The sequence below is a fragment of the Lactuca serriola genome, chromosome 1 (genome assembly GCF_051521515.1).
Source record: "Lactuca serriola cultivar US96UC23 chromosome 1, Lser_US96UC23_V15, whole genome shotgun sequence".
NCBI classification, from domain to species: Eukaryota; Viridiplantae; Streptophyta; class Magnoliopsida; order Asterales; family Asteraceae; genus Lactuca; species Lactuca serriola.
Genome location: NC_136408.1, coordinates 2,980,447 through 3,041,394, shown reverse-complemented (window position 1 = coordinate 3,041,394; position 60,948 = coordinate 2,980,447). Strand labels below are relative to the sequence as shown.

Sequence of the window (60,948 nt, the reverse complement as noted above, 5' to 3'; positions counted from 1 at the left end):
CATGCAAGCGACTCGGCGAGTCGGAAGAACGACTCGGCGAGTCGAGTCGCGAGTCCCCGATTTTCCCTTTTTTGAGTGATGCCGAGTGAGGACCAGTGAGTAGTAGAATGGACTCAACGAGTTGGAGGTCAGACTCAGTAATGGAGGGACTCGGCGAGTTGTTCATACAACTCGGCGAGTCCAAGACCATCTTCTTAGATCGAAGAACAACTCGCCGAGTTGTTCATATGACTCGGCGAGTCGGATGCAGATTGTCTGAGTTTTTGAATCGAGAGGGTACTCGTCGAGTCGATGCCATGATCGACGAGTAGCCACGAGTAGGGTTGAGAAGTAAGGCTAGGGACTCGGCGAGTTGGCGGCCCAACTCGGCGAGTCAGGTCAACTGTAGGTTGACTTTGACCGGGAGAGTTGACTTTGACCAGGGGTAAAAGAGTCATTTTACCCAATGCAGTGATTAGCATCTGATTGAGTGTGTTATGGAATTGTAGCCGGGGAGATACCGGAGCAGCAGCAGTTAGTTTCCAGAGCCATACACACAGCAGCCAGTTCACGAGGTGAGTTTCCTTCCAGTAGGAACGAGTCTAAGGCCACAATACCGGCCCGTTCAGTTAGCAGTAGTTTTTGGACTTCGGTCCAATGCAGTAGTTAGTATGTTTGACGCCTCCGTGGCTCAGACAGGATTTATGTGTTTATGCTAAGTTGATATGTTATGCTATGCTGTGTTCAGTTAGTTCGGACTTCGGTCCGATGCAGGGGACGGGGTCCCAGTCAGCTTCGGACTTCAGTACGATGTTGGGGACGGGGTCCCAGTCAGTTTCGGACTTCGGTCCAATGTAGGGGACGGGGTCCCAGCCAGTTTCGGACTTCGGTCCGATGAAGGGGACGGGGTCCCAGCCAGTTAGTCCGGACTTCGGTCCGATGCAGGGGACGGGGTCCCAGATAGTTAGTCCGGACTTCGGTCCGATGCAGGGGACGGGGTCCCAGTCAGTGGCAAGGCCCAGTATGTGCTTTATATGTATTGTATGGTATGTGGTAGTTTGGGGGAGCTCACTAAGCTTCGTGCTTACAGTTTTCAGTTTTGGTTTCAGGTACTTACGCAAGCAAAGGGAAGAGCTCGGGATGATGGCATCGCACACACCACAACTTCAGTTTTTGTCCTGGGAGTTGATTCAGTTTCTTGATATGTTTTGATACAATTGTGATACAGTTTTCCTCACAGTATTTTATTATGGTTTTGAAACACGCATCGTATGGATTTATTATGTGATACTCGGTTTCATGGATTTTGTTAAAATAAAAATGAAATTTTTGGGTCGTATTTTGGGTCGTTTCATTAACAACAACGTTATTGTTATATACAAAAAATCATATATTTGTAAAGACTTCAACTATATAGGTGTTTCTGCGCAACGCGCGGGCATTCGCCTAATTTATTTAAAAATAACACAAATTGACAAGTGTCAAAACTCATAAGAGATTGACATGTTACAAAAAAATCTTCATTTATTAAAGAAGATTTTTGATCTATTATATAACTTTTGTACCCCTTCCATTAATTAAGTCAACCATTTGATCAACTTATTTTGTCAACTTGACATTTTTGACCCTTTAACTCTTAAAATATTATTATTTTCATTTTTAACTTTCTAAACTTCATATCAACTAATGATATGATTATTCTTTGATGATTTAATTATATAAATCACCTTTCATTTATTTACTTTATAAATTTATGAATCTAGTCTTAAATTTTAAAATGTTAGAATAACATTAACCTTTCCATAAATAAACCATTTTTCACAGATATGATTTAACTATATAAATCATTTTAAAGTTGTCAAGACCGGGATTATACGTAGGATCGTTTTTGGGTTTGCAAGATCGGGATTGAAATCGTAAGATCCCACAAAATAAAATATAATTTTAATTTATAATTTTTAAACATATGAAAAATATTTCAAATATTTAAATTTTCGTTCAAAAGCTATAAACTTCAAAATATTAATCATAAGTTACAATAGGAAATGATAAACGGTAAATTGGTAAAGGGAAAAAGGCATAAAATGGTAAAAAATAATTTTCATTTGAAAAAAAAAATCAAGGGAAGGTAGGATCGTAGGATCGGGATCCTACGATTCTACCTATGATCTTACGATCATACCTGCGATCCTACACCAACAACGATCCATATCGTTTTTCATACATAAAATCGTAGGATCATACGATCAGGATGACGATTTTGATAACCATGAATCATTTTTCATCTGTTTACTCTATAAATTTGAAAACCTAATCTTAAATTTTAGAATGTTACTGTAACATTAACATGACCACAAATATTCTGACTAGCTTGAAATAATGAAACGGGGAAAATGACTTATTAAGGTAATTAACTTTTCGGTATGTTCACATCTGGGTAACTATTTTTTTTGTACATATTTAGGTAACAAACTTGTTGGAAGTGTTCACATATGACCATTATGACCTGCTATAGCAGGTTAAATTCTAGATGTGAACGCTTTTAACAAGTTCGTTACCTAAATGTGTACAAAAAAAATAGTTACCAAAATATGAACAAAACGAAAAATAAAAGCAAATTACACGAATGGTCCCTATGGTTTGGGGGAATTTGTGTTTTTGGTCCCTAGCTTATTTTGTTTAACTCGGATGGTCGTTACTGTTTATTTTTGTTGCGCGTTTGGTCCCTGTATTACCTAAAAAGTCTATTGTGCCCTTATTAATTTATTTTTTAATTAATTTTCTTATTTATGTATTTATTTTTTATATATTTAAAAAAACCAATAGACCCCACATATTTGTATCTCCTCACCATAAACCTCAAACCACATTTGAGAAATTTAATTTGGATGATCCCTATTGTTTATTTTTGTTACACGTTTTGTCCCTATCTTACCTAAAAATACTATTGTACCCTTATTAATTTATTTTTTAATTAATTTTCTTATTTGTGTATTTATTTTTTATATATTTAAAAAAATTAATAGACCCCACATATCTGTATCTATTCACCGTAAACCTGAAACCACATTTGAGAAATTTAATTTGGGTCTTACCGGTCACCATCCCATCTCTCATCATCTCCAACTTCTATTTCTTTTCCATCTTTAGTAACATCGACGTCTTCACCATCATTTTTTTTTGGTACTTCAACTCTGGCGAACCAACACCATAACCTACTGTCTCTTCATCTTTAGTGGGTTGTGGTGTTGATTCGACGAAGTTGAAGGACCGAAAAAAGAAGGGATGATGAAGACGTAACAAAATTAATAAGTGCACAGTAGTCTTTTTAGGTAAAACAGAGACCAAGCTCGTAACAAAATTAAACAGTAGGGATCATCCGAGTTAAAAAAATAAATTAATTAAAAAATAAACAGTATGGATCATCCAATGAGATACAAGTATGTGGGGTCTATTAATTTTTTTAAATATGTAAAAAATAAATACATAAATAAGAAAATTAATTAAAAAATAAATTAATAAGGGCACAATAGACTTTTTAGGTAATACAAAGACCAAACGCGCAACAAAAATAAATAGTAGGGACCATCCAAGTTAAAAAAATAAATTAGGGACCAAATATACAAATTTCACTAACCCATAAGGATCATTCGTGTAATTTAATTTTATTTTTCGTTTTGTTCATATTTGGGTAGTTATTTTTTTACACGTATAGGTAATGAACTTGTTGAAAGCGTTCACATCTAAGATTTAATCTGTTATAGCAGGTCATAATGGTTATATTGAACACTTTCAACAAATTTGTTACCTATGTCTAAACAAAAATAATTAACCAAATGCCTTAATAAATTATTTTCGCTAATAAAATGTATGAAAGCCCAACTTAAATGACAAGTTTTACCAATTGTGCAAGAACATCAAAATCATGACAAACGTACGAAAATTCATGAAGAAAGAAAGAGCCCACGCCATATCTCTCTATGCAAGAAGCTGGAAGAACTTTCCACCGCTAAAAAATGCTGCCATTGTTAGGCAAAACCAAGACCATGATATTGACGTACTCTTCTTCTTTCACCACCCGTTTACTCGCACTCCATTCAACTTCCACTTCCACTTCTACTCGACCCGCATCTTCTCCCCTTCTTCATCGATCTCCTCAGGTAGTCAAAACCCTTTCTATCTGTCCCATGCAATTTATATTAATCTGTATTGACGCGGTTTCATCGTGTGGATAATTTCTGTAATTTGTATGACATTGGTTTAGTGATTTAGGGTTTTTTTGGTTCGATTTTGAGGTACAAGTTGCGGGGTTATTGCTCTTCGAGAGTGAATAGAGGAGAATTTATGGCTAACAACATCAAAGTGGTTCAAAATCCGGACTCAATTTCTTATTTGAATCAACGAGAAGCTGCTGAAGTTGATGAGATTCTTATGGGTCCTCTTGGATTTAGCGTCGACCAGCTCATGGTTAGTGGTTTCAGAGTGAATTTACTATCCGAGATTCAAAATTTCGTTATGTTACTACACAATATGATCAACCAAATAAGGGCAAGCCCTCGTCACAATGGCTCTTTGTGTCCACTCTTTTCTCTGCAATTGCAAAGAGACTGTTAGAGGGTGGCCCTAAATATGGTTACCATTGAGAACTATTTCTGTTATGTTTTTGTTGATATATCATATTTGCAGGAATTGGCTGGTTTGAGCGTTGCTACAGCAATTGCTGAGGTGAGTTATGGTGTTATCACATAAGAGCCTTTGTCTCAGTTTGTTAAACCAAGAACATCTTATTGATTATCTTTCTGACAGGTATACGATTTGAAGGATTACAATCGTGTATTGACAATATGTGGCCCAGGGAACAATGGTGGGGATGGTCTTGTAGTTGCTCGTCATCTGTATCACTTTGGATATAAACCTTTTGTTTGTTATCCAAAACGAACTGCAAAGCCTCTTTATACAGGTCTGGTGACTCAGGTAGAGTTGGAACTTGAACTTTCTAGAAAGTCATATAGATCTATTTTGTCTAAATGGTTATCTGGTATCTTTTCAGCTAGAATCATTGGGTATTCCTTTCCTATCAGTGGATGATCTTCCTATGAACTTATCAGAGGACTTCAACATTCTAGTCGATGCCATGTTTGGCTTTTCATTCCATGGTAACAATGCTGTAATAATAAGAAATGAAACAAGATGCAGCATGTTATAATACACAAATAAATGAAATTACATTGCTATATTTTGAATTTAACCTGTTTTCTTTATGTTTTTCTCATCTTTTTCAGGCACACCAAGGGCACCATTTGATGATCTGATTCAACGGTTGGTGAATCTACAAAATCACAATGAAATAAATAAAAAACCATCTGTGATTGCCTCTATAGACATCCCGTCTGGATGGCATGTGGAAGAAGGGGATACAAATGGTGATGGAATCAAACCTGACATGTTGGTATGTTCTCATTCATATACAACATGCAGTTTTTAGTGAATACAAAAGGTTAACGTTTTTTAAAAAACTGAAAATTATTAATAATATATTTCAGGTTTCTTTAACTGCCCCTAAGCTGTGTGCCAAGAAGTTTTGTGGTTCCCATCATTTCTTAGGTGGGAGGTTTGTTCCACCTTCCATTGTTGACAAGTTTAACCTTCATCTTCCATCATATCCTGGAAGTTGTATGTGTGTTAGAATTGGAAAGGCCCCACAAATTGACATATCATCAATGAGAGAGAATTATATTTCTCCTGAGTTCAGAGAAGAGGAGGTGGACCCCGACCCCTTTCTTCAGGTACAACCACTTCATAATTAATTTTAATCTCTTTGAAATAATGTTATTGAAGTGTACACTAAAAGTTGTTCATGTTGTTTCAACTTTTCACACAATAAACAGACTTATAAAATAATGGAAAACTAATTTTAATATTAGTAATTAATATCCCCACAGTTCCAGAAGTGGTTTGATGATGTAATGGCTGCTGGTTTGAAGGAACCTAATGCAATGGCATTGTGCACTGCTGGCAAAGATGGCAAACCGTAAGTATCTACTTTCTAATGAAATTGAGATGCTGACTATTTGTCAAATACCCTAAATGCCCTTCAATAAACACAAAAAGAATTTGAATGTTAATGGAAGCTGACATTGGTTTTGTGATGGATGCAGTTCATCACGAATGGTGTTGCTGAAAGGATTTGATAAAGACGGTTTTGTATGGTTAGTGGTATTATTCTGTTGTAATAATATTATTACACCAATGTACACTTTTTTTTTTTAGAGATTAATAATGTTTATTATTTAGGTACACGAATTATGGAAGCCGAAAAGCCAAGGATTTATCTGAGAATGCTAATGCATCACTGCTATTCTATTGGGATGGATTGAATCGCCAGGTCAGCTTTAGATAACTAATATACTAACCAATTTAAAGCCTTTTTTTTTCTTCGGGATAAATGATGCTTAAAAAAATATTTAAAAGAAAATGATGGCATTCTTTGTTTTTCAGGTGCGAATAGAAGGTTCTGTGCAGAAGGTTTCTGAAGAAGAATCTGAACATTACTTCCACAGTCGCCCTAGAGGAAGTCAGATTGGTGCAATAGCCAGCAAACAGGTTTTTTATTTTCTTATTTTCTTATTTTCTCTTTCACTTTTTACTTTTTACTTTTTCCTTGTTACACCCAGTTAAAGTCTTTTTTTTTTTTTTTTTTTTTTTTTTTCTCAGAGCACTGTAATTCCAGGACGTGATTTTCTCCATCAAGAGTATAAAGATTTGGAAGCAAAATTCTCTGATGGGTTAGTGATTTATATATCTGAATTTCAAGTGTTGTAAGACTCATTTTTTATGCTTTAAATTTTGTTTTTGTTTAGAGCTTTAATCCCAAAACCAAAATATTGGGGTGGGTACAGACTTAAACCTGAGTTTTTTGAGTTTTGGCAAGGACAGACATCCAGGTTGCATGATAGGTAATACTCATCGAAACCTTTAAACCAAGTATAACATTAAATCTGATATTCACTTTATTATTTGTCAATATTCATGACTGAAGCTCTATACTTACTTAACTTGTGAAAGTAATTAAAAAATAAATATATAATAAAAGGTACGTCTGTAATTCTTATTAATAAGTTTTGTATTTTTTAATTCTGGATATGACGGAAGTGTCAACCTCTTAAGTTAATATAATTAGAAACCATTCAGCTATAGATTTAAATTCCTTTCTGAAGTTGATCAATATAAAGACAAAGAAAAGTAGTAGTTCTATGGCTTGGTATAAGGGGTAAAATGGTCAAAGTAAACAGAAAAAAAAAATAATAATAATCAAAGTTTACACCCATAGCCATAGCCATAGCCATATTCATGTATTTTTGTTTTGGTTTCAGGTTATGTTATTTTCCTGAAGAAAGTGGATGGAAAATCAGACGTTTGGCTCCCTGACTATCATTCCCTTCATCATCATTATAAAATACCAAAGTAGGCCCGCCTTTCTTCTTCCTCATTATGAGAAATAGACTTATATATATATATATATATATATATATATATATATATATATATATATATATATATATATATATATATATATATATATATATATATTTTTTTTTTAAAAAAAAAAAATACAAAGATAATAATTCACCTAGAAATTGGATTCAGATTTAAGTGGAACTTAGGGTAAACAACATTAATAATGAGCAAACCTGAACACTCGTGTTTGTTGCTGCTTTAAAGAGTAGGATCTTTTTTTTATTAATTTATATTGTGTGATAGAATAAAGGGTTTGCTTTATTTCCTATCAAGTCAAGTAGGCAAGGAGAAGATAGGCCAAGATTTGGAGTTTTATGTTATGGATGACCCGATTTCTTTATATAATATGTAATGTGCATGTAGATTTGTAGAAGAAACATGAGTCATGAGTCATGAGTCATGAGTGGGGGAGGCTGTAGGGTCCACCCATGAGGAAAACATCCTTCCTGTATATCTATCTCTCCACCCCTTTTTTTTTTTTTTTATAACTTCTTTCACCACTTGAACATGAGTTTATGTCCCCTTACTTTTGTTTGATTGGGAGACAACACACACTCACACTCATTCAACATCAAGGGTTGGGGATGACTATGAATATTCAATCACTTCTTACTTCTTACATTACACCTCTCATACTCTATAACTCAATATTCATCCACAATTATCCATTAATATCATTACAACATCTTATTTCGCCTTGTCTTTCTCATCTTGCAAGAATTACCAATATGCAAACACCATAGCTCTTTAACACTTGCTTATATTCATCAATTTTTTTTTCAGATTCTAATGATACCTTTGAAGAAATTGAAGGTATTTATTGGTCTCTTGGAACCCAATTAATATGAGGTCAGGGTTGTAATCATATCTGACATGTCTGTTTGTTTGTTTTTATCCAAATTCGGAATGACTGATGGTAAAATTTGGTTCATTCTATGCAACAAATTGTTTATTATTAGTCATGTATCTTAAAATGATTTTCGTTACAAAATAATATAAAGGTGTTAGAATAAATTGTACAAAGAAAGATCCCTAGAAGGTGGTAGCGGGATACGATCTCTATGGTTCAACTACTTTTGGATGAGCTGTCATTTAAAATAGTTTTGTGATTTAAATAAATTTAAACTAATTGTATACCTTTTGGATGATGTACTATTTAAATTATGTTTCTCATTTTATTATCACCATTTCATGTACTACGTATTTATTATTTTAGCACTACTTTGCTTTAGCTTTTGTTGTAAGAACTTGAAGTTTCATCTCCCACATCAAAATTTATGAAATCTAGTCATCGATTACGCAAAAGTGCTTTCTCTTTCCTGCCACAGTGAAAATCATTTTTCCACTATGGACTAATGTTCGTCAGGTTACTTCTTATTTGAGTGGTCTTGCTACTTTTAAACCAACTTATTAATAAATTTCTCCTTATCTAAGCGATCTCACTCTTAAAGCCAATGATGTGATATATATTATGAAATAAAAAGTAGGCTTTAAAGTAGAAAAGTTGGAACAATGGGCAAAAATATCGGCACCCTACTTAAAACCTTAAAAAAAAATATAAGGCTTAAATACAAGATGTCAAGATCTATTTAGCATTTATAAAAGGGTTTTTCTAATATGTACCCTAAGGGCACATATAAAAGATAGTAATTATGGTAAAAAAATTATTGGAACTAGGATTCGTGTTAATTAGCAAACTGTTTCTTTTATAAAAAAAAATCTAAAAATAGTCATCTTCTAAAAGTGGCATAGGTTAAAGAGATAGCGTTCCCTTGTGGGGTCAAGGGGTGGGGCCCCAAAACGTAAATACTTTGTTAGAGCATTGGATGTGGGTAACTGGATGTAACACCAAATTGGTGTCACCTCATCCATAACACCACCATAATACCACGGGGGAAATGGTGTTCCACATGTTATATCATGTTAAGAGGTAGAGAGAGAAAATAAAGAAAATTATTTGATTGGTTGATGAAGGAGATATCCAATCATCTTTCTTGTTTTATCTTGTCCTCGTGACCACAAGATGCAACATAACGAGCAAAAACGAGTAGGGGGGGGGGGTATTCCCCCCGTCACGACGCCGTTGAGGGTGCCACATCACTCGGTTACTTCTCGTTTTTGGCCCATACCGCATCCTCTTAGACTACGAGTACAGTATGAAAACATGTCTACAAATAACAGGTCAATTTAAAGGAACAAAATTTTGACAAAGGTGAGAGGGAGTACTCACAGTGTAAGGTGTGGTTAGTGGCTTAGTGCCACCTGGCAACGTACACCTGCAACAACTCCATATCGTCAGACCCATTTGGTGTGGTGAAGGTCGTCATGGGATAAGGATTCATTGACGTCTCTTTCTTTCTTTTCCTTTTGATTACTAGCTGTATTGTCTAACTTATCTATATTTGTTAAATTGTATTTCGAATCACAAAAAACGATTAAAGTTTAAGAGGATCCAAGAAGCAACTCAAGAGGATGTGGAACGAATATTTGATGAAGTTGATAGATATTCATACTCCTGATAACGGTTATATGATGTCACAAAGTTGCAAAACAAAATTTTGGCGGTCATCAAAATAATAGACATTGGTACGCCATAATACAAGGCAAACGGAAGGGAAATACATGACCGTGATATCCATTACAACCTTTGCGCTGATGTGGTGGAACATATTCACAAAGCTAACATAGAAATTGTCATTAAGGATGGTATGATGATTTGTTCGAAGATACAAATAAAGATAAAAAAAAGTTATTGTTATGTTTGGTTTCGTTTTTTTTTTTTTTTTTTTTTTTAAATATATATATATATATATATATATATATATATATATATATATATATATATTCGTTGATTTTGTATTTATTAAAAAATTATTAATTTTATTAATTTATTAAATTATAATAGTTTAATTATATTTAAAAAGAAAACAAAGCGAGAGCAGTAAGAAGTGAAGTTTTAGAGAATAAAAAAAACGAGAGAAGATAACATAGGAAAAATGAAAGGTGACGAAAGAATTAGAATACAAACTCTATGACAATTTCAGTAATTTGTTTGTCATTTCCTCATTCTAGCCATTTTATGGATGCTATACGTATATACACACTAAAGATTTTTCGTATTTTTGCCGCTCAAAAGTATCATCTTGTGGATCATAATATCCAATCATATGATCAAATTATCATATGACATCTAGAAAGTATTATATCAATTAGTTTTTTTTCCTCCCCAATTTCTAAAATACTAATATTTATTCGGTCATTGACAATACTTTTTCCACTATGGACCTAATTTTTGTCAAGCAAAGGTCATTGAAAATAATTTATTTAAGTGATCTTACTATTAAGAAAGTTAATAAATTTGCCCTTATCTAAGATTCTAAGTGATCTCACTATTAAAGACAATGATATTGATATATCATGAAAAACAGGCTTTAAGTGGGAAAGTTGGAGCAACGCGCAAAAATATTCAAACCCTAGGTAAAAGTAAAACCTTCGAAAAATAAGGGTTAATATTATATTAACTTTTGATAAATAGTAGTAAGAAAATAAGAAGTGTGTATCATATTCAATGATTAAAAGAAACATATATTATATTGTATTATTTATTATAATAATAAAAATACACCATTTTTGGCCATCTTTACAAGTCTTTATTATGATCTTATTTATGTCTAAACCTTGCTCTTTTAGGTTCGTCATCTTGTCCACTAACTGAGGCTGACTTCTTACCTATACCATTGACTTCTTTTGGTATTTCTTACAAATATGATTAGACTATAAGATTAAGGTATAATGGATATCTGTTCATTTTGTGGACAAATCACACATCTAGAAATTGGGTCACATTCATCACGTCCACATTTTAACACTTTATTGTGGAATAATTTGCTTATTTGCCACCTTTTTCACAAGTCACTTGTTTCATAGCCATTCGTTAAAAGAAAAGACCACCCCAAAAGGTGTAAAATCAACTTGTTTTAATTCTAATCCAAATCCAACAATTGGTTGTAAAAAAGGTATGAGATCCAGTTATAGAATATATTGCCTTCATTGAACTAATTAAGTCAAGATAAAATCTTATCATTTACAAATATAGATGCTTTGTGACAAAATGTCACATAAAACACATGATCTCTCTCTATATATAGGTATGCATAAATAGTCTTTCATTGAGGATATCTATTATATTGTCGTTACTATAACAAAAGATTTTCTTTTGACAATTGACACTAACCTAAAGAGATTGTTAGTGTGAAGATCATTACATTATTCATACTTTCATTTGTCAAAAGTTAGGTTTGTGATTTTTGTATCTATTATCAAGTTTTGGTATCTGCAGTTTTCTCAAGATCATAAAGATGCCAAAACATAAAATGGTCAAGTTTTGTAACCTATCTTCTCAATTTGACAAAAATAGTCTTCATCTTTTAGTTTACATGTTTATGTCCCTTTCGTTTATACATTTAAGCTTAGTTGATTAACCTACCTAACAGAACACGTAAAGGTATTTATGTCGTATTTTAATAGGTCGATTGTTGTCAACTTCTAAATTACCAGTTGCTCTCTGTGATAGGAGTCAAGTGGTTGAGGAGAAATTTTATACAAAAGGTCTAGGATTTAAACCCCGACACACCTAAAATATGCTAGTGTTATACGATTAACCTCCTACTTGACTCTTCAAATGATACGATTTATATTTTTCTAAATTATCAAATGAAGTAAAAAATAATAGCTTAGTTTCGTACCATATTAAATTCAACATGTAAAAATGAGATCTAAATTTCTTTATAGTATGTTGTATTTGTTTAATTCAAAATCTAAAAAAAAAAATTATTCATAAAATGCCAAAAAATGTCGGTCACAAAGCGTAACTCCATATTTCTTTAAGTTATCTAATAGACATAAAAACAAACAAACAGTATTAATAAATAACATTTATCTATTGTTTCTAAATTTCTTAATGCCTCACTTTCTTGTATCTATTGCTAGCACCTAGTTAATTTATTTTTTTATCTATACGTTTTATTGCTGTTCAAAAAATAAAAACATTTATTCTTGCCCAATCAAATCCACATTCCGCTAAGGTTTACAAACTAATTTAATCTTATCAATAATAACAATTATCTTCTAATGAAAATTTGACAATCGTAAAAAAGAAACAAAATACTAATAAAATTGTAAATTTTTATGATTTGACTCCAAACATTACGATGTGATCCAATTAAATGAAACCATGAATATACTAATTGTAACGAAATCAAAATTTAAAAGTGAATTTGTTAATTTTACTATATGGTATGGATATTTTATTATGTATCTCAACTTAATTTAATTTTAACTCGAAGAGACAAACATGGGTCACTAGCCAATCACTTGTTTTGTTGTTTTCTACTTTACCATCTCATGTATGGATTCTATGTGAATCATCCACCTACTAGTTGAGTAATTTATTATATACTTTAGTCTTTATATAAACTAAAATAATACAATTTAATTATATTAAATACTTAGAGATTACAATAAGATGTCTTCTATTTATTTCTCTAAAATGGAAATATAAAATTCTAATAAAAATAATGCTATCAGAATTTTTTTTGTTAAATTATTGCAAAATTTAATTGAATGCAGACAACTTGTGTAATTTATTGTTTGTAAAGCACTCTTCATTAGTTCATTGTATAATTTATTATTTTCTTACTAATAACTTAACTATTTATAATCAATCATGTTATATAATATATATAATGATAAGTGACTGAGATAGTTGTTTGAGAGATATTTTAAGTTTATAAGGTTACAGTTATATTTGAAAGACTAATTAAAAAGTTGGTTTTTATTGATAAACTAGTTGTTAGTGGATAAATTACTTTATGAATTAATAGTATTTGATAAAAAAAAAATAAACTAGATTGCAAATGTGAAAGGTCATAAATAAACATTTAGATATAAAGATAAAAATTAGCATTACATATAATTAAGCGCATATTTAAAATATTTTTGAAACAGTTTTGTAAACTTTTTAAAAAGTTATTTCAAAATAGTTTATCAAAAGACAAAATTACAAAAATGGTTCCTATGGTTTGCCAAAAGTAACAAAGTCAGTCTTTGTTAATTTTTTTTATGCAAATGATTCTTGTGGTTTGCAAAACTTGTACGGATGACCATTTTTCCTAACTCTGCTAGTTTTCAGCCGTTAGGGAGGAAGAAGTCATTCCCTCCTAACCTACTGAACCAACTGTCACATCAGTTTTTCTCTTTCATTTTTCTTCATCTTTCCTAACCCATAACACACGGAAACCCTATCTTTTTCAACTCATTCAATTAAAAAAAATACAAAACAATCAAGGTAAAATCTTAATTAGCAATACAGTTATCGTTGGTACCACTCCCTTTTCAGCGGGTTGTTTAATTGATTTTACTAAACCATTTCATCCCTTCTCTCTACTTTATCTCTCACTCTCTCTTATTTTCTTTTGTACAGTGTGTTTTAAAACTTATAACTTAGTTGTTTTGTATTTTTTTTCAATCGAGTGAGTTGAATTGGTCGAGAAAGATAGAAATTTCGTGTGTTGTGGGTTGGAAAAGATGAAGAAAAAGAAGAGACAAAAATTGATGTGACAGGTCGGTGGGTTGGGAGGGAATGACTCTCTCCTCCCTTAAGGACTGAATTTATAAAGGCATTTTCGTCGTTTCAAGTAAAAATAGACTGAATTCCGATCATTTGGTAAACCACAAGGACCATTTTTGTAATTTGTCATAAAATAATATAAATGTTAGAAAAAGAGGAGATGATGACCTGATACCTCCTCTCTTTCTCTCTAATCAGCCAAAGCTCTAACCAACTATGCTAGATCCAAATTTATTTTATATCTCTTTCTCTCTAATCAGCCAAAGCTCTAACCAACTATGCTAGATCCAAATTTATTTTATATCTCTTTCTCTCTAATCAGCCAAAGCTCTAGCCAACTATACGAGATCCAAATTTATTTTATATTTCTGAAAACTAATTAATATTATCTAAAATCGTAAATACATTAACAATAAAAAATTAAAAAAACATATATTTACAAAAAATATATTTTTAGCGTATTGTAAATTTTTTTACAAACATTTTTTTTACGTATTTGTTTTACGCAAAATATACTTTTTATGTATTTAATTATATTGATATTATCCTAAAACATGTTTTTACGCTTTCATATAAAAATAAGTTTTTTTTTTTTATTTCACATAGAAAAAATGTTTTTTTTCTACGTATTTATTTCATGTAAAATATGTTTTTTATATATTTAAAAAATACGTTTTAGTATAAAAATGTTATTACATTGCTATGATCTTAAAACATATTTTTATGTTTTCATATAAAAATAAGGTTTTTTTCTTTCATAGAGCACTTGATCTCGGATTGACACAACATCTCGGATTGACAAAAGGGCACTTCGTGTACTAACAATCTGACTTCGATATCCATGTATATATGTATGATTTTTAATTCAAATAAGATTTATTTTCCACTAAATCGAATTTTTAGGATATAAATCAATCAATTATGTGAAATATATTATATATTCATTGGCAGTTGAATTTCTTGATAATTAGCTATTATTTATTTTAGGGATTTGTTAAGAGCTTCATGGGACAGTAAAAATAGAGGGGCAAAAGAGGAAAAAGAGTTGTATGCTAAGATGATTGAAGTTTTGAAAGTAGGTATAGATGATGTCGACTTTAGTTTTGCTGCAAGTATGCCAAAAAGATTTAGGTAATTCTATATTAACTTCATTCATGTGATTCTAATCCTTTCCTTTTAGTTAATACCATAGTACTTACATTTTCTTACCAATAATAGTAATATATGACAACTAAGATACAATGTCCTTAGACCATCCGTTATACCCACCACTAACCACTATAGTGGTGGGTGCCACCTCATCACCACATTCAATCACTAAACCTATGGGATACCCACCACTATATGCTTCTTATTTTTTTATTTTTAAATTAAAAAATATATATTTTTTAATTAATTAAAATGTAGAGAGAGGTAGAGAGAGATAGAGAGACATGGAGAGAGAAAAAAATTGATTGGATGTTGTTGTCCGTTCTCCCCACTACATTTGACCACGAATTTTTCCACCACTAGCCACCACTAAGAGTATGGGATGGTGTTCACATTTTTTGTTCGTGGCCACATAGACCACGAACATGTTTGTTATGAGTATACCAGAAGACCTTAGGAGAAGGGAATCGTCTCACGAGTAAGTTTAGTGGGTTCTCCATTCAAACGGGTTAGTGAACCTGTTGTTTAATTCTTTGATTTAATGCAACTTTTTGACTGCCTCTTTGCCTTCCTCTTGACCGACGCAAAAGAAATTTTTTCTATATTTTGTTTTGCATGTAACACGTGAATATGTATTTTTCTTTTTGTTTTTTGTTTTGTATAATTTTGTATATATCAATTCTATATAATTTTTTTTGAACTTCACAAAATCATTTATAAATTTATTTTATATTTTTTTAGTTTAAATAAATAAAAAATAATGATGTGACAAGTGAATTGGAAATATAGAGTTTCTATATGTTGTGGGTTGAGAAAAATAAAAAAAAAAAAAAAATTATATGACAATGTGTTGAGTGAGTTGAAAGGGAATGACTCCCTCCTCCTTAATAGCACTTTGTTTTTTTAGGAGGACTCTAAATTCAAGGAAAATAAAATGATCATGTGATGTATAATAAAGATGATTTGCTCTTTGTTACTAAAGTTACTAAATTACGTTTTTTAGACTCACTAGTAGTGTCGATTTGGAATTGCTTTCTTTGTAATATGAATTGGATTGCGTTTTGGATAGTTGAGTAAGTGGATTTACAAAAAGAAAAAAAAAATAAATAAATAATAATGCTTCTTTGATTACAATAATCACGGTCGTTTCAAACATATTTTAGGCCCAGGACAAGAGCAAAAAATGGGCCCTTAAAATACATAAATTTCATCAAGTTTTTTATAATAACTGAATAATTGTAAGAAAATTATTTGTATTATCTTCTAAATATAAAAATTTCCATAAAAAATTTGGGCCCTTTTAAAAGATGGGCCCTGAACGGTCGCCCCTATCGCCCCCGCCCCTCTGGGACGGGCCTGGCAATAATGTAGTACTGCATTTTCTATTTCAACTAAGAATGGATGCTAAAAAATACACAAGCTAAAGAAATGAAGCTAAATAACAACACTTTCCAAAAATACCTTTGGACATAAAATTTGATTATCTTAAAAGAAAAGTAAAACTACAATCCTACGTAAAACACAAAAATAAAAATTAAAAAATCCGACTCAAGGTGAAACCCGAATTTTCTTCTAATCTAATCTAAAAAAAGAACTATAATAGTGGGATATTAAATTAAACTGATTGGTGAATTTAATATATGTGGTTATTTCTTAAATCATAAGCATTAATGGACTTTCCCCATACGCCTAACGTACACGTGGCCCACCGTCTTTAATTATCAATTCTAGCGAGGCATATGACTTTAATCTTTTGGTAATGTATTATTTATATTTAAATTTTTTCTATTTTTGTATGTTCGACAGGTAACATTGAGAGTGGTGTGAGCTCATCCAAAACATTTTTTGTCCAAAATTTTTTATTATATAATCAATATGATAAATATTAAGAAGATTCATAAAAATATCAGATTTATAAATATATAACTATAAACTATGGTTACAAAACTAATTAAATTTTTATAATAAAAATTCATAATTATTAATCAGTTATTTTAAATAAATTATTAATTAAGAGATATACTAAAATTTTAAAGTTATTATAACTTCAAATTTAACGTATAATTACAAGATAGAAATGTTTTTATAAAAATCTATTATTTAAAACCGTAACATCATTAAATGTGATCGTGATTTGTCTAATATCTCTGTCATGTGGCATAATATTAATGAAGGTTGTATTAGACTGACACATGACAAAAAGAGATTGAAGTTATTCGTATATTAATATAGAAAGATTTGATCGTATTTTACAAAATATAAAAATTATAATACTTTCGAAAATTTACAGGTTCAAACTAATAATAAAGTTGTAAAAAATGTTTTTTATTAATGGCAAACTTTTATAAAGAAAAAAAAAACTAACGAGACGCTAGAAAATTTTACAAATTCATATTAAAGGAATGAATAAAAGGACAATTACATCGGTCAAACCAATTTAGCCAATGAAACTTCAATCTATGCTTAATCCAATTAAATGAAATAAGATGGATTGTAGCACCTGGTTTCCGGTACGTATTCCTTGTAATTAATAATTTTTATTTCATGCAATTTGCCTTGGACTCGGCGAGTTGAAGGACCAACTCGCCGAGTAGAAGCGGGATGAGATGCAGGGTCTGAGCCTCGGACTCGGCGAGTCGGTTCCCGGACTCGGCGAGTAGGCCCTGTTTGGGCAAAAACCCTAACCCGGGTGTTTGCATCCTATTTAAGCACTCTAACTCGGCCTCCTTTGTCCCTAACACTTCCAAAAGAGTTGTAGAACGAAACCCTAGCCCCTTTGTGTCCTTGTGAGTGATTTTGGCCTTGTGAAGGAAGTTTGAAGCTTAAGAGAAGAAGAAGGAGGTGGAAGAGTGTAAGGAGGAGAAGTAGATCCGACATCTACCCTGCAAGAGGCTTCCATTCAGGTAGAAAAGTCCCTACCTTGATCACTAGTTCATTAGATTCCATTTTTGTCCCTAATTGGTGGTTTTCAAGCCCTAAAACACCAAGCTCCATGTGTTTGTGCTTAATGATCCGAAAGGACTTCAGATCCAGACCTTATAGACGTATTAGAAGTATAAAGTTTATGTGGTTGAAGTGATTGAGGTCCCCATTGAGTGTATGACCTCATAAAGAGCTTGGATTTGCCTTTTGGAGCTTGTAGGGCCATGCATGCACGTAAAGTTTGCAACTTTATGTGATAAACATGCCCTAGGAACATAGATCTATGGTTTTGAAGCGTTGCATGTCTCAAATTTGGTCTATATGGGAAATGGGTCAAAGGACTCAGCGAGTCCCAAAGTGGAACTCGACGAGTTCTATGAAGATAGCCTTAGACTCGGCGAGTTGGATGAACAACTCAGCGAGTCCTATGAAGATTGCCTAGTACTCGACGAGTTGTTCTTCAAACTCGGCAAGTCTGATGAACTGTTACTGAGTAAGAGGGGTTTAGGTGTTGAAGGTCCAACCCTTCGTATCTGCACGCTGAATTAGCAATTTAACGTGTTGCAATGGTCCCAGAAACCCAAATCCTCATAAAGGATGCTCTGGTGAGGATTTGGAAGCGAGTAGGAGATTTGCTCGTATGGACTCGGCGAGTTGTTCTTGGACTCGGCGAGTCGGATTGCGAGCCGGTTCTATCGTCCCAAGTAGTGAGTTAAGGGTGACTCAGTGAGTGGGATGAGGGACTTGTAGAGTAGGTCTGGGTTAGTGGGAGAAGGACTCGGCGAGTCGGTGCCATGACTCGGCGAGTCCAGTCAACTGGAAGTTGACTTTGACCAAGGAGTTGACCTTGGACCAGGGGTGGGTCAGTCATCTGACCTAAGGGTGTGTATGAGTGGCTAATCTATGTTATGATTTATTGCTGGAGGATTACCGATTCAGCAGTCAGGCGCTTAGCAAGCAGACTTTCAGCAGCTACTTTTCGAGGTGAGTTACCTTCCAGTAGCGGTGGGTCTAAGGCCACAATGCGGACCCACCAGTAGGAGACGTATGATAGATGATTGTCTTTGTGATATCATCTAGGTTTGTTACTACCTGATATGTAATATTCTAGCATGATAGGTTGTATGTGATATTAGTAGAGTTCAGTTGTTAGGACCGAAGGGTAGTCAAACATCCCAGGTACGTCTGACAGTATGTGATGATATGTTTGCATGCTGGCTTGTTATGTTATATGCGATAGAGGTAGTAGGAGGGGACTAGTCCCCGAGTTCGGTTGTTAGGACCGAAGGGTAGCTCAGGCACCCCATATATGTCTGATAATATGTTTATGTTATGTTATATGTGATAGTAGTAGTAGGGGTGAAATAGTCCCCGAGGTTCGGTTGTTAGGACCGACAGGTAGTCAGCACCCCATAATGGCTTGACATGGGTAGGTCGGCACCCCAAAATGGCCGTACGGGTAGGTCGGCTCCCCATAAATGCCTGACAGTATGTATGAGATATGATTGTATGGTATGTTGTATGATGGGGGGACTCACTAAGCTTCGTGCTTACAGTTTTCAGTTTTGGTTTTAGGTGCCTCTTTAGCGAAGGGGAAGGAGCTGGCGCGGTAGCGGCACATCATACACACACATTGGATTTCTGCATTATGAGATGTTTTGGGATTGTACTCTAACATTATTATTATTTTCATGTTTTGGGTTTTAAGACACGAGATATGTTTTATGAAATGATATGATCAGATGATTTTTTACTACAAATGTTTTACAAATCACTTATTTTAAATGAAATTTTTGGGCGTGAAAATTGGGTCGTTACAAGTTGGTATCAGAGCCTTGGTTTGAGGAATTCGGACACACCTTCGGGAGTGTCTGAACTAAAATCAAGGGATTAAAGGATTTCGGAAATAGAAAAAGTTTTCTAAAAGATTAAGTAAAGATTTTTAAGAAAGAACAAAGTGTGTGATGTGCGCGACCGGCCGAGCTCAAGTAAGTATTCCCCAAAGTACCCATATAATGTTATACTATGTTTATCAGTTTCAGTAGAACAGTATGCTAGAATAGGACTAAGGTATCTAGGAGGATGCCTTACATGCCTGCTTTATGTGTTCCATCCTTATGTGAATTGCATGCTAGAAATTGAGTAGACAGCAGTAGAATAGTCTGTTTAGGTTATGCCTGATAGTATGAGTTCAACATTGAATGCTAGTGCAGTTTCTCGTTATGCGAATAGATTTTCTTGAGTAGTTCCTGTATCCAAATGTTGCTTGCTTTGTGCTTTGTGGGACTCTAAGTGATGGGAGTTATCCATTAGGTGAGTACGTCACATCACATGGGATCAGGGTTGGATAATCTCAAAGTGTTGGATTTGACCCGACTGCACAGCTCTCGTTTGAGTCCAACTGTTGTAGGGACGAGTCTTTTACTCGAAGGATTATCTAAGCCTCGTCACATGTGATGGTATTCAGGTGATGGCTAATTGGCATTACAAGGAGGCCTTCAGCAGCTGAGGATTGGTTTAAGTGGAGTCAGAGATTTTCCTAGAGCAAGCCTAGGATAAAGATAGCAGAGGTTAGCAGTGGTAAAAAGGGATCTGGTGGAGTCAAGGCATTCCTTGAAGAAGGTACATGTAGATGTGGAAGGTAGTATGGGCCCGTACTACTGAAAGCAGAGGATCCGTACCCGAATTAAGGAAGGCTGAGGCAAGACCAGGGAACTTGTAATAGATGTGATCCCTTTAAGAGGTATCAGTATCACTAATGGTTGTCTGTGTGTATTGCAGAATGGTGGTACTACGATCGAGGCCAGCAGTTGGCAGTTCAGGAGAGGGATCAGGTTCCGAGCTAGGGGATGAGAGGCTACGCGAGTTCATCGCGTCAGAGATCACCAGGAGTATCCTTGAGTCGACTCCCATTGTCTTCGGGTCGATCAAGGAAGGGATAGTTGAGTTGATGGAGGATCGCCTTAGGGCATTCAGGAGCGACATGGCATTGAAATAAAAATTTCACCCAAAGTCCATTAACTTCCATTTTAAGCTTCCATCTCCATTTCACCAAAAGAGCTACATTTAAGGAACGAAAGCACCCAATTCCCATGCCTCCTAAATTTTCCAGCTTCTCCAAAGTATCCCACACCACCCAATTTTTTTGGTATTTCCAACCCCTCCCCAAAAGGATCCTTCTTTAAATTCCTTCCAAAATACCCTCAACACTTTTGGCGCTTTAAAAAGAGAGAAGTAATAGAGAGGAAGGACTAAGATCAGATCTAACAAGAGTTACATGTCCCCCAAAATAAACATTCTTGGCCTTCCACAATGAGAGATTAGCATTGAAATTATCTACAATAGGCTTCCAATATTGTAACACCCAAAGTTTGGAAAGCCAAGAAAAGAAAGAAAACCCCAATTTTAAGGGGAGACTCGGCGAGTCCAAGGAGGGACTCGGCGAGTCCGAGCGGGATCCGGGTTGAGGTGTAAGCGACCGACTCGGCGAGTCGGCCAAGGTGACTCGGCGAGTCTGGTCTGAGCAAGGAAAACCCTAAATCCGGGACTTGGAGCTTATTTAAACGTCTCATTCTCTCCCTTAGGGTTCCTTTACTGCCTCTCTAGCTCATAACACTAAACCCTAGCCGCCATAATCGTTTTGGAGCAAGATCTACCCTTAGTGAAGCTTTTGGAGCTTGAGAGAGAAGATAGTCATTGTGGAGCAAGAAGGGGGCCTTGGATCCAGAGTTGGTGGAAAATTTCTAAGCATTTAAAGGTAATAAATCGTTACCTTCCCTCTTTTGTTTAGTAGATCAACCTTGGCTATGTGATTTGGGGATTTTATGCCATGCTTAAGAACTATTTCGAGTTAGAAGCCTAGATCTGAAGTTGCTACTTCAGATCTGAGTGTATCTTGGCCTAGAAAGTCATAAAGCATCTGTTCTTGGGTTGATAGTGAAGCCTCTTTGTCTTAAACCCTAGTTTGGATTGTTTTAAGCCTAGATCTCTTAATCTACACGTAAATTTTGCCACTTTACGCGGGGGATAGGCCTTAGAAGTATGGATCTATGAGTTGGAAGCCCTGTTTGGCTCGAAAAGCCACTGCATGGATTAAGGACTGAATAGACTCGGCGAGTCCTTCGAGTGGACTCGGCGAATAGCTTGAAGATGAGGAGGAACTCGACGAGTGGGATGAACAGCTCGTCGAGTCGGATGAAGTTAGGCATGAACTCGGCGAGTTGGTAGAACAACTCGACAAAGTTGGTTGAAGATTTCTTTGGGCTCGGCGAGTCTATTCTTGGACTCGGTGAGTCAGGTCGCGAAACCTCAAACCCTTCGAGCTGAAACTCGAATCAGTGAGTCGGGTGGAGACTCAGCGAGTTGGATAGGTCAGGACTCGGGAATAGTTGACTCGGCGAGTCATGGACTGACTCGGCGAGTCGAGTCGCGAATAGAAAGACCCTGAGCATATGAACTCGGCGAGTTAGTAGGTGGACTCGGCGAGTAGGGTTGACCTGGAAGGTTGACTTTGACCAGGATTTTGACCTTGACCAAAGTTGACCTAGTTGACCTTTGGAGGTCAGTTGGACTAAGTGTTATATTGTCATTGGTAGTTTGAAGAGCTTGTGGAGCAGCAGCTCGAAGTCAGAGGTCAGGTAGCAGTCAAAAGGATTAGCAGCAACAGTTCAGCAGTCTCAGGTGAGTTTCCTTCTAGTAGGAACGGGTCTAAGGCCACAATGCCGGCCCGTTCAGTAGCCGTAGTTTCTGGACTTCGATCCAATGCAGTAGTTAGTATGTTTGACGCCTCCGTGGCTCAGACAGGATTTATGTGTTTATGCTAATTGATATGTTATGCTATGCTGTGTTCAGTCAGTCAGCTTCGGACTTCGGTCCGATGTAGGGGACAAGGTCCCAGTCAGTCAGCTTCGGACTTCGGTCCGATGTAGGGGACAAGGTCCTAGTCAGTCAGCTTCGGACTTCGGTCCGATGTAGGGGACAAGGTCCCAATCAGTCAGCTTCGGACTTCGGTTCGATGGAGGGGGCAAGGCCCCAGTTAGCCCGGACTTCGGTCCGATGCAGTGGGCAGGGCCCAGTATGTGCTTTATATGTTATTGCATGGTTTGTGGTAGATTGGGGGAGCTCACTAAGCTTCGTGCTTACGGTTTTCAGTTTTTGTTTCAGGTACTCAGTTTTTCAAAGGAGGAGCTCGGGAAGATTGCAGTGCACACACCATAGTCAGTTAACCTGGAAATGTTTGACTCTGATAATGATAATATGTTTTGAATTAATACTCGAAAATTTTGTTATGACTTATGATACAGTTTTTATAAATATGATTTAGTAATGTTTGTAAAGAAATTTTTAGTCGTGATTTTTGGGTCGTTACAAATATTGTGAAAGCTTCATATTTTCACCAATCGGGAGCCCAAGACAAGAGAACTAGAATTTAGCGAGTGCACAGCATAAACTACTAATGAGCCTAATAATTTCACTTTCTTCAACACGAAATCCATACACTTTACATTTATGAAGGTTAACTTTTAACCCGTAAGCAAGAAAGAAACACCTCAAGATTCTATTAGGATTAACAAAATTCAATTCAGATAATTCCCCTATAAACATTACATCATCCACATACATAAGATGAGATAAATATGAACCATTTTTGGGAAGAGAAATACCTCGAAAAATATGATGATCACAAGCTTCTTTTATAGCAATATTAAGGCCCTTCATGGCAATAATGAAGAGAAATGGTGAAACCGGATCCCCATGCCTAACCCATCTCTTTAAATCAAACTCTATAGTAGTAGAACCATTCACCAAGATAGAAGCTCTCCCAAATGAAATACAACCTTTATCCACCATCTCCATTTAACACTAAAATCCATTTGATCCATAACTGGCTCCAAAACCCTCAATGAAGAGATCCAAATGTTTGTCGAAGTTAACCTTGAAAATCACTACTTTTTTTTAGCTTTCTTTACCCAAGTATATAATTCGTTTATCATCAACGACCCATCAAGAATGTTCCTACCTTTAATATATGATGTTTTCTCAAGGCCCACAAAATTTCCAACAACCTTTTTTAGATGCAATGCCAGAAGCTTGGACAAAACCTTATAGATGTTTCCAATAAGATTCAGCGGTCTATAATCCTTGAGAAATAAAGGATCTCTCACCTTCGGAATCAGAGGGATGAAAGAAGCATTACACACACACATTCTCAAATAATGTATATATTCGCAAAAAGTGCATACATGCACCCTTTGTATATGGATTTTTTTTTTTTTTTTTTTTTGCAAATAGTATTAAATATAACTGACTGAATGCCTTAATTGATTTTTTTTAAAGGTTCGCAAGAATCTTTAGGTTCATAAGTATCTCGCTATATATATATATATATATATATATATATATATATATATATATATATATATATAGAGAGAGAGAGAGAGAGAGAGTTAAGATCAAATAAGAAGGAAAAATTTAATAGGAAGGTAAGAAGTTTTATTTCTACATATTATTTTAGTGAAAAAACAAAATGAATCACTAAATGATTCATAAGTAAGATGATTCACAAGAAAAAATTTAAAAAAAAACATCTTCATGATTCATTTTTATGTAAATTAAGAAAAAATTCACTTTTATGACAATTTTAGTGAATATCATTGTATAAATGAATCATCAATATGTTTTTTGGGGATTTTTTTGTGAATCATGTTATTTTTTATTTATCTAGTGATTCATTTGTTCTGTTCGCCAAAAAAATATGTTGAAAAAAAAATTCTTACCTTCTTACAAAAAAATTCTTATCGGATATATATATATATATATATATATATATATATATATATATATATATATATATATATATATATATTGTATTTTCTATGCATCTTTACACTAGTTATGTCAATGGAAGCATTTAATAATACACCTAAGTGTACATGCAACCTACGATTCTAAGTTTTACTATTATACAACATACTTTTAAAATTGGTATGTTAAGCTATAAGAAGAAGATACAAATACATACCTTAGACAAAACTGATTTGTCTTTCTTAATGCTTGATTCATTGATATTTTGTTGCTTTTTGGAAGACTAGTACCAAAAAATAGAGTACATCTAATGTTTCGCATCCAAAAGCCAAGAAACCTAGAAACTAAGGTGAAAGGCTAGAGACAGAGGGGAGGAATGAATTCTTCAGCCTACCAAGAGCTTCGATTCCTGTGTTGTTTGAGGTGATTGTATTTACTACACCTAAGGTTCAATAGGAAGAAGAGATTGATGAAGTCAAATAGGACTTGTATGAGGAAGTGGAAATAATTGAATGGGACATGGGTGGAGAATTGAAGGAGCCAACTATGGTCAATATGGAGGTAGACAAGGAAGTTCCTAAGGAGGATGACAAGAAGGTAATCAAGGAAAAGAAGCAAGGTAAAGGGGTAAAGCACAAATATGAAGACAGTTGCAATTAAAAAAAGAAGGAGAATTCGAAGAAGGATTACAAGTGAAGGGTTCAGGCTTACAAGTGAAAATGGAAAGAGAAAAAGGAGAAAAGGGAGATTCCACTTCCAACCGCGACAACGTACAGGAGGAAGGAGTCCGGATCACGACTCCTCAAAAAGAAGTGCTTCTCGGGAGGCAACCCGATTTTTAGAGTTTGCATTTTATTTTCCTTTTGATTTCTTTTCATTTTTAGTATAATTTTGGTTTTAGTTTTTATTTTTAGTCTAACCAATTGATCAGGTGTTTTCTTTAGTCTTCTGATTTTATTTTGTAGTTTTAGAAAGGAAATACGTGAAGCAGTGAGGAGCTTAATGGAAGACGAAGTCGTGCAATTTTGAAGATCATAATCGAAGCCCGTGTTCTTGGATAAGTGTGGGGTTCCCACATGATGATGAAAAAAAGAGCATTTGAAGAATATTTACTGAAATAATAGACCGGGAATGGTCCTAAACATTACGAAGAGTCAATGCATTACTTCGATCTTACAAGACGATCTGAGAAGGCACCACGACATGGACATCATCATCACGTCGTGGCAATTTATTTTATTACGACGGCAATTGACTGCACCACAACGTGGAATCAGTTAACCACATCGTGGCGATCTTATTATGCTTGTACATTTACGACTTCCAGCTTTACACCACATCGTGTCGGTGCTTTCCCACGACGTGGCAGCGTTTCAACACACTTTTTTTTAATATTGGTTCTTGGATTTATTCCGATACATCACATTTGCATTCCTAAGAAGAAGGTCCAAAAGTACTGTTTCCATCCTAAATATGAGAAGTCCAATCTTTCCATACACTTTCAGAATTCGAACTCGTCATTACTACCTAATGGGGGTCTGTTCCAATCCTTCCTTTTTAATTTATGTTCTTTCATTGTTTTAGTATGCAATAGGGACATTGCATCAAATAAGTGTGGGGTAGGGGTTGAACATAGGAAAACAAGCATTCGAATTAAAAAAATGTTGAAAGTGACTAGGATTTTAAAAAAATTATTAGAACGATTTGAAACAATAATCTAAAATTGAACCTAGTTAAATTGTTTTTTTTATGTTGAGATCTAGGTTGCTAGTGTTGTGTGGGAAGATCCAATGCGAGTTTCAATGTTTATTTGAGCCAATAGATGTTATAGTGTATTTGTGGCGTTCCTATCCTAGTGAAATCATTGAACAAAAACACGACCTTGCTTAGTTTGAGGGTCGTAATATGTTTAGCATCGTGTAGCATAAATGTATCCAGAAGAGCTTATGTAGTCATTGCACCTTAGACTAATACATCTAACGAATAAAGTTTGAAGTTAAGTTCCCTTGCTTAAGCATATGTTTTATAGGATTTTTAGTGTAACAACCCGATATTTCAGGACAATGTAATGAATTAAAGTCAGATATTGTAACCTACTTTTGATAACAAAAATAGCGTCAAAAATGAAATGTTCAAAAATCTCAATTCGAATGTACTAAGTGGTAGATATCGTAACAAGGTTTTCAAAAATATAGAGAACACTAAAATCCGAGTTATAACGAAGAAGTTATGACCAATCGAAGATCTGCAACAAAACCGGTAAAGCACTGTTAAGCATAAAACGCGAAATTTCAATAAATTACTTTTTAGCCTTAGGTATCTAAATGAAAGTCGTATATATCATTAAACCATAAAAGTACATAAAAAGAATGTCCAAATCAGACTTCGTATGACGAAGTTATGATTTTTTTTAATTTTCGGATACAACAGTAGACAACTAAAAACTCGAAATAGAGATTGAGCGACTTTTAGCCGACACAACCTAAACGAGAATCGAAGATATTGACAATAGTAGTGCAATGGTAAAAAGACAGATGAAAACGGACCTCAGATGAAGAAGTTATGGATTTTTAACGGACTTTTCAAGTTCTAGCCTGTTAAAAATATATTATTAAAAATAAAGTCAAAATTAGCTGACGGAGTCTAAACAAAAGTTGTAGAGCATAATATCACCTACGCGTGGATATAAAGAACTTCAAAATCAAAACTCGTATGCGAGAGATATGAATTTCTGAAGTTCGGGACACGAAACCCTACACTGTCAGAAAACTCACGACATGAGCCAGAAGCTCACGACGTGAGCCACTGACTGATGTGTGCCAGAGACGGGCTATCAGATGTCGAGTCTACGGAAAGGATAATATCAAAATCACGACGTGTGCCACTCCATGCTCACGACGTGTGCCACTCCATGCTCACGACGTGAATCCCAAAAATGCACCCTATAAATAGAAACCGAAGGTGTCGGGTTTAGGCTGCTCAATTCTACTCTCCTTTCTACTTTTACTCTGTGTTAAGCATCCCGAGACTAGCCTGACGCCCCGGTTACGTGTCCAAGCCCTGACGAAAGCCCGAAGTCTCGAAGTTCCTGAGAAACTTGCTTCTTTCCAGTCAAAGTGTTGCCCGAGTTAAACATCGTCTCATCAAACCGTCACTCTTATCAAGTGAGTTCATACCCCTATCACTACACTTTCAAATGCTTTTAAACACTTTTAAAGGAAGGGGATACAAGTAAACAGACGGTTAAACTCGTGTGGAAACATCAATCGTTTGCTATACTTTTCATATTGTTGTTATAACTATCATACGAAAATGTTTGCATGCAAAACATCTTACAACACCACTTTACCCTCTGGGGATGAAATGTGTTTATTAATAATAACATGCTTTATTTATATGTTTGCATAACATATCATGACAATGGTAACCATTTCAACTATAACATTACGTATAGATAAGAAAATACATATCATTATTATGCATTTATCAACACTGTAAAAAGGGTAACCATTTCGGACAAAAACATATACATTTCAAAATACGTGACTTAATTGAGAATATGTGAGTCATTCGTCTTCATCGTACCTATCGAGGTATACAAGAAATCCCTATTTTATAACCAGAGTCTCCGTCCGGAGAACGTGATAAGTGTGTATAGATCTATACGGGACTGATGATCCCGCACCCTGGCTGCTAGCTACAGCCGGACCGACAGGTTAAGGGTGACAAGTGTCATAAGATTTCGACCCGTGAATAACGTCGCAACAGGCAAATCCATCATAGAAAAATCACAAGATAGACAATTATTATGGTATTATGTTTTTATGGGAAAAGTAATATTATAGTTATTTTTACGTGAAAATACAAGCTTCCTATAGTTTTGTTCACTAATAAAACTATACATCATCATTTTAAGTATGACATATTTACTTACAAGTTACAGTCTTGGGCATTTAGGATTGCTTCTCAACTTTAGAAGAATATATGATTTTCCTGGTTCATTACATCCATTTCATACAAACAACGATTCATAACTCATTTTATAAGAAAATATCGGATTTTCTAGAAAACAAACATGAACTTTCGAATGGCATACATTTACACAAATAACTACTTATGAACTCACCAACTTAATTGTTGACACTTTTTATTTGAAATAACTTGTATTCTTAGGGAATTGCTAAACATCATGTTTTTTTTTGAAAGAGAGCTAAACATCATGTTAGCAACTACTTTTGGGGACTAATGCTCTAGCATTAGTAACATCTTTTGGAACATCATATTGTATTTGAATTTTGAAACATGTAATACAACAATCATGTAAACTTTTCAAATATATATTATGGTGGTGTGTACTTTCTTTATTATTCAATTGTTATGCTATTGTACATGATGTCCTCCGCCCCCAAATGTTTCCGCCGTTCAGGTTTGGGGGTGTGACATTTAATTTTGAAAAAAATGAGAAAAAGAAAAAGAGAGAGAGAGAGAGAGAGAGAGAAAAAGTTGAAAAGAAAAAAAGTTGCCAAAGTTTGAGTGAATAAGAGTCTACAAAGGTATGAAGATCAAGAAATATGAAGAAAAGTTTAGAAATCGAAGACTCAAGAATAAGGCAATTTGTCAAGTAAATTTTATTGTAAATTTTCTTTCTAGGTTATTTTTCCATATGTATGTTTGGGGGCTTGACCAAAAATACCTTGAGATTCAATTTTTTTTATGGGGATAGATTTGAAGGGATGAATAAAATGAGCGTTGTTCAAAAGAAGTGAGCAAGTGTTTATGAAGATTGTGAGTATTTAGGATTGGGGAGGTTCTTAAGATAATTTAGACACAAATACATGCATTGTCGTCTTGGAGTAATGGAGAGGCACAAAATGGTTTGCCTTGTGCAATGTTGATAGCTAAAGTCTTGATATGATGATAATGAAATCAGTTTTTCTTGGGGGCAAGCAAAAGTCAAGTGTGGAGTATTTTGATGTGTGCATAGTTAACTACATATTTAATGCATATTTCTAATAATTTTAGCTACAATTATGCTTAATATGGAACAAAAGATACTTAATATGTTTAAATAATGTTTTGTAGCAGCGAAGACTTGTTTGGGACAAAAAGGAAGCATACGAGGAGCTGGAAGCAGGAAACGAGAGCTAAAACAAAAGAAGAAAAGAAGATGACTAAAGACCACGTCATGGTGAGATAACCACGACGTGGTGATTGGAATATATGCGACCCATATGCTGACTTGGCAGAGGCGAGATAAATATGAAGACCACATCGTGGTGGTGGTCAACCGCGACGTGGTGGCCAGATTTCCACAATTATAAAATCCTGAACATTAGGTCGAATTCAGATGCATGCATTCGGTTTTCAGAGGTTAATTGTGACTAATAACCCTTAGAAAACTAGAAGAAGATTGAAATTCAAGTGAAGCTCAAGATTGAAGAAGATTTAGAAGGAATACAACATTGATCTAGTTAGTTTGATTATTAAACTTATGGCTAGCTTATTTTACTTAGATTTAATGTGTTTTTCTGCTACAATAAGAAGCTAAACACCTTTTACTTCTGTTTGGTGAAGATGAACCTGAGCCATATGAGTTGATTTTAATTATTGGATGATTATATTTGATTTTACTTGTGTTTGATACATATAAACCCTAGCATATTTTAGTTCTAATTTATTATAAATAAGATTTTATGTGTTAATTGATGATATTAATCGCATGAATCTATCTCCTAATTGCTTATGATCATTCGATAATTAGAGCTAGGATTTATCATATCTTAGTTTAAGTAATTAAAACTAGTAACTTCAATTGTGTTAGAGAGCATAATTAGTATTAATTTGTGTTTGGTTGCTTGAATTGATCATATGAGAGTAACACATATCATTCATAATCTAATTGTGCTAATATCAATTTAGTATTTAACTTGTGCATGATCATTGCCTTGTCATTCACAAAGTGGTAAGCCTAGATATTTGATCATAATAGTTAGGTAATAGGTAATCAATATAATATATCCGATAGAAATCAACCATAGGATAAAGTGAAATCGGATCTAGGCAGAAATATTCTTTTAATTCTTGAAGTTACTTTGTTTTTGCTACTTGCTTACTTGTTAGATGATATTAAGTTATTCTGATCTTGAAAAATCAGTAAAAAAAACCCAAATCATAGTTTGTTTATTAGTTTAATTAGAAATAGTTAATTTAATTAATTGAATTTTGTTCTCTATGATCGACACCTAACTTACCTAAGCTATACTATAATTTGATTAGGTACATTGTCTATAAGTGCATAGTTAGTTAGAGTTTGTTAGGTTATAAATTTAAAACTAATAGGTACTTTGTGCACATCACATATTGATCCTAAAATACTAATTTGAAGGTACATATCCTAAGGATCATCATCATCAACGGATAGACAATATTGCTTGGGGGATTCCTTTAGCAATATGTTCCAATAAGGCAACCATGGGGGATAGAGTACATCAATGAACATATATTTCACTAACTCCTGCAGGTTGCAACCATGCATGCGTTGTAACGCCCGTAGATCAGGGCTTGTCAATTTAGATACGATAAGCGTCAAAAATGACTTTCTGATAGCAGAGTGTTTAGAATAAATAATTTTAACCAAGTTGCAGTATATGTCACAAGGTTTCCGTACATATAAAGAACGCCGAAATCTAAGTTATAACGAAGAAGTTATGACCTGTCGAAGTTTTGCGACAGAATCGACACGACACAACGTGACGTAAATAGTGAATTTACATTAAACCGAGAGCGTGCATAAAAAGAACGTCCAAATCTGACTTCGTATGAGGAAGTTATGATTTTTCTAAGTTTCGACTTAGCGGTATACAACCCAAATCTCGAAATTGAGATCGAGTGATACTTGGCCGAAACAATCTAAACGAGAATTAAAGATGTCGTCGATAGTAGTCCAATGGTGAAAAGACAGACGAAAACGGACGTCAGATGAAGAAGTTATGAATTTCTAACAGAGTTTTCCTATCCCGGCATACTAAAAATAATATAATAAAAAATAAATTCAAAATTAGACGATGGATTCTAAACGAAAATGTAGAGCATAGTCTCACCTACGCGTCGATATAAAGAACGTCAAAAACGGAGCTCGTATGAGTAAGATATGAATTTATGAAGTTTTTAAATAATCAAAATATATTTATAAAAATTATAAATTCTGATAATATCCGAAGCCATGACACGTCCGATCCTATCGACCCGGTACGCCCAGCTTACCAAGAGTACGCCCAGCGTACTCCGGTCTCGTGTGGTCCGAGAGACAGCCACGTAGCCCCACCAAGACTTCGCCACCTGGCAGCCCCATCCGAACTACGCCCCGCGTAGATCTTCGTACGCCCAGCGTACGCATGAAAGAGGCTTTACACCCCGCGTACATGGAAGTTACGCCCAACATAACCCAATGACCAGCACCCTATAAATAGAAGACGAGGGTTGCCGATCTTGTTTGCAAATTTTCACTTCTCTCCCCTTTTTCTTACTTCTTCTTGGCAGTTTATACCCCCAAAGTCCCGGTATCAATCCTGACACCCGAAACAAGTCCCGAAGCCCCGAAGATCCCGAGAAATATAGTTTTCGAGCCGAAACTCCGCCCACGAGAAGCCTGGTTTTGGAGAAAACATCCCGGTTTCAGCGAAGAATATTATTTTAATAGACGAGGTGTTGTCCGATCACGTCTTATCAAGTGAGTGTATAGTCCCTTTCATAAACACGATTTTAATACAAGTATTGATTGAATGTATTATAACTATGTTATGAGTGAATGTGTAGTTACTTTCTTCTAACACATAAATATGAAGTATTTGCTATGAAAAACGTGTTATGTGTTTATATATTGTTGTTTATTCGAGATGAGTGTGATAAAAGATAAGTTGGATAATGAGATAAAAGGGTGATATAAATCTTAAGGTGAGGGTGACAGGTGAAAAATGAGTGAAACCTTTACCCAAACGATGGTCCCCGTCATTCAGCGGAGTAGGGATAACAACCACGAACTATTCTAGACTATCCCGTGGAACACTAGCAGGCTCGCAACTTGTAGGTGTTGTGAACTTGATGTTCACCGGTCTACTCTAAAAACCCATTGACACGTATTGCAAGAGGGGTCTAGAAAACGATACTGTCAATAAACGAGATAAACTTGTTATTAATCCGGGAGTATGGATTAAGACATCGTTAATTGTCCTTAGTGCGAGAGTATGGATTGGGCACAGTTTTAGATCCGGGTGTATGGATTAGATCAGGAGATTAGTTTTAGATCCGGGAGTATGGATCAGATCAAGAGGTTAGTTTTATATCTGAGAGTAGGGATCAGTCAAAGAGTTGTTTTGTATGGTGAAATTGTATAAGTTTGTGAGTTCTAATATATATATATACTTGTATGATATAACATTGTGGGTTGAAAACCCTATATGCTAACCAGGCTTCTAAGCCTGACCCACTCAGTTTTATTTGTATTACAGGTAATGACACAAGAGTATAAGTCGGATGACTTGATGAGAGATTTTGGATTATAGACCAGTAGTTTTAAATAACTGTTGTAAGGTCTGTATTGTATTGTTTATGCTTTTGGTCTGTATCGGAACATGACATCCCGAGATTTTGTTATTTAATGAAAATACATTTCTTCAAGAAAAGTTTTGATAGATTCTTATCATATTTTGTTTTGGGAACAAATTCCGCAACTGTTTTCTTTAAAAAGATTACTCGGATTTTAAAAACGAAGCATAAACAAATCGGTTTTTTCTGGCCGTGAAATTGGGGGTGTCACATGCATTCCATTAGATTGTCTAGAATGGTTTGTGGTAGTCACCTATACTCTGCTAGATAACTGGTTCATCAAAAGTCAAGTCCTCTCATCATCATCTCATCATTTTCATCGCTCCTTACTACCCAATATATTTTATATAAATATATAAGAAAATACATATATGATTAATCAAGAAAATCATATAATACATCTAACACATATATCAGGTAATTCAAATAATAGGGACATATAACATTTAATCACCTAGATACTTTATATAATATATATATATATATATATATATATATATATATATATGTGTGTGTGTGTGTATGTGTGTGTGTGTAAGATGAAAGTAACTATGCACTCATTTGCTAAAGTGGATGACTGGAAAGTTGGGCAGCGCTTCGCTTTAACACTTGGTCTTTCCTTTGATGTGAGCTTGATTCAATTATCACTAAGTCTTAGTTTAATATTTCTTATGATTAATTATTAGTCTAGATTCCGCAAGAATCCTAATGTATATTGAGAGTCTTATCAAATAAGGACCAGCCAAGTAGGAAAGTTGGGAGGCATGACCATTTCGGCGTATAGCCTTTTTGAAATTCAACAACCAAGCCAACATGACCATTCTAGGCACCTCTCCCCTAAGTAGATCAATTACTATAACGACATGGAATTAGTGATAAATCTTATATATAGACTCACAACAATGACTATTAATATAAATATAAACTACACTAAAATAGGGTTGAGTGTAATTTAACTTACAAAGATGTCCTAGACAAAACTCTGGAAGTTGCACTGGTGGAACTCCATCCAACTAGCTACTAGATGTCAGACACTCAGGGACCTCAGGGCTTCTCCAAAATACCCTAAATCTAGGGAAATTCGAAAAATATAAAGAGATTTGAGAGGTTTTGATTTGGATATGTATAGTGAAGGAATGAACTCTTGGAAGCTACTTATAGCCAGTTATAGGCACGCGTTGCACACAGACAAGGTGCGTAGCGCACCCTGTCTTGGTCGGCAAGGGTGCCTCTCAGAAAATGGATATGTGGTTTCTGGTGGGTGGAGTCACGTCGCTGATGGGGTAGGTACGATTTAAAACTTCAAAAAATCATAACTCAGCCATATGAACTCCGTTTTTGATGTTCTTTATATCAACGTGTATGTATTTTCTAGTACTACAACTTTCATTTAAACCCATTTAACAATATATGAAGATTACATTGTTAACAACCGTGTAAAATTCATAACTTTTACATATGGGCTTCATTTTCGACTGTCTTTATATCGTTGGGCTCATATTAACCACATCTTTAATTCTTGTTTAGATTGTTTCAGCTAACAATCATCTGATCTAAAATTTGATTCTGTGACAACATTGTTGCACTGAAACTTCGCTAAATCATAACTTCCTCATACAAAGTCAGATTTGGATGTCCTTTATATGCACGCTCTCAGTTTTACGATTACTACGACTTTCGTTTAGATTACTTAGGCTCATAAGTAACCTATCTAAAATTCACTTTTTACGACGCACATTGTCATATGGGTCGAACGTGGAACTTCAAACGATCATAATTTCATCATTATATGTCGGATTGGAGCATTCATTATATCTCTGGAATCCTCATCGCGACTACTACATCTTTCATCAAGGATATTCGACCTATTTATTATTCTATTTTAGACGCGAATTTTATTCTTATTTTATTATATCGCTATAAGCATGTATATTACATATAATTACACATAAATCACATAATACTCAAATATTTTTCTTTGGTTATTTCTTAAAGGTTTCAATTTTTTACCATTACAATTACATCATCTTATTAATGTCGAGTGAGAAAACACGAGCGTTACAAATTATCCATTTGTTTCTTTCAAGATATCATTGTGGATTGAGTTATGGATTATGAATCAACCTAACAGCCTATCACTTGTTTCTCAATCTTCCAATTTATGATGATCAAATCGGACTACTAATCAAGCACATAAATCAAGTCCGGGCTAGGTCTAACACAGGTATATCATCATCAAATCACCAAGGAGCCCACGATATCACATTTTCCGTTATAGTGAAAGGAAACAAATAAACTTTGTCTATACAACTTTTTTCTACAAGCTAGATAGTGTTAGACAAAGACTAAGACACAACTAACTTATATCCAAAGAACTCAAATGTCTCTCCGTTTTAAGAATAAAAGATATTATCTTCTTAGATTTGCTCGTGATTGAATCCATATCTGAGCGTGGGTTTCTCCAATACTTAAATATCTATTAAACACTCATGAACATTAGTCGCAATTTCCATGTTATGTCTAATATCTATAGGAAATCTACTAAAACTTCACGACAACCTTAATTCAGTTCTCACTCCAAAGAGTATGACTGATTGTGGAGTACGAGTAAATTCATACTCGGGAAGTAGGGATCTAAACATGCAAAAATGAAACACAATATAAATTAATTGTAAATGGTAACATGCTTAAATATAAATAAATCTCCATTATTTAATCACCAAAACAATTACAAAATTTATTCTTTGTTGTGAATGTTTCAAACACTCAACTAACTATTAAAATTTACATCATCTCTCAAACATATTCTCCTAGCATGCTTACTATGCTTTTCTTTGTTCCAAGTAATAAAGAGCCGCTACAGATGTTTTGTGATAATGAAGCTACTCTTTATTACTTGGAACAACTCCAAGGTCTCCTAGGAAGTTCTTTATCCAAATAGCTTCCTTGGAGGCTTCACTTGCAACAATGTACTTAGACTCGTTGGTAGTGTATGCCACCGTCTTTTGTTTGGAACTTTTCCAAGTCATTGCACCACAATTCAAAACAAATACACATCCAGACTATGACTTAGAATCATCTATATCTTTCTGGAAACTGGCATCATTATACCTATTCACTACAACCTCAGATTCGTCACCATACACAAGCAACATGTCCTTTGTATTTCTCAAATACTTAAGAATGTTCTTGACAGCCATCTAATGATTTGGTCCTATATTTTCATGAAATCGACTCACCATGCTCAAAGAATGTGCCACATCAGGATGAGTACTAGTCATTATGTAATGATTGATCCTATAGCTGAATCATACGGTACTCGACTCATCCTATCCATTTCATCATCATAATTGGGACATTAAGTGTTACTTAATTTGGCACTATGATGCACAGGGATAGTTCCTTTCTTGGAATTTTTCATATTTAATTTTTTCAATAGCTTATCCATATAAGTACCCTGACCAAGTCTAATTAAACACTTTGATCTGTCACGATAAATCCTTATACCAAGTATGTATGTCGTTTCTCCCAAGTCTTTCATTGTGAAACACTTTCGAGCCAAGCGTTTACACTATCCATCTCACGAATGTTGTTTCCAGTGAGTAGTATGTCATCTACATACAATACTAGGAAGACCATGCCACTCCCACTAACTCTGACATATACATAGGACTCATTTGGACTTCTAGTAAAGCCAAACACTTTGACTTTCTCATGGAAGAACATATTATAGCCACGCGATGCTTGCTTAAGTCCATAGATGGACCTCTCAATCTTACACACCCTATTTGGATACTTGACATGTTCAAACCCTTCAAGTTGCCTCATGTACACATCCTTAAAAAGCTTCCCATTAAGGAAGGATGTTTTAACATCCATTTTCCATATTTCATAATCATGAAAAGTAGTTATCATAAGTAATATCATAATAGACTTTATCTTGGTTATTGGTGAGAACGTTTCCTCATAATCAATTCCTTGAATTTGAGTGTAACCTTTTTCTACCAATCTAGCCTTGAATGTGTGTACATTCTCATCCATGTTGGCCTTTTTCTTAAAGATCCATTTACATTTTACTGTCTTAAGACTAGGTGTAGGATCAACCAAATTCATATATATATATATATATATATATATATATATATATATATATATATATATATATATATATATATGTCATTTCCAAAATGAAAAAGGGTACTTTTTACAACGTGTTGGTAGCGAGACTGTTCAGAATTTTGGTTGTATGGAATACTTGAGTACCAAAAAAAAGAGTTTCCTAAGCTTGGGATAAAAAATCAAATCTAGTTTTTTATTGAGAATATGCATATACTTACCCAAAAGAAAAATTTGTGGAGATTGAGACAATATATCTTACTCATTAATTAGATATTTTTGTTCATCTAAGGACTTTGTAAATATGTCAGAGTGTTGTTCATCAGTAGATTCAAATCTTAAGGTCATCTTCTTTTTTGTACATTATCTCATATGAAATTGTTCGATCTCTATTGGATTGAGTTGTGAGTATTTGACTTGCATTTTTATTATCATAGAAGATAAAAGTTTTGGTCTGCCTTATCTCATAGTCCATAAGTTGATTGTGAAGCCATAACATCTAGGCATATTTCATATTTGCCACGTAATCCGCGTTTTAACATGTAAGATATGTTTGATTTTTGCTTTAACAACTTATCAACATGTTGGTATGGCAGCCTACGTATATGTTTTTTCTGTCTAATGTACATCCTATACAAAAACTAAGGGATAATGACTTAAAACGATAATATAATTTTTGATTTGTACACATTTGTTCACTAAGTTTTTTTCATCCACATTTGCCCTTTTAACTTGTTTAAATGTACATATTCAGTACTTATGACCGACTACTCCAGATAAACAGGAAAAAATGACTTGATAAGGTAATATATTTCTCAATTAATACACATTTAGTCGTTATTATTATTATTATTATTATTATTATTATTATTATTATTATTATTATTATTATTATTGTTTACATATTTTGTCCTTAATATTTTTTTGTTTCAAAATAAGTTGTTGTTTGTGTACACATTCAGTACTTATGACCGACTTCTTTAGGTTTTCTCACGACATCCTACATGAGACAATTATTAATGAGGTGTTCGAGGCTGTTGATGTTTATGGTCACCATGACCTCAGCTGCTTGGTTGCTTAGGTCTTGTGTTATGAACGTCATAATTTCTTCATACAATCTCATATTTAATGGTCTTTATATCCACATGTTCGTATTTGAGTCTACTACAACTTTCGTTTAGACTACTCCCATTAAAAAATAATATATGTCTACTTACGATCTTTATATATACTTGCGTTCTTTATGAATGTATGTATGAACGTTTTCTTATAAAATCATAAGTAAAAATATACTACTTGTTAACAGGAGTAATCTAAACCAAAATTATAGTAGACTCAAATACAAACGTGTGATATAGATCGTTAAAATCTGAGATCGTATGAAGAAGTTACGATGTTCAGAACACAAGACTTAAGCATCAAGCAATCGAGGACGCGGTGGCTATAAACATGAACAACCCTGAACCCCTCATTAATGATTGTCTCATGTATGCTTTCGTGAGAAAAACCTAAGGAAAACGTTCATAAGTACTGAATTTGTAAAAGAACAACAAGGACTTATTTTGCAACATATATATATATATATATATATATATATATATATATATATATATAGAGAGAGAGAGAGAGAGAGAGAGAGAGTAAATTACTGAAATCGTCCTTATGGTTTGGTAAAAATTGCATGTTTGGTCCCTAACGTTTTTTTTTGCACTCGGATCGTCCATGTGGTTTGATTTTGTTGCGTTTTTCGTCCTTACATATATAAAGTTAGGGACCAAACGTGCAATTTTGACCAAACCATAGGGACGAAAAACGCAACAAAATCAAACCACAGTGACGATCCGAGTGCAAAAAAAACATTAGGGGACCAAACATGCAATTTTTACCAAACCATAGGGACGATTTCAGTAATTAACTATATATATATATATATATATATATATATATATATATATATATATATATATATATATATATATATTAAGGACTAAATGTATAAAAAAAATATTAATGATTAAATATATACAAAATGATAAATATATTATCTTATTAATTTATTTTTTTAAACTTACCTGGAGTAGTAGTTCATAAAGACTCAATTAGTAGGTCGTAAGGATTCAATGTGTACTGTTAAACTAGTTGAAAAAACAAATATAAATGAAAAAAACTCAATAACAAAATATATACAAATCAATAAATATATTATTATTTAAGTCAGTATTGCAAAAAAAAAAAATAATAAAGAACCTTGGTGTACCGATTTCGTTAAAATAGAAGAATTTTGCTACCTATGTGACTATTATATCATAACTATGAAACAGTGATCATTTAATGATAAGATACTTTATATTTAGTTATTGTTGTGATTATCCCACTATATTTTGATATAAAGTACCAAGATAAATTAATAAAAATAGCTTTCGATCAAAACCAAATCCCTAATCAAAAGACACTTTTGCCCTCTCCTCTGCCCTTCACCAAACTGTGTGTTTTTAGGGATTGGGTAGGGGTAATGTGTCAACCAATGTCCAAGTGTCGGAAGGAGAGACCATGGTCCACTCTCATATTAAAAATGGTAAAAAAAAGCATAGAGAAAAGGAAAAGGCAGAGTTCTAATTCTCACCATTCATTTAAAGTAATTTCGCATACTCATTTCCCACTTTGATGGTACTAAGCCCATTGCCATAACAACAAACAAGATAGGATATGATGTAATAAAGTCATGACCAAAAGATCTCTCTCCTAATTATTGCTACTTGTGTTTTGATTCGGTGTGGTGATGCTTTTATAACTTGTATTAGTAGTACTAAAGATTGTACGTTAATGTTTAGGTAATTCTGTTATGGAGTCTCCTTTGAAAGGAATGTGTAGACTGTTATTAAAATGGAAATTTGTGAAGTCATAGTGGCATGGCTCTAATAATATGCTGACACGCGGAATTTTAAAAAGAACTTTGATGTTAATAATTAGTATAACAATAAATTTTTGTATAATACTTTATAATGTTAGAGTTTAGACTATTCATTGATGTAAAAACGCTTTTGTGTAGTTTTACATCATTTTTATATGCTTTTGTGCTGAAGTAGTTGTACACCATTTTTTTATACAAAATATGATCTTTAGCATAAAAAATGTTGCTGAGTTGGAAATATGCCTAAATGCATTATAAAAACTTTTTGTTTTAATGAATGTCTCTAGGTACAATTGGATATGTCAATAGTGTTACAATAATTTGTATCTATGAAGATAAAAATTATAAGTATTATGTATTTTAATATTTTTTTAATAGAAACTACAATAAGTGAGTCTAGTAGTTCAAATAATAGGTCACAAATGATCCTTATGTAATTTGTAGCACGGTTTGAATGTTCTAGGTGGATTTAAAAGTATTTTTTATTTATATTTATGGGTAATTAATAAATATGTTAGGTTGTTATTTCTTTCTTGTTACACTTTACAGGTGTTCAGACTCAAGAAATAGGTAGAAAATCAAGTTTAGGAACAAGAAGTCCTCGCAACATCGTTCTATCGTAAAATCATTCAACCAATAAGTTGGAGAACTTTGGATTGAAGTCACTGGGCCAACAAAGATATCAAGATATCATGTTACATTAGTTAAATATAAATTGGACAACTCTAGATTGAAGATAGAGGTATGTCACATTAGTTAAATATAAGTTGGACAACTCTGGATTGAAGTCACCGGCCAATAAGGAGATCATGTTCAGGATGAGAGAACAAAGGACACACCAACATTCGACAATGTCTTTGTAAGTTTGCAAATTAGTATTTTACATTAACTATGAAAGTGTTATGTTTCTCTACTATTGCTCCATACGATGGTATCTCGATGGTGATACCATGAAGGATTTAGAAGCTAAACATCCATACAAGTTATCCATATTTATGTTTAACATCATATTTTTTTAGTCTTTCCTTGTAGTGGAGATTGATAGTGTCATTGATTACAATGAATTGTTTCCTAAAAGAATTTCGTATAGGAAAGACGACTTGAAAGCACAATATAATTTGGACGTCTATATGGAGAAGGGTCTATTGTAGCCATAGACATGCAAATTTTATTAGCAGGTAAGTCATGAAAAAGAGATGGTAGATACGTTACTCTCAATGACATATTCATTATGAAAACTATCAGTAACGTGTCTCCAAAAATGTTATGTTGCTTGCGATTTTTCAGTCTTCGAGTCCTCCAATAAAGTGACCCACGAATGGGCCAATGCAATCTTTACCATTGTCCACGCTTCAACGAGTTGGTTGTCTTTTTTTGGTTGTGATGGTTCGGTTATGGGTTGGGTTTTATGAACATCTCCGTGTAAGAGTTGGATTTTAAAAATGTACTTGATTTCCGATTCAAACAGGGGTTGGGTTTTCGAAACATATTTAGGAAAAGTTGAGAAGTTAGTGAATGGGGGTGGATTTCAAATAACATAAAATGATTGCAGACCTTGAAATTGAAATTGGTTAGGTAGATAAATAAATGCGTCTAATTGTATTGGTAAAGTGGTGTCGAAGGATCGGAATAAAAAACATTCATAGTAAATTATGTTTGAACTATTAACATGTGACAGGTTCCGATCATATTTTAGAGTGATGTTATTATAGAGAAATGTTTGAATTAATTTGAGTGAAAAAATGATTGAATGGCACTACAATGTTATAAGGTTGATTGAATTAGAAAGTTTAAAATTTTAGTATCTATAGGACATTTAAAAAAAAAAAAAAAAAAAACGGTTGTGTGGCAGTAAGAGGGGAGAGAAGAGAGAGTGAGAATCAATGTACTGAAATTTCACCATGGTAACAGTAAGTACGGAAAGAAAATACCAACCAGGGTAGTGTTTCAAACATTCACGATATAGCCATATTATCCCAGGGCACAATACAGTTGGTATATACCCGTTGGCCATATAATTTAATAAAATCGGCAAAATTTTATAGAATATTGATGTATTAGGTATTAATCCGTATTATAAATATATACATATATATATTATGTTTATAGTTAAAAATAAAAATAACTGGCTTTATTTTAAATAAATAAGGACTATTATAGGTCTTGAAAAGGCATAGCCCTTTAGAAGTTTGGCAGCTCCATAAAGCAAATTCAAGTGGTGGTGACATCTGAAAAGACTGTTTTGACCCCACAATCTTTATTTAAATAAAATATAACTATCAGTGTGCACAAAGTACAAGTGGAGAATGCAAAAGAATAGAAATATGGGTTAGGTGTGTGAAGGGACCACCAATGTTTGTACTTTTATTTTTTCTTTTATCAATGTTTGTACTTGTACAATTCTTTCCACACATCATCCAATGGTCTGCCTTCACCATCAATATCACTTCTTATTTTATTTTCTCATTGTATCATCGTACAGGGTATTTTGCTCAGTCTTAATAAAGTAATTTTTATTTAGTTTATGATTTAAATTAATATCAAAACTTTGTTTTGAACTTTTGATATTAATTTGGTTTGAGTAACGTTTATGATTTTATTTGAGCGAAATATTATCTAAGGTGTAACATGTGTATATATATATATATATATATATATATATATATATATATATATATATATATATATATATATATATATATATATAGGGTTAGGTTATTTTGTTTTCACTATCTATTGTGTGCCCGTATGACTGATTCTGGACCAATCATTTTAGTTATTTTAAGAAAATAATTAATGCATATTAAATGTTGAAGATATAATAGGTATTAATTACATCTTCAGCATTTAATATGCATTAATTATTTTCTTAAAATAACTAAAATGATTGGTCCAGAATCAATCATATGGGCACACAATAGATAGTGAAAACATTTGAACCTAACTATATATATATATATATATATATATATATATATATATATATATATATATATATATATATATATATATATTTGTGATTACTTAAGTTACAATCTTTAACATCATACAAACAAAAAACGAAAGTAATCGGGATATATTAAATTTTAGGATTCTGATTATGAGATTACAATCATAAGCTCTATCATACATTTTATAATTGTTATATCATCTACGATTTTTCGTCATTTATGTTCGAAAACTTATGTACAATCTAAAAAAATTGTTTGTTCATGTTGAAAAAAATCTTGTTCATTCAACTCCAAAAAAGGTATTAGATATCAAAATGAAGCCTAACAGAGCATCACAATTTTTTTCCTGTATTCTCGAATTAGATAGAGCATTACGACAAGCAAGATAAGTTCATTTGTGATCTTGTACTTTTAAGTGTACATTGTAACAATAATATTATTTCTTTTCTTTTTCGTTTAAAATGTATTATTTTTATTTGTTGTCCTTTGTATCTATAAAAACCATGGTTAAGAAATTAAGTTGATTTCACCAACATCTTAATGCATATCAAGTTATACAAACACAATCTTACAAACAAATTTCGATGACTTTAATTGTGGTAGGATTGGATTCCAATCCCAATATAATTTTGTGGGAGCTCATATATACACATAATAGTAACAATTTATGTTGTGTATTAAATAATAATTAAATAATTAATAATATAATGGTACTTAGAATAATAGAAAATATATGCCAATTTAGCAATCTACAACAACTTGTACTTTATGCAATTAAGACTGGTACTTTGGTCGATATTTGGTAATTTTCCCTTCTAAGAAAAAGATCCACCTTTCTTTCTTTCCTACGAAGTACACCAACAGAAAGATACGACATTCAAGAACCAAGTCAAACAAAATGAGCCTTAACAACTTGTACTTGATGCATCAAAAGTTATACATTTCTCAAGATTTGGCCATTTCTTTTATTAGGACAAAAAAGCAGCCAACCCAATCCAGATTTTTCCAACCGATCTCAAGTTGAAGTGATTTTTTTACCAAAAGATATCTGAAAACATAGTATTCCAATAAAGAAGATATGAATGTATCATTAAGAGGACATCATATACCTTCCGCAGGTATGAATCTAAAAAAAAAAAACCTAACATCTGAATACAACATGAAGAACAGGATTCAGATTTTAAAGGTCTCTGCTACCAAATTAAAGAATACTATCATCAATTCATTATCATCTCTACCCCTCTGCTTCAAGAAACTTCACAAACTTTTAATATCTAACCACTTTTTAGGATCAAACAAACAAATCAAGATGGCTTTTTTTTTACTTCCATACCCACCTCAAAGATCCAATCTTTTATGGCAAGATCAAACTCATGTTTTTAAGCCAAAAGACAGCCGGGTTGTGAACGGATCATTAGGTGACCCACGAATCTTGAAACGGGTATAACTGAAAAAGTATATAAAATTCAAAGGATGTTGACAAACTGTGGGGCATCGGGTCGTGGGCCATCAAGAGAGCGATACATATAAAGTGTATCAACGAAATCGCCCCTCACCCTGTCTTCTTCCTCATCTGTATCCTCATCCCTACGAAAAACTTCCACCACTAATTTGGGCAAGATTCTAGCAATCTCCATGCACCCTTGGCGGGTGACCCTACATGATGACAGCCAAACAAACCTCATATTGTAAAAATGGTGCAAACCCGATTGTAAACCCGAGTCACCAAACGGGCTATCTCTGATCTCCAGTTTTTGCAAATTTGTGCATCCTTCAAGAACATATTTCAACCCAGTATCACTGTCCCCATTAAAAGCCACAGACAATGTTCTCACAAGTTTACCATACTGCCCGATGTAGCTAAATGCCCGGTCGGTCAGCAGCCCGGAAACAGCTAGACGGGTCAGCTTCTTACAGTTCTTGACAATGGCTCCAAAACCCTCGTCCATGGGCTCACCCGTGACCCGATCCGGTCTGTATCTCCCTATTATACACAGACGAAACACAACGAGATCCGGGCAGTTTTTGGACATGGCTACAACCGCTGCATTTGTCATCTGTTGACAGAAGTAGAGGATGGATTCTAGTTTTGAACATCCGATGGAAATAGCAAGGAGACCTACTTCTGAGACTGGACCTTCGACGTTTTCTGAAGCGTCTATGGGGAAAACCCGAAGCTCACGAAGATCTTTACATGTGTCTGCCACCGCCTGAAGTCCTTCATCACAGATGGAATCAAGCGCCTGGAAGAAATACATGGAAAAAGAGTTTGAGATTTTTCAGAATTTTGGATCGAGAAAGTTTGGAAAACTTACCCAGAAAACCTGTAGTTTATGACAGTGGCGGATGGCTGGGCGGAGCTGGTGGGGTTCGATGCTAGCGTAGCTGAGATTTAAAGAGGTGAGATTAGCATAGAGCGGTAAGAGCGCCGGGAGATGTTCAGGTGCGATTTCACGGAAGCCGGAGAGACAAACTATCGATCTGCAAGCAGCAAAAGCGGAAGTGTAATCGGGTTCTTGTTGTTGACCGATGACACCCAGCGTACTGAAGGAGCCAGTGCCTAAATGGGTTAACTGCGGTGACCGGAGGATTAACCGGTAAAGCTGCCCTATCGAAACGTAACGGTTCAATCTAAGCTTCTTTAACAATGGTGATCTTGCTACTAGTCTCTCTAAGGCCTCGAAATTAAATGGGGTTTCGACGCAATCGAAACTCAATGACTCCAAATGGGTCGTACCCTCCGGTGGAAAGAAAGAAATCCAATCCACTTCATCGTCGGAAACGTCGTCTTCAACCAGCTCAAGAACACGAAGATTTCTGATTTCAAAATGAAGTATAAGATAATATCATTTAATTAATCAATCTTCATTACATTTCAAGCGAAATGAACTGAATTGTTCATGAAATTAACTCCGAAATCGGTATCAATTACAGATCGAGGTATGAGTTAGTGATGTAAACAGATCTAAGAAGTAGTGAGAAGAATGAAATTTGAAACCCTAGATTTACCTGCACTCGCTGGCGATAATTGCGAGTCCGCTCGTTCCGAAACCTTCACAGCAAACTAAAACAAGCTCCTTGAAATTCGGAAAGGAGTGAGCAATCATGGCGAGATCATCATCGGTGATGGACATGCGTTTCAGGTAGATCTTCTCCAGCGAACGATAAGCAGTAGCCATGGCAGACACCCAAGGGCTAAAGTGCGCACCCCAATCAGCCGGCAATAAGCTAAAATCAGCAAACCGGGGTTTTCCCTTCAAAGAAACCGACCGGATTCTCTTGAATCGGTTGGTCACCCGCCGTGGAGCCACAGAGTAACAGTTTCCGATGAACAGATCCGATCTGGTGTACGCTTCCGCGCGGTACCATGATTTGCAGACGAGCGAAACGGCGTTACGGTCACGCCGTGATTTCAAGAAAATTAAAACGTTTTCAAGTACGTTTTCAAGAACCTGATCTGGGTACGGCGTGAAAAACTCCCCGGGTTCAGGTCCGGCGCCGGTAACGGAGTTTCTCAACTTACCACCACCGCAACCACCGTCATCTTCAGACATTTCCGACGACACCCACTTCGATCTAGCTTGATGAGATTATAAAAAGATTGAATCTTATTCTTCAGATCAGAGAGAGAATCAAAGATTATACTAAATTTAGGAGGAAAGACGCTTGAAACTAATAATTTAGGTGGTTTTTTCTTCTCGCTCTCTTTCTACAAAAGTGTGCATAGGGATTCTCCATGCCCTCTTGTTCTATATCACTGGCTCTTTATTCATCTGCGAAATCTAATTGGCTAGACACACACACACAGACCTCTATTATTTGGGGGTTTTGTCTTTTATATTGTACTGCTGCTACCCACTAGTACATTGGTACATAACATAATGGTTACCCTAATTTCTTATAACCAGACGGATGGGATGTTAATTTTATATTCGATGTACAGTGTCACGCTCTTTAATATAAGATTCAGGTTTCATGCTTATGTTTATCTTTTTACTAGGTCATATCAATCAATGATTTTTAATTTAGTAAAAGCCTTTGTGCGACTCGAATGTGTATGGAACCCCATGGGCATAATATCATATTCAATATCATGCTCATAAAAGAAAACTTTGCGTTGGTCAAACTGGTTTGTTACAACTTATCCCATTCAACAAACTCATCATAAATCCCTCATCGATTTTCTGGAAGAAAAAAAAATGTTTCTTGAAATTTGATTAACGGGTTTAAGTACGTTTTAAATTTAACTTTTATTTTTGTTAGTTTACTTTATACCGTATTCTTTTTCAATTTCATCTAATTTTATGACCAAGCCACATGTATATATGCATGTGTTGCGTAGAAACAAATTTATGTGAGTAGAATGATGTTGTATGCAAGGTAAATAATTTTTGTTTTTTTCTTACCTTTTATGTATTTTATTTTTGAAGGTTTGTTTCATCGTTTGGTGGTGGAAACTAAATGATTTCATGTTGAATTTTAAGATGTCTAAATGATTTAGAGACAATTTTGGTTGGTAAGATTGTTGAAGCCATGGATATGTTGAATGAACAAAAAAGATCATTTTAACCTTCTAAAAAAACATAAATCAATATTCATAATCCACTAACAAATAACAAAACTTCAATTATCATGATACAAAAATGAATACATATAACAGTTTCACATACTAATTCGCAATTTCACATACCAAATAAGGATATAAATAAACAATTTCACATGCTAATTCATAATTTCATATACCAAATATGGATACAAATGAATTTTTTCACACATAAATATGGATATAAATGAACAATTTCACAATTCCACATACCAATTCATACCTAATCGGTTCAAGATGCAAGTGATCCTTTTTATGTCAAATCTTTCTCTCAAAATTATCAAACACTCTAATACTCTATTGGGGAAGACGACAATGTCACAAGCACGTTTTGTCTATATCATTAGACGAATCAATATGAAAAACATTATTTCCTAAATTGTCTACAATCATCACCGTTTCATACACGTCATCTCAAGGTAAAGCTTCAAAATAAAACACATCATTTTGATAAGAAGAAACATAACCATTCTTATCATTAAAATAATATCTAAAACCTTGTTAAAATAAAGCATGAAATGAAATGATGTTTCGTGTCATCTCTGACGAGTAACAACAATTTATTAAATCTAAACCTAACCCACTACTAAGAACTAAACTATAAACTCCAATCTTGGTGACAGTTGAAGATCGTCTATTCCCCATGATCAAGTTCATCATTATATGCTCCACATCCTCACTTCTTCTTAGCCCCTGCAAATCAGAACAAATGTGAAACTCACATCCTGTATCAAGGACCCAAGAATGATAATATGATGAGTTATTAGATAAGATAGTGTAAATACCTGCCGATGTTGGCTTCACCTTGCCATCCTTGATAACTTGCAAGTATTTTGGGCAACTTCGTTTCCAATGCCCCTTGTCATTGCAATACAAGCAAGTGGCCTCTTTGGGGTCAGAGACAGGGGGAGCATCAAAACTAGATTTTCCTTTGGGTCTTGTACTTGACGACCCATCTTGGGACTTTCCCTTTCAGTTTTTCTTGGGAGGACCTTTCATCTTCTTCCATTTCCCTTGCCATATGGCCAGAACAGGTGCACTTGTAGGAGATGAGGCAATACCCTTTCTCTTCATTCCTGCCTCAGTTGTTTGAAGGTGGTTGTGCAATTATGATAAAGTAGTTTCATTGTTATTGTTCAAATGATGGGTCAAAATGAACTAATCATAACAACTTGTCAGAGATTTCAACACTATGTCGATCACCAGCTCTTCGTCCAAGTTCACATTGAGCTTGATTAGCCTATCCATGTATCCTTGCATTCTCGAAATGCGGTTGGTCACAAACTCTCCATCCTTCATCTTGTTAGCAATGAGGGACTTTACCACCTCGTGCTTTTCTTAATGAGCTCGTTTATGGTATTTCTCCAAAAGTCCTTGTTCATCTCGTACCGGCAGTAATCCTCATAGTGCCTTTACAATTCTGGAGCCATTGTCGGCACCATGATGCACACAACTTTTTTGGCATCATTATAGTGTTTTCTGTAGGCGACCATTTCTCCAGGAGTGACCTTCGTTTCGTCGATCTCATCTAAAGGTTTTTCAAGGACGTATTTCTTGTCCTCGAAGAGAAGAGTCATTTTGATGTTGCGTATCCAATCATTGTAGTTGGTATCATCCAATTGCACCTTTGAGTAGATGTTCAACAGAAAGAAGTTGTTGTTCTAAGAGGGGGAACTAGAAGCATCAGTTGGAGTAGACATCTGAAAGAGTAGAAAATATAGTTTTAGTTATGTAACCCTCGGTTGTGAATCGTTTCATTATTCGAGGTTGTGGCCCGATCATTGGTTATCCTAAGGCTTAGGGCCATGGGAGAGAAGGGATTTGGCCGTTTTTGGATGTGGGTTTTATAGACTAAGTGGTCCAAGTGCTCAAATGTGTTTTGGAGCCCAAGGGTATAATCGTAATTTGGCAGCTCGGTCCTTTATGAATTTTAGGTTTTTGTTCAAGAAGTTTTAAGGCAATAGAGAGTTAATAGAAGTGTAGGGATTCTCGTAAGTGTTTTGGGAAGCAACTATGTAGCAGCATACTGCTTCAGGCAGTTCAGTGTTCGGGCATTTTCTACGTTTGAGCAGTGTTAGTATTTGCGTTTCAGGTTGTAAATACGTACGAAATAGCTAGTTGATTGGGAAAGTGGCAAGTCACTCACATCGGGGTTATTTGAGCCTTAGCCGAGTATAAGTGACCTACAAAGGTAATTAGGCTTGTGGTCCTGATTTTCAGTGGGAACCTCAAGCTATCAATAGTTGAGTAGCTAGTTGAGGGATAAACATGTTAGATTCAACGATAATGATTTAGTATGAGTGGTCTTTCAGGGATTCAGACCATCTCGAGACAGCAGATTTCGGACAGAGTACATGTGGTCTTGTTGCAAGGAATTCGTCACCTGCGGATTTTAGGGCTTTATGAAGATTGGTCATGGCTACCCTGGGAAGGCTAGGGCGTGCCCAGGTTGGTGACCATGCTACTAGAGTGGTTAGGCAAGTAAGGAATGGTAAGGAATGATTTCGAGGATGAAATCTAATTTAAGTGGGGGAGAGTTGTAACACCCTGTTTATTTATTAGATAAATAAATAAATTAATGAACAAATGGTAGCCCTAAAATAAATAATTATATATCAAAGGATGGTCTCGAGGAGCTAACTGTCACAAGTTTAGAAGTTGGTGGTTAAAAGTGTAAAATCCGGATTTAATTTATAAGTATTATGGGAGGCAGGGACTAAATGGTAATTATTGGGACTTCATTGAAGAGATTTTGGAGGATAAGGGGTTGTTTGGTAAGTTTTATACCTAGGTTGCAATTGATTTTTAATGCTGGGGTTTAAAAGGTAAATGTGGGATTTATTTTGAGATGATTTCTGGATGAAGGGGCTAGATTCGGCATTATGGGAGCAAGTTTGGGGATCGGGGTATATAATCTGTCACCCCTCCCGCTTTAAACCCTATCCCTAAATGAACCTTCCAGTCGTCACCCCCCTTATGTCTCCCACCGGCCGCCACCTCCTTCTTCACTTCCGGTAGCCGCCCCTATCATAGAATCCCTCCTCAGTCGCCGATGGCATCACCGATTCCGGCAAGCATGCCGTTTCCCAGCTGTCGTTTCCTTCATTGTCCCGGTCAGGTAAGACCGACAAGCTCGTTGTTCCAGCAGACGCCGCTACCGCTGTTTATGCCAGAAACCACCGAGGAACCGTCGTGTTATCTAGTTGCCGATGAGGACGAAGTGTCCACTACCCAGTCGTTGAGATCGAGAATGATTTTGTGGTTGGGTCGCTCCCTCTCATGTCCGACGGAGGCGAGCCTTGAACCTTAGTGGGGTCGTAGGAAGGCTAGTCGAGCACGTCCCGTAATCGCCACCGTCTTCCTTCTCTCGTCCCTATTCTCCTGCCGTGGCGTTGTCTCCGAGGATGGTGTGGTTACCACCGCCGCTAACTGCTACTGTTGCCGCTGGAAATAGCCTTTGGTCGTCGTTTCAATTTGTTTCAGCCGCCGTTGTGTCGTCGTTCTCCACCGCTGTTAACGTGAGGGTGTGTGCTTTGCGTGTGTGTGTTAGTTTTAGCCGGCTGTTGGTGATTAGTATGTGTTGTGTGTGTTTCATCTAGTCGGAAAACCAAGAAAAGACCACCACCACCGTGTACCACCACTGACCACCACAAGGGTGGTTGCGGGTGTGTGTTGTTTTAGTATAGTGTGTGTGTTATTTCGTGAGTTCATTGTAATTATAAAAATTGGAATAACGAAATGGAACTCAAACCACCACCGTAGGGTGGTGGCTGCCGCCTCCTACCGCCGTGTCGGGTGGCGGTGTGCTTAGTTGTGTTGTGAATTATTTGGGATGTTTGGACAAGGGACTAAAACCCTAATGGGCCTTGTAAGCCCTAATGGGCCCAGTAAAGTCGTAATTGACATTAAAGCCCAAAGATTTGTCTAATGGGCTTAGTGAACTCTAATGGATCTAATGACTTAGATATTGGGCCTAATGTACTAACGTGGGTTGGAAACCTTTATTAGGGTTTGGAAAACCCTAATGCAATGAAACCCTAATTTTGAGAATTAATTGGGACACACACACGGGAATTATTAATAACTTGAAATATTAAATAATAAGCATTGACAAGATTAATCTAAGCGATATTGGACTTAATGGATTAAGTCCTTAGAGGATTAAGTCTTTATTAGGTTAAGTAGGAAACCTAACCCTAATTGTCATTTTATGTGAAACCCTAATCTCATTTGAGTTTATTATTGGGCCTCTTTATTGGGCCTTGATGATCGGGTTATTAATGGGTCATCCAAAGTCAAGCAAATGGACTAAAATAAATTAATGGGCTTTGTGGTAAGGCCCATATGAGGAGTTGGGCCTAATTTGGAAAATTGGTTCATAGATGGGCCATAGTTTAGGACTTCATGATTATGAGTTATTGGGCCATTAGAATACCAAATGTTGGACTGGACTTTTTGGTTGGGCCTTTAAATAAGACCATGTATAGGCCTGGACCCAATTTAGAAAATTAGGCCATGTGTTGGGCTTTGATTCCTAATTGACTTTGGGCCTATGGATTGGCCCTTGGGCTTGAATAAGCCAAGCTAGGGGTAATGTGGTAATTACCCAAAGAATGTACTTATGGTTATGTAGTGGAACCCAATTATTAATTGGGTGATGTTTGATGTTAACAGTTCGGGAATCTATCAGCCAGCAGCTGGGATTGAGTCTGCAGGACTTCAGCAATATGGGATTGTGTCTACGGGACTTCAGCAGTGTGAGGTGAGTTACCTTCCAGTAGCGGTAGGTCTACGGCCACAATGCCAGCCCACCAGTAGGAGTTGTATGTTAGATGATTGTCTTTGTGATATCATCTAGGTTTGCTACTACCTGATATGTTATATGCTGGCATGATATGTTATATGTGATAGTAGTAGAGTTCGATTGTTAGGACCGAAGGGTAGGTCAGACACCCCAGATATGTCTGACAGTATGTGATGATATGTTTATATGCTGGCATGATATGCTATATGTGATAGTGGTAGTACGAGGGGAATAGTCCCCAAGTTCGGTTGTTAGGGCTGAAGGGTAGTTCGAACACCCCAGATATGTCTGATAGTATGTTTATGTTATGATATATTTGATAGTAGCAGTAGGGGGTGGAATAGTCCCCAAGGGTCGGTTGTTAGGACCGACGGGTAGGTCAGCACCCCAGAATGGCTTGACATGGGTACGTCAGCACCCCAAAATGGCTTGACACGGGTAGGTCGGCACCCCAGAATGGTCGTACCGGGTAGGTCGGCACCCCAGAATGATCGTATCGGTTAGGACGGGCACCCCAGAATTGCCCGGAAGTATGTATGCTATGTGATTGTATGGTATGTGGTATGATGGGGGAACTCACTAAGCTTTATGCTTACAGTTTTCAGTTTTGGTTTCAGGAACTTCGTTTTTGAAGGAAAGGAGCCGGTTTGATCGCAGCGCATCACATTATGTTTTCTGCACATGAAATCTTTGGGATTACACTCTGATATGGTTTTATGATAATATGTTTTGATTACTGACACTTTGGTTTGACACGAGATATTATTATGAATGTTTTTACACTGATGGTTTTATGTAATAACTTATTTAAAAATGAAATTTTTTGCCTTGAAAATTGGGATGTTACAGTTTTGATGGTGGATACTTGTAGAGAAATCATATTCTTTGATTTTTGCTATCTTCATCAACACTCCAAAACCAAGTGGGTTCAAAGGCTTTAAAGGTTGTCATTTTAAATTCTCTTTGGTTGTGTTTTTTTTTTTATTTCATTCCAACATCTATAAATAGATCCATGATTGTTTGGTTTTTGTTATCAACTAAAAATAAACTTGTTATTTTTAAAGTCTTCCGTTGCCGTTTTTTTTTGAAAAACAATTTTATATTTTGTATCAAAACCCATTAGTGGTATCAGAGTCATCTTGTATATGTTAAAATGACTTTTTTATGTATGAATTTCTTTTGGTTAAGAAAAATTCATATTTGTTTTCTTTGGCAACTTCTTGGTTAAAATTGTTTATTTTTATATATAATCATTTTTCATGCATTTTGGTTATATAAAAGTTGTCTTAGAAAAACAAAAAGTTGTTTGTTATAATATTTGATATGTTGTTGTGTATACACAAGCCATTTGGACCTTTGTGTTGTGTTTGGTTGATATTTATTTATTCATAAGATGTAATAGATAAATATGTAAATTTTTATTTGTTGATTTGTTGTAATAAATTAGTTAGACTAGTTATTTCTTTTTAAATGTGACAAGATGATAAAATGACGTCCTTGAAGATGACTTAATCATTTAAGATCATAATCCCAACCATAAGCTTCTGCTTTTGTTTTTGGGCTTAATTATAGTCTTGATGGTTTAAATGTTGCAACTTTCACAACACGAAGATTTGAAGTCCTTTTGCAAGCAAGAATTGACTTGACAAGTAGGAGTTTGAAGACATTTTGAAGTGTCAATTAAGTCCTTTAGGAAAGACTTAATAATTCTTTTGATGGCTTACAAAAATTATTAGCGGACATGACTTGGTTTATACACATTATAATGCATGCATGTGATAAATATTTTTATGTTATTGTACATTATGTTTTGTGTATGAAAATGAGTTCACATGTCAAACAACATTTTAACATAAGACAATATCACTTGGAGTTTGAATAAAAAATATTTAAAAGATAACATGAGAGGTTTATAAATGAATATTTATAAAAACATTTTACCAGTTATTGATTAAAAATCGACTTTTTGTTAAAAAATAGTTTTATTGTAAAACTTATAAATAACCAACTTTAAAATATTTGAAATGGTTTAAAAAGTGTTTAAACATTATATAAACTCCATGTCTTTATAATAAATAAGAGTTTTATTAAAATGACTAAAATCGGTGTATAACGTTATAAAAGCAAATAATAAAATTAGTGATTTTTTTTTGCTTCAAAACTTAATATATGATATTAGTGTTTTAAACATAACGCGACATGTTAATATTATGTATTATGCATGCTAAATAAGATTTAAAACATAAGTATAATCATCCAAATTTTGGTTTATTAAAATATAACTTTTATCATAAGATGCATAAAATCGAGTTTATAAAATAAAATGAAATTATTTTACAAATTCATGAAGTCATAAGATTTTGATTGTTAAAATTGAGATTTAAAATAGTGATTTTATAACTCATCCTAAACTTCGAGTCTTAAATATAAAATGAAATTTTATTAAGAGTATTACCGATTCTTAAAACTGATCTACGACTAAACTTTAAAATACCGGATTTTACTTTATAATTGATCGCGGCTAATGGAAAATAAAATGAACTTTTATTTGGCACCTAAAGAACCTCATAACAAGTGATATGGATTTTACAAAATGGTACATGAATTGTAGGATGCATGCAATATTCACGAGACCATGTTTTTATAAACTATAAGTGTTAAAACATATATAAAACATTTTCTAAAAATATAAATCATTGCCATCCTTTTGAAGAACATTTGTTTTCATTTTTATGGTCTTAGTGTCACAGGGTGGCTACCTGGTCATTAGGATTGGATTATGATGTTCAGGGTATTTTTGTAGTTTTTGTTTTCTAAAGGGTCACCGTGTCACCGGTTAGTTACAATACTACAAGTTGTTTCAAGTAGGATGACTTGATCGGAATCTTGTGTGATAAAGGTCACCTAATCGTGAGAGGTCTGAGGCATAGATGAGATAAACATGGCAAGTTAAACAATAGTTGTTTAGGATCCCATAATCTGGGAGTTACATATTGTGTGCAATTGGTAATCGCTACCTATCGAGTTTGATTAAGTTATGGGATAAAGGTCACCTAACCATTTACTTGTTTCGTAACTTGGATCCTAGACTTTAATAAATTAATGTTTTAGGAAACAATAAAAGGTATTAATTTTTAAAGACTAAATATTGAAAATACTAAATGAAACTTTTTTAAATTCTATTAATAACTGTTAATACTCTTACGCCCTGCAAAATCCCTCTCTTGATGAATTTCAAGAGACAGTAACATTTGATGATTATAATTTCTATAATCGGTATAATATCCTAAGGTTCTACCTTAAGGATAAATAGAAATTATATATACTAAAATATTTCATACATGAATAACCTGTGCAAGCCAGTCTGTCTGATCATAATACTTTAATGGAAGTATTATTGTGATGATGTTGATGTGTCTCACATCATACTAGAGTAATTAACATTGACTTGTAGAAAGTCTTGGATAATTATGAAACATATCAGATGTCTCATCAAGTAAAGCAAATATTCAATCAAAACACTAGAAATTGCTTCAAATCTGTTCAAGACTTGAATAAAGGAAGTCTAAGAGGTTGTGTACTCAAATAGACTTATAGTTCAGTTAAGGGAGATACAACATAAACCCATAAATCAAGAAAGGACCAAATTATTAGTGTAGTGGAGGAAACTGGACACTAAAAGAGGAATTGCTCCTCTAATCTCATCGAGCTAAAGAAGTCTGACTTGGACAAGACTTCATATATCTATATGATAGAACTCTTTATTTTTCCATGATTCACTTGAGTATGTTATACTTCAGGTGACACTAATAATTGATATTATGTGCTGATGATTGGAAGAAAGAATCAACTGATTACAAACAGATGATATTTTGTGATGAAGATATAACAAGTGTTGTTATAGTTTTTATTTAAACCATAGATGTTTCGTACCTATTCTTATAGGGACATGTAACAGTTCTAATTTATGAATAAATCTAGATTTACTTATCATTTAATGAATGTTCACATTCATGTTTTGAAACGATGTATTATGTGTTAAAGAATATTTTCTCATAATGTCATTTATGAAGTAAATCTATAATCTTTCATTAAATTGATAGTTCTGATCATAACACCTAAATAATCAAATGATATTTTGATTGAACATTATTTGTTTCATTATCATCATAACTATATAAATATGAAACACATATACCAACTTCAAAATGATGAAATTTTTTAAGGCAAATGAGCTTGATTCATTTGATATATGTGAATCCTATTTATATGGGAAGATGATTCACACGTGTCTCTATCTATTTGTGACATCCCCAATTTCACGGCCAGAAAAGACCGATTTGTTTATGCTTTGTTTTATAAAATCAGAGTAATCTTTTGATTAAAAGAGTTGCGGAATTTGTTCCCAAAATAAAATATGATAAGAATTTATCAAAAGCATTTGTTAAAGAAAATGTATTTTCCTTAAATAATAAAACCTCGATATGTCATGTTCTGATACAGACCAAAAGCATAAACAATATAAAATAGACCTTACAACAGTTATTTATGACTACTGATCTATAATACAAAATCTCTCGTCAATTCCACCAACTTATACTCTTGTGCCATTACCTGTAATGCAAAGAAACTGAGTGGGTCAAGCTTGGGAGCCTGGTGAGCGTATAGGGTTTTCAACCCACAATAATATAATTATTATATTTAATCATCAAACAATCAACCCAATTACCCATCCCCATTATCTTTGTTTAATCTTCCCAAAAGATATTATCCTAAGGGACATCTCCTATATCATGTTTACCTCTCATCTCCTTACATCTTATTTCCTTATATGTTTGTTCCTAAGAACTTTTCCTAAGGATCATCGCCTGCGTCATATAGACAATACTAATTATGGGATCATTCCCTCAATATGTGACTAGTAAGGGTTAGGGTATCATCGCATGATTACACAGCCACAACATCGCCCGGACTCGTAAATCATAATAAGGGTCAGACTATCATCGCATGAATACGCAGCCACAATATCGTCTGGACTCGTAATTCATAATAAGGGGTAGACTATCATCGCATGAATACGTAGCCACAACATCGCCTGGACTCGTAATTCGTCACCTATCTATCATCACCTAATTATCATCACCATTATATCCTCACCTATCTCTTATCACATTTTTTCAACATACATCAACTATTTCATTTACCCATGTTCTACCCAACATATTTGTAGATATAAATTACATATATAGTTTAAATCATTTAACACCCATATAAAAACATCAATTCCAAGTCCATCTCAGATAGACAAATAATATATAACACATAACACGTATTTCATAGCTAATACTTTATATTTATGTGTTTAGAAGAGAGTAACCACACACTCACTTGATCAGAAGATGATCGGACAGCATTACGGCTTGTAAAAGTAGTATTTTTTGGTAGATCTGGAAGATCTTCACAAAAATTGGCTTCTCGCGGGCAGAGCTTCGGCTTGGAAATCGCACTTCTCGGGATCTTCGGGGCTTCGGAATGATGCCGGGGCTTCGGGATAATTCTTGCACGAAAAACGATGCAAAAACGCAAGAGAAAGGGAAGAAATGAGCAAAGAACTCGGTTGCCCTTGACATCCTTTTATAGGGGCTGGAACTTCGAATTACGCTGGGCATAATTTAAGGGTACGTTGGGCGTAACTTGGATCAGCTCGCTAACTCCCCCCTTGGATAATATCGGTTATTTTATATTTAAATTAAATATCGAAAATATTTAATAAACTTTAAAAATTCATATCTTTCCTCATACGAACTCCGTTTTCAACGTTCTTTATATCCATGCGTAGGCGAGACTACGCTCTAAAACTTTCGTTTAGACTCCGTCGACTAATTTTGAATTTATTTTTATTATATTATTTTAGTAGGCCGGGACAGCAAAACTCCGTTATAAATTCATAACTTCTTCATCCGACGTCCATTTTCGCCTATCTTTTTCTCGTTTCACTACAATTAACGAGATCTTCGATTCTCGTTTAGATTGTTTCGGCTAAAAACCGTTCGGTCTCAAATCGAGAATTCAGGCTGCATACTGCTAAGTCAAAACTTCAGAAAATCATAACTTCCTCATACGAAGTCAGATTTTGACGATCTTTTTATGCACGCTCTTGGTTTAACAAACTCCACGACATTCTTTTATATAACCAGGGCTAAATATCGCTCTATCTTAATTTTGTATTTTACGTCATTCAGTGTCGTATCGGTTCTGTCGCGAAACTTCGACAGGTCATAACTTCTTCGTTATAACTCGGATTTCAGCGTTCTTTATATGTATGCAGTCCTTGTAACATATACTACAACTTAGTTAATATTATTCCTTCAAAATAATCTTCCATCAAAAAGTCATTTTTGATGCTTATCGTCCCCAAATTGACTAGCCCTAATCTACAGGCGTTACAATGATCTCCCCCTTAGGATGATTACGTCCCAGAATCATCAACGAATTAGGATTCATATACTGACTCCATACGTTATCTCTTCATCCTAAGTAATAACCGTGATGCTCAATCTTTCATCTGCTCTTCATACTATTTTGGACTTTCAATCGTAACCTTCAAGTTACAAAATAAATCCTTATTGTGGACTCTTTCTTCTTCCTGGGATAAATACATTCCTTTATCTATTGTAATAGACCGATGGGTCGTGTCCCGATGACTTCTCATCGTAGTCGGACTCAACTGATATGACCACTAGGGTTGGAATAACAACCATCTTACTAGTCATTACTGAAACAATTGTAATGACATGCTTGAATAAAACGGAAACAATTTCTAGCTTCTTGGTAACCTTGCGACTTTCCCTGATCCAAGTGCGAGTCCTGTGCTTCCGATAGTATAGATCTCTACTACCATTCACACCTACTCATACTCATCCCAAGTATTGTCTTGCAGTTAACCAAGTCACTATACATAAATCATATAATCATTTAACACATCAGATAACAAAACCAGGGTTTATATTATTTCTTGAAACTATTACACAGAAGTTCAAGTTCACCTTATACTATGCCTCTAATAGGCTACATCGTAAGTTACTATTCGCACTGCTACTTCATAACTTGATCCTTGGATATAAAATCCTCATCCTTGATTCGCTTCGTCGAGGATCATGTGGAATGCCCTTGGCTGTGGCGGTACGTTTTTCTTTGCAGCTTTGTCCTTCTTTGGGCAGTTCTTCGAAATATGACCACCATCTCCACATTCGTAACACTTCCTATTGTCGAACGTACAATCTCTGGAATAGTGACCGGTCCTACCACACTTATAGCAGGTCACTTCTCCATCGCATCTTCCGAAGTGCTTCTTCTTGCACTTTTCACACCACTTGGTTTCATCTTTTCCTCCTGATTTCGAGAGTTTGGTTTCTTTGTCGATCATTGAAGATCCCTCGTGTTTCCTTTTCCCTCCAACTTCAACTATTTCTAGACCCTTTTCCCTTATTTGGGTCTCAACATTCTTGGCTGCCCAGATGGCGGCTTTCAGAGTGGTTGATTGCTTGACTATCAGAACAAAGTCCGCTGGTAATCCATTGGCAAACTTGTTGACCTTGGAAAGTTCAGTTGGAATTAGGTATGGAATAAGCTTCATCTTCTCCGTAAAGCTTGTAGCGTATTCAGTGACGCTCAATTTTCCCTTCTTTAGATTCTGGAACTCATTGTTGATTTCCAGAAGATCATGCTCAGAGCAGTATTGCATTTTCATTTGCACCACGAACTCTTCCCAAGACATCTTGCTAGCTTCCCCCTTGGGCATTGAACCGGCTAGTAACTTCCACCAGCTCAGTACTCCAGATTTTAACAGAGGGATTGCAAGAGCGGTCTTCTGTCTGTTGCTACACTCGCAACTTTCAAACATTGTCTCCATCTCGGAGATCTAGTCCATTACTTGCACCGGTGTCGGGCTCCCAGAAA

The 60,948-nt window shown here is 34.7% G+C and overlaps 2 protein-coding genes across 6 annotated transcripts; one reads left to right on the top strand and one right to left on the bottom strand.

Moving 5' to 3' along the window:
• Positions 1-3,903: 3,903 nt before the first annotated feature.
• On the top strand, positions 3,904-8,681 carry LOC145080669 (pyridoxin (pyrodoxamine) 5'-phosphate oxidase). 5 transcript variants are annotated; one of them, XM_079023199.1, is made up of 15 exons: positions 3,906-4,139; positions 4,282-4,446; positions 4,666-4,704; positions 4,786-4,953; positions 5,030-5,135; positions 5,262-5,428; positions 5,523-5,765; positions 5,922-6,010; positions 6,138-6,188; positions 6,274-6,364; positions 6,478-6,582; positions 6,694-6,764; positions 6,840-6,935; positions 7,353-7,443; positions 8,281-8,681. In XM_079023199.1, the coding sequence occupies exons 1-14, from the start codon at positions 3,996-3,998 to the stop codon at positions 7,405-7,407; spliced, it is 1,590 nt and encodes a 529-aa protein (XP_078879325.1). In that variant the 5' UTR covers positions 3,906-3,995; the 3' UTR covers positions 7,408-7,443; positions 8,281-8,681. The 5 variants fall into 5 exon arrangements, with proteins under 5 accessions (XP_078879331.1, XP_078879325.1, XP_078879317.1 ...); XM_079023191.1 differs by having other exon boundaries at positions 4,252-4,446; XM_079023213.1 differs by having other exon boundaries at positions 4,001-4,139; positions 4,244-4,446.
• Positions 8,682-44,629: 35,948 nt separating this feature from the next.
• Positions 44,630-47,456, bottom strand: LOC145080509 (transport inhibitor response 1-like protein). Its single transcript, XM_079023179.1, has 3 exons — positions 46,592-47,456; positions 45,898-46,399; positions 44,630-45,825 (listed from the first exon to the last, which is right to left on the bottom strand). The coding sequence occupies exons 1-3, from the start codon at positions 47,134-47,136 to the stop codon at positions 45,049-45,051; spliced, it is 1,824 nt and encodes a 607-aa protein (XP_078879305.1). The 5' UTR covers positions 47,137-47,456; the 3' UTR covers positions 44,630-45,048.
• Between the last annotated feature and the right edge of the window lie 13,492 nt (positions 47,457-60,948).

Bases quoted from the DNA above. Each gene is read 5' to 3' on its own strand.
- LOC145080509 (XM_079023179.1), bottom strand. From the start codon at position 47,136: ATGTCTGAAGATGACGGTGGTTGCGGTGGTGGTAAGTTGAGAAACTCC. The intron at 46,400-46,591 runs GTAAATCTAGGG...TTTTGAAATCAG, and splicing joins ATTATCGCCAGCGAGTGCAG to AAATCTTCGTGTTCTTGAGC. The intron at 45,826-45,897 runs GTAAGTTTTCCA...TATTTCTTCCAG, and splicing joins ATAAACTACAGGTTTTCTGG to GCGCTTGATTCCATCTGTGA.
- LOC145080669 (XM_079023191.1), top strand. From the start codon at position 3,996: ATGCTGCCATTGTTAGGCAAAACCAAGACCATGATATTGACGTACTCT. The intron at 4,447-4,665 runs GTTAGTGGTTTC...TCATATTTGCAG, and splicing joins TTAGCGTCGACCAGCTCATG to GAATTGGCTGGTTTGAGCGT. The intron at 6,365-6,477 runs GTCAGCTTTAGA...TTTGTTTTTCAG, and splicing joins GGGATGGATTGAATCGCCAG to GTGCGAATAGAAGGTTCTGT.